The sequence below is a fragment of the Chenopodium quinoa genome, unplaced genomic scaffold, assembly GCF_001683475.1.
Source record: "Chenopodium quinoa cultivar QQ74 unplaced genomic scaffold, ASM168347v1, whole genome shotgun sequence".
Taxonomy (NCBI): Eukaryota; Viridiplantae; Streptophyta; class Magnoliopsida; order Caryophyllales; family Amaranthaceae; genus Chenopodium; species Chenopodium quinoa.
Genome location: NW_018745177.1, coordinates 1,029,374 through 1,101,135, shown reverse-complemented (window position 1 = coordinate 1,101,135; position 71,762 = coordinate 1,029,374). Strand labels below are relative to the sequence as shown.

At 39.7% G+C, this 71,762-nt stretch overlaps 4 protein-coding genes and 1 long non-coding RNA gene across 5 annotated transcripts; 2 read left to right on the top strand and 3 right to left on the bottom strand.

The window, feature by feature from the left end:
* Positions 1 to 16,407: 16,407 nt before the first annotated feature.
* Positions 16,408 to 19,010, top strand: LOC110710809 (isoprenyl transferase 1-like). The gene is made up of 3 exons (XM_021889151.1): positions 16,408 to 16,905; positions 17,539 to 17,609; positions 18,537 to 19,010. Exons 1-3 carry the CDS (start codon positions 16,450 to 16,452, stop codon positions 18,976 to 18,978), a joined length of 969 nt encoding a protein of 322 aa, XP_021744843.1. The 5' UTR covers positions 16,408 to 16,449; the 3' UTR covers positions 18,979 to 19,010.
* A 10,841-nt stretch (positions 19,011 to 29,851) lies between these two features.
* Positions 29,852 to 32,595, bottom strand: LOC110710808. Its single transcript, XM_021889149.1, has 5 exons — positions 32,097 to 32,595; positions 31,223 to 31,293; positions 30,815 to 31,085; positions 30,608 to 30,738; positions 29,852 to 30,355 (listed from the first exon to the last, which is right to left on the bottom strand). The coding sequence occupies exons 1-5, from the start codon at positions 32,593 to 32,595 to the stop codon at positions 29,852 to 29,854; spliced, it is 1,476 nt and encodes a 491-aa protein (XP_021744841.1).
* Positions 32,596 to 36,691: 4,096 nt separating this feature from the next.
* Positions 36,692 to 37,183, bottom strand: LOC110710806 (keratin, type I cytoskeletal 9-like). The gene has a single exon (XM_021889148.1). The coding sequence runs from the start codon at positions 37,181 to 37,183 to the stop codon at positions 36,692 to 36,694; it is 492 nt and encodes a 163-aa protein (XP_021744840.1).
* Positions 37,184 to 47,768: 10,585 nt separating this feature from the next.
* Positions 47,769 to 48,656, top strand: LOC110710742. The gene is made up of 2 exons (XR_002509201.1): positions 47,769 to 47,843; positions 48,462 to 48,656. It is a non-coding gene; the product is annotated as an uncharacterized LOC110710742 (long non-coding RNA).
* Positions 48,657 to 52,897: 4,241 nt separating this feature from the next.
* Positions 52,898 to 60,926, bottom strand: LOC110710705. Its single transcript, XM_021889038.1, has 8 exons — positions 60,501 to 60,926; positions 57,628 to 57,767; positions 57,408 to 57,507; positions 57,165 to 57,263; positions 56,115 to 56,462; positions 54,517 to 54,609; positions 54,230 to 54,436; positions 52,898 to 53,838 (listed from the first exon to the last, which is right to left on the bottom strand). The coding sequence occupies exons 1-8, from the start codon at positions 60,840 to 60,842 to the stop codon at positions 53,575 to 53,577; spliced, it is 1,593 nt and encodes a 530-aa protein (XP_021744730.1). The 5' UTR covers positions 60,843 to 60,926; the 3' UTR covers positions 52,898 to 53,574.
* Between the last annotated feature and the right edge of the window lie 10,836 nt (positions 60,927 to 71,762).

Sequence of the window (71,762 nt, the reverse complement as noted above, 5' to 3'; positions counted from 1 at the left end):
AAACCACCTTTTTTGTCCAACTTTTTTTTAAAAACCACCTTTTTTTATTTACTAAACCACTTTTTAAGTACCTAAATTTTTTATTGCACCACCCCTATTTCATATCTAACAGATTTTATCTCAACCATCCACTTCCAAATCATCAACCATAGCAAAACCTTCCATTCCATCTCAGCCATCACTTCTTTTTTTTTTTTTTTTTTTTTTTTTTTTTTGACAACCAACAACTAAAGAAAACACACTAATTAGTAAAACTAAATAAATGTACTCTACATCTAGTAGCAATGTCATGAGCCTGAACAACCTGGTCCCTGCTAACTTTCCAGACTAGATATGTTTGAAACAGCTTTCCTTCCTGCAAAAAGTCTTGTATTGTCCATAGCAAACGCACTTCCCTCCTTTTCGGCTGTTGGATTAATTGAACAATGGCAAGTGAGTCAGAGAACAAGACAATTCGTCGGTTTCCGTTCATTCGGGCCCACCTAAGAGCCGCCACACAAGCTAAAAGTTCGGCATGAAGAGGAGAAAGTGCCTTTCCGTAATTCCTACCACTTGCAATAAAATTTTGGTTATCCATTAAATAAACCCATCCCGCACCTGCATTCCCATCCCTCTTGCTCCATGACCCATCCACCTTGATAATCATTTCTATTCTGGAGTCCGTTGGATCAGTAATATCATCCATGTCACTTCCTATATTAACTCTCTCAAACACCGGAGGTGCTCCGTGTACCAAAGTGCCCTTCCCTCTAAGAACATCTCCCCCATCCACCTTGCGCCATACGGATAAATCTGTCATTGCCTAGTTGTAATAATACCTAAACAAATCCACCAGATACCCTCCTTCATTACTAAAAACTCTTCCATTCCTTGTTAACCAGAGGCTCCAAAGTACTCCAATAAACGTAGTTATACGGTCACTCTTCTTTCCATCCTCGCTATGAAAAAGCAGGATATAGTGCTGAATCCAGTGTCTTAGAGGAGTAGATTCATCAATTTCAGAGAAAATACGCAGAGGGCAATTATGCCAAGCGTACTTCGCAAAAGAGCACATCTTAAAAAGATGTTGAAGGTCCTCATTTTCCATTCCACATGAATCACAGTAATCATCTATATCAATTCCCCGCCGGGATAAATTTGACTTTACCGCCAAGCCATTCATCACAAGCTTCCATAGGAACAAACTCCATTTCGGCGCGATGTTAAGTTTCCAGATTAGACTGTAGAAGGTATACTCCAAGCAATCATCTTGTTGCACAGATAAATCATTCATTAGAAAAGCATATCATGTCTTAACTGTATACATCCCTGAGGCATTGTAACCCCAGTATAATCTGTCCTTTTCCTCAGTTGATGGAAGCTCCATCTCCAAAATCTTCTGCGCTGTGCTCCATTCAAACTTCTCTCTGATTAAAGCTACATTCCAAGATCTAGTTTCTTGGGAAATCAAATCTCTCACTCTCCCCGAGCCCACCCCCCTAAGGGGTTGGTCAGACTTGAAAACTGGAGCTGAACCTTGGACCCATCTCATATTTGCAACTCTCACTCTTTCTCCAGTTCCGATCTTCCAATTATAGCCTTTCACCATTTTATTCGCCACATTAAACAAACCACGTCTAGCCCACGAAGCGTTACCTCTGAGATCATTTCTTACAACCCCCCTACACAAGGAACAATTGTGACTAGGCTCCAGAGATCTAGCCACTAATAACTGGGGGTTACAATGCATACGCGTTACCTGTTTGAACAATAGAGCATCATTCAAGCATGCCATAGATCTAATACCTAGGCCTCCCATACCCTTCGGTCTTTGAACAATCTCCCTCTTTACCCAGTGCATACCCTTTTCTCCTCTATTTCCCCACCAAAAACGAGCAATTAGAGAATCTATCCTATTAGTAATTGAAGTTGGTAGCTTAAAGCACTTCATCACATGTGAGGAAATACTGATCAACATAGTGTTGATCAGAATTAGCTTTGCCGATTGTGACAAATTCAGAGCTGCCCAAGAAAGGGTTCTAGTAGCCACCTTATCAATCAAATACTTGAAAGCATCCAACTTCCTGACCGTAAAATCAATTGGAGCACCCAAATGTTTTTCCATTACAGAAACCTGACCAACCTTCAAAATCTCCTTTAGAGCATTGACTTCTTCCAGATGGGCGTGTTTACTAAACTTTACAAAAGATTTGTTCAAGTTCAGCTGTTGCCCTGAGATCTCACCAAACTTAGAGAGTATGTCTACCACATGTTGGCAAGAGGTAGGTGTCGCGTGAAGGAATAACATTGCATCATCTGCGAAAAAAAGATGCGATATCGAGGGTGAGCGCCTCGTGACCCTTAGTCCCTTGATTATCTTGATGTGTTCCGCCATAGTAAGCATACGAGATAAAATATCCATACAGAATAGGAAGAGGTACGGTGAAAGAGGGTCACCCTGCCTTATACCACAATCCGGCTTAAACATTTCCGAAATTTGACCATTGATAAGAGTCTTATAGGAAACCGTCGAGATACACTGTTAAATCCATTGTATCCATTTTTCTGGAAAACCATAAGCCTTAAGCACCATCAGCAGAAAAAGCCAATGCACCCGATCATAAGCCTTGGACATATCCAATTTAATCACCATTTTTGTGGACTCACCATTACTAGTATTAACCAAATGAATCAACTCATGGCTAAGCATCACATTATCCTCAACATACCTGCCCAGCACAAAAGCATGTTGAAACTCCGAAATAAGGTCTGGTAACAGATGCTTCATTCTATTAACCATACATTTAGCTATGCATTTGTAGATAGTATTGCATAAACTAATAGGTCGAAACTGTGTCGGTAATTCCGAGCACTCAACTTTTGGAATCATAACAAGAATAGAGGCATTAAATTCCTTTAGAAGATAACCTGTGGAGAAGAAAGATTGTACCGATTCAACAACCAAGGGTCCTACTTCCTCCCAATTCTGGTGAAAGAATTCCGCAATATAGCCATCTGGGCCTGGCGTCTTAAGATTGTGAATAGAGAACATCGTCTTCCTGATTTCTTGGTATGAAAAAGGACGGATTAAGGAAGCTGCATCCCTAGAATCTATAGAAGGTAACTCCAATTCTCTCAACACCAACCCAATGTTGTCACTCATTGTTTCCTTAGAGACCATCGGCGGGTTATAAACTTCTTTCAGAGTATCCCTAATAAGAGTCTCCAAATTGTCCTGTCCATGAACCCAGTTATCCTCAGTCGTTCTTAGGGTAATGATCTCCCTCCGTTTCTGTCGAAGCTTCACTCTACCATACATCATCTTTGAAGAAATATCTCCCTCCTTAATCCACTTATCCTTCATCCGTTGTTGCCAATACTTAAAATCTAGACTACTATGACTGACCGTATCATTAATTGCTTCCACATACCTATTTCCTTGTTCCAAAGTAGTCACTCTTCCACCTTGAACTTGTAGATCTGCAGAATATTTCCTCCAACTTATCCCCCATACTTTTTTATTGTCCAAACACCACCTTTTGATTTTATTACGCAACCATTTCGATCTTTGATGAAATTTGTACATGACTGAACCCGAACAATGAGTACCCCATACCTCACTTATGAAGGCTTTAATCTCCGGGAAAACTAAGCACCAAGTCTCAATTTGATAAGGCCTGTTAGATTTTGTAACTTGGTTGTTGGTATCATATGTAATTGCCGCATAATCCGAGACCGTTATTGGTTCATGGATAAACCTTCCTTCCGGAAAATCATTAAACCATTGTGAAGAAGAATAAGCCCTTAATTAAAGAAGAATAAGCCTTTCCATAATCAAATCCACACCCAATCTCTTGTTCGACCAAGTGTAGCGTGGTCCCGTAAAAGGAACTTCCAATAAGTTAGTTTGGAATCTCCAATCCAAAAAAACATATAAACCCTTAATTAAAGAAGCACCCCCCCCCCCCCCCCCCGATTTGTCACTATAATATTCAAGTTTATTTATATCCCCCATCACTAACACATTAGGAGTAGTAGAAAGAAGCATTGAGATTTCCTCCCATACATTAGCTCTATCTTCAACTCTCGACGCTCCGTACAAAAACAAAATGTGCCTACTACTTCCATTAATGTCAACAACATTACAAAGGATAAAATTTGGGGAAGAAGCTACAAAAAATACATCCCCCAAATACCAACTAAACAAGGCTAACCCCCCTTTTGTACCATCCGAGTCTACTCCACAAGAAAAATTTGGAGTAAACTTTGCAACTAACTTACTAACATCATCAAACGACATTTTAGTTTCGGAAATAAACATAAAATTAAAGTAGACAACTTAGTAGCTAATAACCACACTAAATAAGGATGTGTAGGGGAGAGTGGGTCGTTTAATCCCCTACAATTCCAAGTGATGACCTTCATGGACCCATGGGGGCTTTTTCGGTGCAGCCACCTCACCGCCAACATCACCCACAAATTCACCATCCTCATTAGCCAACTCCATCTCCATGTCACTATCGAACTCATGCAAGTTTGAGGTCACTTCCTCACTTCGTTGCTTCTTTGTCGGACTCGAATGTGGCGAAGACGAACCAGAATTCTGCCTCTTCTTACCCAAGTTACCAAATAGTGGTTCCCTAATTCGGACATACCATTGCCTTGCCATATCAATGTCGGAAATAGCCTTCGATTTAAATTCAAAAACTCCATCCTCATCCTTATGCCAAATGTTGAAGCCTCCTTTATCAGCCCAACGGTTCAAGGTCTTCAACCTTTTCTTATCCACCCAACCTAAATCATAGGAAGCCTCCCTCACCGAGTCATCATCACAAGACTTAGAGGGGACTCGATCAATTGTTCGTACTCTCTTTTGAGCCGCAGCAGCAGCTTCATTGCGCCCCTCCATCTGATCAGTCTGTGTCACTGGTGAGTTTGGTGGGTCGTATTCAACCATTGGCAAATTCGGCATATTAGAAGGGAAGGTGTTTGGTGAGTACGGCAAAAAGGGTGACCTCGATGAAGGATAAATCCTCCTTGTCGTTGCCCTATAAGCCGTCATACCTCGAATAAAAGACCTCTCTGCTTCTACAAAATTTAAATGGTTAGTATCTAAAAAAGATTCATAGTTCTCAGAATTTACCCCCTCATTGATGCTTTCATGCTGATGTTGAGCGTGAATGCTTGGTTGTTGCTCTAACCAGCCTCCGATAAACATCCCATTGCTCTGTTCCAACTGCCCAACCAGCTGCTGATGAAGATTCGGGTCGAAATCCCCTTGAGGCATCACGTTTTCCCCTGAATCTGCCTGAAAACTGATCGGCTCCGGCGGCAGAAACACCCAATCTGTTATTCCCAAAGCTTGAAATAGAGTTCTTGGGTTGCCATTTCCCCTTCCCCTATTAATTGCTGCTGTTGACGACTCCCCAAGTTCAAAATTAGATCTTTCCCCACACGCCGGATTCAATGAGTTTGCCGATACTTCACGCGCAGCGGCAGCAGGGTTAATTCAACTTGCTGTGTACGGGGTCGGAGTAATTACTCCCACAGGTCGGTCTTCCGACCGGTCAACTTGGTTCACAGGCCCTGAGCTGCGACGCGTATTGTTTGGAAGATTAATCACCCTTCTAACTGGTGATGATCGAGGCGGAGTTGCTGCGAAATTCAAATTCGCAGGGGTGAATTCCGCGTAGGGGTCTCGCCCTACACCCAACCTCCTCCCCGGAGACAAACGGACAGCTCCCATATCAAGTCTAGCCTCCATATGATTATCATGAGCCACCTCCGACTCACTAGAGCTTCCCGAGCCCGAGAAATAAACGGTGTCGTTGCTATCATCGGAATTAAAATCCGAATCAGAATTAACATTAAAAAGAGCTTTGTTTCCAATTGGAATATCCTCAGGTTCTTGCGGTATAGTCAGATTTACCACCCAATTCCGATACCTAAACACATCAGGCAAACCTCGAACATAATTCGTGTAATAGGGATAATTTAAGGGGCCGTGTAGCACCCGCAGACCATCTCTTTCTACTGCTTCTAAACGCCGCAACAGGCGTCTAGTTGCTACCTCTCTTCTCAAATTACAATTACTAGTACTACGACCAACACAACCACACGTTTTGCAAAAACGAAAGACACCCTCATACCTGAAATACACCCAAATTACACGTTCACCTTGCACTGGTACGAAGCAACCCGGAATCAGTGGTCGTGTGACATCCACAATCATGCATGCCCGCAACTCCGCCCTCTTCGGAAGCCTTCCATTTGTTATTGGCTCTAGGGAATCCAAATAGCCAATATGAACAAAGATGTGTCTTGCCCATGCCTCCGTAAGAAACTGAAGAGGTAATCCATAAACACGGACCCAAAGCCTCGCAGTAGAGAAATTAATTTGTTGTGGAATCAAATTCGCACTATATCTTCTCAGATTAATAATACGCCCATCAAAGACAGTAGAATACTGTCTAAGTAAGCCCTCCAAGTCACTTTGAACTAAGCACTCAAACAAGAAATAATCCCCTGTTTGATGAACACGGACATGTCCCCTAGACACCCACCTCTGATTAATTATGTGTTGTACATAGGTAGCAGATGGAGGATTTGGACCGACAAAGACTCCAATCAAAGAATTGTTGAAGTTAATGTTTGATAAAGCATTGTAGTTTGGTGGTGGGGTAACAAGGATTCCCATTCTATGGGATCTAAGTCGATTATATTGAGGGGGTCGTTTTCATTATTATGAGGATCATTTGGATTTTGATTCGCCATACTTCTACAAAACAGAAATATAGACAGGGAAGGTAGAAAAACGGAAGGAGAATAAGAATAAAAGAAAGTGATGGATGAGAAAAACTCAATTAATGAACTTCCTCTTATAGCAAAGGAACTTAACAGACAGAAAACTAGGCACTAATGCATGTTGAACAGATGGCAAGATGAGCAGCCAAAAATAATAACTTCTTGTAGTTTCTAAATGATGCAGTGGTGACGGGCTCAAGGAGAAAGTGTGCAATAACTTCCTCACACAGATTGGGTCAATTGAAACTCAAAGATTTGAAGCTGAAATAGGATAAAAGGTCCTGTTCTTCAATTGGTTGAATCAAAAAGTTGGATAATTGAGTGTTAAACCATCCTTACAGCAATTGGTGGAACACAAATATGGGAATATGAAAGGATTTCCTACTGATTTGCTCTAGAGATATTAGGCGTGTGTTTGCATGCTACAGTTTCCAAGAACAAGGAAAGTGTTTGAACTTTTGAGTGGGGCGAAAGGAACCGAAAAGGTTACTTTGGGAAGGAACTCACAATCTTAGTGAGAGAAACTCTCGTTTAGAGAGAGAAGTTAAAAAAACCGAATTAAACGACCCCTTAACAAATGAATGTGATGCCTCAGCCATCACTTCAATTACCTCAATTTAGGGTTTAAGAATAAACAAATACTACAATTTAATTTTTGTAGCAAAATTAGGTTTGGATTTTTAGAGCTTTACTCAATTTAGTCATGCATTTATATAGAGGGAAAGGCAAATGTTTTTGGGGTGAAAAAATACATATTTAGGAGCGAAAGGCACAAGTTGTGGGCCCCTTTGACGTCTCAGTTAAATTTTTTCATTAAAATTTGAAATAGGGGTGGTGCAATCAAGAATTTTGGTACTTAAAAGGTGGTTTAGTAAATAAAAAAAAAAAAAAAAGGTGGTTTTTTTTTTTAAAAAAAAAAGGTGGTTTATACCAATTTTGCCTAAGTTTTTTGTGTGGCCAACCCATAGTGTTGCCGAGTGGCCAGGTTTGTTTATAAGAGTTACTGTTATTCGTTAATATAGTGACTTTAATTATTCATATAGGTAATCTTATTTTGCCTATAACCCCTATTATCATAAAAGTTATGTCATTCGTCTCAGAATAATTGATATATTTGACTTTTTTTCTCAACTTTGACCATCTATTTTTGAAATAGTATAAAATAAAATGTTGATAAATTAAGTAGAATTATATTTTTACACATGAAAAAAAAGGATAATCAACATGATTTAATTAAAATACAAAGCAAGGCAAATCCTTACAAAAATTATCTATCAAATCAAACTCCAATGAAAAATGTCTAGAATAACCTAATTTGGAGTTAAAAAATAATAATAATGATTCTGGTTTCAGTGGTGACCTTGTGATGCAGAGGGTGACCAAGACAATTGTCCTTATGGATAAGGTCGCTATGCTTGATGATCCTCAGTGTGAACTGTTGTTACTTAGGGCATGTACTGGAGTTTCAAAACTCTACTTTGCATTACGTACTTGTCCTCCTAGTACTTTTGAGGTAGCTCAGCGCACTTTTGATGGAGCTCTTCGATCTTCCTTGGAGCGTATTGTTACCGCTTCGGGGCCTGGGTTTGGTGATTGGCAGTGGCGGCTTGCCACCTTACCATTTGCGTTTGGAGGGCTTGGTGTTTATTCTGCAGGTGATGTTCGTCACTATGCTTTTCTTGCTTCTCGGTTGCAGTCTGCTGGGTTGCAGACACAACTTCTTCGGCATGCTGGCATTGTTGGTCTTGGACGAGCCTTTAAGGATGCGTTGTGTTTGTTTAATGGAACAGTGGAGTCTGACATTTTGGGTAATCCTAGTGAGGTCGCTGCCCCTAAACACATGAAGAAATTGGCAGATATGTATTTCACAAAGATTACCGCTTCTGCAGAATCTTCTTATTCTTTAACTCCTCGACAATCAGCATTATGGAAATCACAGCAGGGTGATCATACCTCAGCTTGGCTTCGGGCGGTTCCTATTTCGGGGTTGGGTCAGACGATGAACGCTAAGACTTATCGATGTGTGTTGTCCTATCGGTTGGGTGTTCCTTTATTCTCTGTCTCGACGTCGTGCTCTGCTTGTTCGAGGGTTTTTGCTGGAGATATTTTCGGTGATCACGCGGTGTCTTGTGCTGGTATTGTGGGTATTAAACATCGGCATAATGTCGTTCGGGATACCCTTGTTGATGTTTGCTATCGTTCTGGGATTTCGGCGAGAAAGGAGGTTGACATTGGGTTGGCTGGAGGGAACGACGAGGCCTTCAAACCTGCGGATGTGTTACTTTATTCATGGGATCGTGGTCGCGATGTCTGTGTTGATTTGACAGGGTCTTCTCCTTTGACACAGTCGGGGATATCTGACTTTATTCCTTGGCGCGTTGTGGCTGATGCTGCTCATCGGAAGCGGGTTAAGTATGAAGCTCGATGTCAGGTGATTGGATATGGTTTCATTCCCTTCTCCTTTTCTTCGCTTGGGGAATTAGAGAAGGAGGCTGTTGCGTTACTGAAGCGGATTCAGAGGTTCTCGTCGACGCAAGACATTGGGGCTCGTGCTGCAGCTCATATCTTCACTAGGGTAGGATTTGCTATAGCTAGAGGAGTGGGGGCCCAGATTGTATCTCGGCTTCCCACTAATTTATTGTAGGTTGTATGATTTTGTTTTTGAGATAATAATAATAATAATAATAATAATAATAATAATAATAATAATAATAATAATAATAATAATAAGGTAATATCTAATGGAATACGATCAATGCTACTATCCTAGATTCCTAGTAGCTTTTGCGAATAATCATGTATCACAATAGTCGTTAGTTCATTACAATCTCAGCCTACACATATAAAAAAGACAAATGAAGAAATTCTATGGTCAATAGACTCAATACGAATTGAGTATAATAACAAAAAGACATAAAGTCAATGAAGTTAGTGTCATATGCTCCGTAATTTTTATCAATAGCCAGGCTTCGTATTTCTAGTTACTAGAGGTGGCCAGTGGGCCGGGTTGGACCCAGCCCACCCTAACTCGCACGGCTGGTGGGTCACGTGGGTCCGACCCGGTTTCAATCCGGCACAGCCCGGCACAGCTCGGATTTAATCCGGGTTGTGTCGTGGGTCCAAAATTTTCGACACAACCCATTTCAACCCAGCTCAGTTTAACCCGTTTGATTCGACCCAAATCGCACAACCCGTTTTGACTCATTTAATTCGACACACCTAGCCCGTGAACCCACCTAACCCGACCCACCTGGCACAACCCAGCCCGCACGGCCCACCCGCACGAATGACCCACCCAACCCGCACGAGCCAACCCACCTAACCCGCACGCATGACCCACCCAACCCGCACGGCCGGCACAACCCGCATGGCCCGCACAACCCGCACGGCCCGCACAGCCCGCACAATTCGCACGACCCGCACGGCCCGCACGGCCTAACATCCATTTTAAAAAAAAAACGGCTAGTTTTTTGTATCTAACGGCTAGTTTTTTGTATCTAACGGCTAGTTTTTTAAGTGTATGATCATCCATTCTATTTTTCCTATAAATACCAATTCCATTTCACTCAAATTTCCACACAAATTCAAGCTTTCTTTCTCTCTTACTTAAAAATTCTTATTGTTCTCAAATTCTCAAGTGTTATATAGAGTTATATTTTTGTTAAAAAAAATCTCCTTAATATTATTATTAGTATTCTTAAGATTCTAAAAAAAAAAAGTTCTTCTCCATATTATAATTAGTAATCATACAAAAAAAAAATGAGCTCAAGAGAAGGAATGGGAAGGAGTCAAAGTGGTGGTCGAAGTGGTAGCCAAAGGAGTGGTGGTGCAAATTTTTCGTATGAAATTAATACGGAAAATTTAAACCAATTTGTCAATGAATATGGAGATTATGGTTTAGGAGATAGGCAAAATATTCAAACGTCTCCACCACAACATTTCTCCCACGAGTCCCACCAATCATCAAGTTCAACTATGCCACCTCCATCGCAACCAACATCTCAACCTTCATCTCAAGGTAATTTCTAATTAAATTTTTATTGTTATGAATATTTAAAAAAACTATTATTAATGATTATAAAGTTAGTTTAGTTTCCAATTTTCTATGATTTACAATTAGTTAATTACCATGAAAAATGCGTTTAAATAAGTATAATTAAAATATTTAAAATTTAAAAGCTTATTTTCATGAATAGCATTTAAAAATTAATTTTAATAATTTGATTTATGAAAGGTGGTGGCGGTGAAAGTAGAGGTCGAGCACATTTTTCTTGGGTGTGGAAACATTTTGAACGAGTTGAGGTCACACCCCCGGGATGGCAACCTGGTCAACCAAAGAGGTTCACGTGTACATGCCTAGTTTGCAAGGCGCTAGGTGCAAATGTCAAGTCATATAATTGGAAAACGGGAGATGGAACCGGAACCTTGAGTCGGCATTTGCAAAATAAACACGACTTGTTCGAAAATGGCCCCCGTCCTTCGGGGGGTGGCGTCCAAACACAATTGGGTGGATACATGAACCAACCCGGCGGAGGTACACCTTTCATTTATAATAAAGATAGAATGATTGATGAAATGAGTACTTTAGTTATTGCTAATGAATACCCTTTTAGTTACGGTGAAAATGCAAACGTTGAGCATTTTAATAAAGTTGCATTACAACCTGCATTTACTCGTGTCCCCCGAAATACCCTAAGACGTTATACACAAACTTCTTATTATAAGTATAGGAGTGGTTTGATTGAATTATTTCGTACTTTTGATGGTCGTGTTAGTTTTACAAGTGATACATGGACTTCTAGTTTTGGCGAACCTTTTCTTTGCATTACTGCTCATTGGGTGGATGATGATTGGTTTATTCAAAAACGTATACTATGTTTTCAAGCTATGGAAGAAAGGCATACCGGTTTTAACATCAAAGTTCGTATTTTGGATTGTTTAAAAGAATTTCACTTGAATAATAAAGTTTTTTCTTTGTCTCTTGATAATGCAACTGCAAACACAAAGTGTATTGACTATTTGAAAAATGACTCCGAGTTGAATTTGTTGTTGGGTGGTAGTCTCTTGCATGTTAGATGTTGTGCTCATATTTTGAATTTGTCTGTTCAAGAGGGTCTCGCTGAGTTGCAACCATTGCTAAACCCAATTAGAACAGTTATAAAATGGATTAGGATTACTCAGTCAGTTAGAAGAAAGTACATAGCTATGTGTAAAGAGAGAGGTCTTAAGAAAAGACAATGGTCTATTGATACCCCTACCCGTTGGAATTCTACTTTCAAGTTGTTGAGTGATGCTATAAAGTATCGTGATATTTTGACCCAACTTTACAATGAGACTCGTGTTGATCCTACTGAGTTAATAACCGAAAGTCATTGGACTAATGCTTCTTTTGTTCGTGATGTTTTAAATGCTTTTGATAGTGCAACTCATATTTTCTCTTATATTTATGAGCCTAACGTTCATTTAGTCATAATTGAGTGTGTTAAAGTTGTTCACACCATCGAAGAACATATGAAGATTGATGGACTTCGTCCCGTTCTTGATAGCATGAAACGTAAGTGGCATACTTATTTTAGTGAATTTCCAATCATTTATGGAATTGCTGCTATTCTTGACCCCGGTGTCAAAGCTGAAGGTTTGGAAAATCTTTTAGAATTTTATTATACAAGTTTAAGTATCGATTATGATGTTAGTGAATATATTAACAAATGCAAATCTGTTTTGGGAGACCTTTATGATCATTATGCATCTATTTATGGTTTTGATTTGGCAACACCAACTACTACTAGCACTTCCGATTCTAGATTTGGTTTTCTTGATAAAGTTATGAAAAAAAAAACACAAAGCATCTACATCATTCTCATCATCATCTTCTTCAACACTTGCTATTAATGATTATTTGTCATATCAACATGAGACCAACAACAACTTTCAAATTATAAAATGGTGGCAAGAACATAAAAAAAGTTTTCCTATATTGGCGAGAATTGCAAAAGATATACTTGCAGTTCCCGCTTCATCTGTTGCTTCCGAGTCTGCTTTTAGTGCAGGTAGAAGAGTGTTAGATGAAAAAAGATCTCGCTTAACTCCGGAAAGCATTCAAATTTGTGTTTGTAAGAAAGATTGGGATCAAGCTGAAAGAAGAACTCAAGGTTTAAAGGAAGACGAAGACGATGAAGATGATCCTGTGATGATATTGGAGTCGTCAACGGATGATGCAGCTTCCGGGGATGATGATGCAACAAACATGGGTGGCTAGAAAAGTCTAAATCAGGTACGCTAAGAACTACGTGGGCTTTGATTCTTTCGGGATACGTAGGCAACTTATTTTTCGAAAATTACAATTTAATTGCAAAATTAAATTTTAGTTTTCTAAAGATAGGTCCAAGCCCCCCCCCCCCCAAATTTCAAAAGAAGTACAATATAAGAAGTACGCTGGCTTTGATTCCTTATTTTATAATATAAGGATACGTAGGCATCTTAATTAAGAGCAAGCCATCAAATTGTTAATTTTGTAAAAATTAAAACACCACACAACCCACCCGACCCTAACCCACGAACCCACCCGACCCTAACCCACAAACCCACCCGACCCTAACCCACCTAACCCACAAACCCACCCGACCCTAACCCACTAACCCACCCGACCCTAACCCACCTAACCCACAAACCCACCCGACCCTAACCCACTAACCCACCCTTCGACCCACCCTAACTCACTAACCCACCTTGACCCGTCTAACCCACGAACCTAGCTCGACCCACCCATGACCCGTCTAACCCACAAACCCAGCTCGACCCACCCACGATCCGTCTAACCCACAAACCCAGCTCGACCCACCCACGACTCGTCTAACCCACGAACCTAACCCTGGTGTGTCCAACTTCTCCGACCCAACCCACGACCCGGCCCACCCTACCCTACGTGTGTCGTGCCGTGTGTCATGAAACCCCAACCCGCGACCCACCTAACCCTAACCCAGCTCGCACGACTCGCACGGTGGACACCTCTACTAGTTACCAATAAAAGGGAAGGGGAACAACAACAACAACAACAACAAAAAGCTAATGTCGTATACTACACATAAAATTGAGGAAAAAATTTTAGAAGATTAATACGAAGTAGATTATTGGAAAACCAAATTTTTATTTAAAATATTGTTTTATGTAATATCAAAAAAAAAAATTGGTCAAGTTTATCAAAAAAATAAAAAAATAAAAAATAAAAATTGGTCAAAGTTGTGGAAAAAAAAAGTCAAATGTATCAATTATTATGATACGGATAGAGTACGTACATCAGTTAATTTTGTAAAACTTAACCCAATTCATCCATTCGAGTAACCCCGTTTTTTAAAGTATTATTCATAACTCCACTACTTGTTTAAAAGAATAACCCCATTTATGCGTTAAGTTAACCCAGCCAATTTGATCATTGTCATAATGCACATAATTTAATTTATTGCTTATATGTGAAGTAGCCACATACTGTTAAATTTCATTCTACAAAATAATACTCTCATTTTCTCACTTCCTCCAAACTCAAGCTCTACTACTTTAATGGTTTCCTTTTCTCTCTTCTCTTTTCTTCCTCCAAACTCAAGTTCCACGATTAGGGACCTTTAATGACATTAAATATTTTGGGCCAAATTGAATTAAATGATGTGATCCTTGAGTTAAAGGGACCTTACGTGTGAGGAGGGTGTTGAAGTATATCCTACTAAATAACACAGGTAAGTGCCCATATTGATGAAAGAAGAGAGAGTTAAACACTTTATAAGGCTAAGGGGTTACTCCTCCTATTGCCATACACCATTTTGTAATGGACCTTCCTTTGAACTTGTAAAGTGGACTCTTTCTCTTGATTTGCGGGTGCAAATCAGATTTGTATTTAACACAGACATTTGAATATATAAGGATAATCATTAATTAGATTAAACTTTTGATTGATCTAGTCATCTGATCACATAGTATCATCAAGAGTCATCCACCCCTCCTAAGTACATAAATTAATTGTGGGCTGAATGAAGATTCAAAACAGTTCCTTATGTATTGGAAGTTTGGAACACACGTTTAATAATTAGGTGATTAAGTCATATGTAAGATATGTAGATATATAGTAGATCGATCCTCAAATCTTCCACTTAAAATAATTGTAAATCTTAGTTGTTGAGATCATGTGAATGTTGTGATGCATAAATCTTATTTGTTTTTTTTTTTTTTTTGGTGTTTAGAGAGCCACAAAGGGCGGGGGTGAGAATCGATCCCAGGATCTCCTGTAATCGGGAGGGAAGCTCTAACCGCTTGAGCTATACCTCACTCTCTGCATAAATCTTATTTGTAGCTCTAGTTAGTTACGGAGTATTTGTTTTTCTCTATACTTATTCATTTTTACTTTGACCATTGATAGTCATAAATATGAAGTTGATAGTTTGAGAATATTAGGGTCAGAATAAAACAAGTAAATAGTGTCAATAATCAATAATTTAATTATTTTTAGACGGAAGTAGTTCAAAGGTGTGTTCGTTAAAGTGTAGCTGTAAATGTAGTTGTTAGCTGTGATAACAGATGTTGGTTGTATGTGTAGCTGTTAATTATCATCTAGATGTTACTGTGAAAATAAATAATCAAGTCTGAGTATTTGGTAACCTAGCTGTTGACTAGCTGTTAGCAAGGGCGGACCCAGAGGGGACTGGTGGAGCCTTGGCCTCCCCTTGGCTCAAGATAAAAACTAAATTTGTTTATAATTAATTGTCATAAAGTTTGGTGTAGAGGAGTTGGTTTTTTTCCATATAATAGTGGACAAGATGTGAAGAGATCAAATTTTGTAACTAACAATATTTGCTTTTTTTTTTTAGCAAATGTCATCAACTTAATAGTTATAAAATTATACATACACATATATGATCTTGCCCCTCCCCCCCCCCCCCTAATAATTCAGGCTTCGCTACTGGCTGTTAGCTGTAAAATTCTACAAATATAAAAGAAAAATTCTAACAGTTACCTAGCTTTTCACATAAGCTAATAAAATTAATTTTTCACAACATCTACTCCAACAACTAAACTCTACTCTCACTACTACATTGCCAACCACTCATATTTTTTACTAAGTAATGATTTGAATAAGTCAAACCACTAAAAGCTACCTAAACGCTACTTAAAAACTAGTGTCTAACACGCCCTAAATTTCATGAGTGTGTTTAATACCTTGTAGTACATGTTTGTCTTTCTCTGAATTTCAACATTTATGTGCTTTACAAATAATAACTTCACTATTTACAATAGATCATTCACAAGTATGGTTGTCAATTCGAGTGTCTATATCGTCGGAGTCAGTAAGGTCAGGTCGGGTCTATTTTAAATTTGAGTCATACTAACTATTGTAACCATATAAGTTAAAATCTGAATCAGAATTATTTTTTTCAAGGTTAGGTCAATAGAATCAGTTTTTCTGCTTCCAATTGCAAGACTCACAACTCATTATAGCACATGCCTCAAAAGGTCAACGCAACAAATTACTTAATGAAATCATGCATGTAGCAATTTTAAGGCATAAGCTTATATTTTATGCTTATATATACTCATGACATTAGTTGATTTAGAATAAACCCCTAGGAGAAAAAACCAACCAATTCTAAAACTCAAAGAAAGAGAAAAACAATTGGAGACATGAGAATCTTAATAAAAATATGCTCAATTATCATGGCAATAATCCCAAGTTGGATTTTAAGCATGCCATTATTCCTATTTCTCAAAAAGAAACAAGAACAAGTGTATAAAAGGGAATTTGTGAACATATTATCATCAGCATTAAAGCTGGATGGTAATATTGAAGGTGATGGTGAGCTACCAAAGGGGCTACAACGCGAATTGATGCCGCGGCATGTGGCTATGATATTGGATGGGAATCGGAGGTGGGCTAAGAAGAGAGGGCTTATACCTGTTGAAGGCTATGAAGCTGGTCTCGCGACTTTAGGGGAGATTATTACTCTGTGTCGAAGATGGAATATTCCTATTATCTCGCTTTTTATGTTCTCATCTGAGAACTGGCTTCGTCCAAAGGTGAGTTTGATTTCTAAGGATTTTTTGTGTTCTTTTCACCTTCATTCTATAAAAGACATATTAGTAAATTTAAATAAATTCAGATAAGAAAATAAAGTCCATGTATTGTTAAGAAAATAAAGACATATACTCTTGGAAATTGTATAAAATTAGGAATTCATGAGAAAAACACGCGTAAATCAGTGTTATTAATGTTTATATTTTGATGATTTCTTAACTTTTTACGATTTTCAAGTGTAAATTTAATGTTTATATGTAGCCCTAAGGGCTATGTATAACATTTAGTTGGGCGCAAATAATGATAGTGGTGTATTGTTAAGAAATTATTAGTTTAAGGTGTTGTCAGTAAACCTTTGTTAGTGAGTCAATTTGTTACGTTGCTAAGATCATAGGATAGTGGAATTATGTTCCTAAGTTTTAGGCTACTCTAGTTATTGAATTTGCTATTTATTCTTCAGTATGTATTAAATATTTTTATGAGAGTATTGAATTAGTCAGAAAATTTGTTGTTTGTTTTATTCTCTCATCACTTTAGTAGTTTTATGTTTAATATTATTAATTCAACAGTTTGTCCAGTGAATGTTAGTACATTATTATGTAAAAGATATAAACTATTCACATTAAGATAAAATAAGATTAAGTATATAACACCTCAATTAATTCGTATATTGTATGTGTTTTTGTTGTTTATACAAGGATGAAGTTGACTTCTTGCTCGAACTTTTCGAAGGATCATTGAAGTACTATCTACTACGCAATTGTCGTAGGTAAAGAGCACCTTATAATTACTTAGAATTTTTATGTATTCATATAGTTAACGTATTTCTATTTTACCAAGTTTAGCAACTGAATTGGACATGCATGCTAAGCTTGAGAATAACTTGAAAATACACGAATTGACCTAATTAAATAAATCTGATCCCACAATAGACCTAATTAAAGTTCTTATATAACCAAAATTTGATATGACCCGACTTTAAAAGATTTGATCTGAATCCAACCAACACACTTGATTTAGTAACTCTTTAGGACATGTTCCGATTTACTGAACTGAATTGATTGGAGCTAAACTGAATTAAAGAGAACAAGTCCTTAGTCTTAATTATGAGAGTGAGGGATAGCTTAAATGGTTAGATATCTCCTCCCGATTTCAGGTGATCCTGGAATCAATTCTCATCTTGTCTTATAAGTAGTAATTGAAAGGCTATACTAACACCCAGACATTCTATTTAAAAATAGTGCGAGTACTCCTGACATCTTGATTAATTATTTTAATGAGGAGTGGTTGCACACTACTCTGTCCATGTTTTAATGAGTGTTTTACTTTTTTCTCTATTCACGTAATGATTATGACTTGATTAATTTACCAATATAAAAAAAATGTCATTGTATAATTTATTGTTGGATTCATTATAATGTATACTTTCGTAATATGAATTCTTCTATAATTTTACTAATATATAATAAGATAAATTAATGGTTAAAGTTGTGTATTCACATGCGTGTTTGGTCAAAGTGTAACACCTATTAAAACACAAATAGAGTATCAGCTTTCACACTCGCTCTCTTTCATGAATATTTGCTTCTATCTTATATATGCAACTTTAATTTCATTTTTTTAAAGTATAACTTTGACCATAAATATTTTTTTAAATCCTTAGAGTTTTCTTGAGCTAACATAATAAAATAAACAGATATGGAGGACGAGTTTCTGTGATTGGAGATAGATCTCCACTATCTGATTCCTTAAGAAAAGCAGTTGAAGAAATCGAAGAAGAAACAAAAGACTACAAAGGGATTCATCTTGTTTTAGCAATGAGTTACAGTGGTCAAAATGATATAGTACATGCTTGTCAAAACATTGCTACCAAAGTGAAGGATGGCCTTCTTCAACCCGAAGATATAACCAAGTCTTTGTTTGAAGAACATCTTCAAACTAATGTTACGGACATGCCATTACCCGATTTGCTCATTCGAACAAGCGGCGAATTACGTATAAGTAATTACTATCTTTGGCAATCAGCTTATAGTGAGATGTATTTCACTGATACTCTTTGGCCTGATTTTGGAGAAGATGAATTTGTTAAGGCATTACGTTCATATCAACAAAGAGGAAGACGATTTGGAAGAGCATGATAGAATCATCTTTAAATCGAAACCCTATGTAATTCGGTCTGGATTTAATTGATTAGTTGTTATGTTACTAGTTGAGAACGTAACTATTTCTTTTATATGAAAAAATTAATTATTACTTTGTATATGTATAAGTATGTGTGTGTATAAAGGAAGTAGTACTTTCTTTTCAAAAATAAAGACATAAACAGTTAATTTATGTTATAAAGTGAAATATGAGTAATATGAATGTGTAGTTGTGTATTAATGTATTTGGTTAAAGTTATAAACCTGTAATCAAATTCCGTGTATATGATTCTCCCTAAAATTAAATGAGGTATGCCGAGTCTAAAGGTTCAGTACATAAACTTAAGGAGGAAATTTGGCTGACCAAAATGTGAGATAGATGTAATTATTAAAGCATTATCATAACGAGACAACATAGTACAAAAGCCTCAATGGCTTCAGATAACTCTGCCCCTAATCCAAGAGGCAAGTTAGGGGATCCTCTCCAAGGGCAAACTTGAAGGAAATGTAATCCGTGAGTTTTCCATTAGACTTGCTTTGAATATATACACATTACATGCTTATCTTAAGCCACAAATCAAGGGATAGCTATACACCAAAATATATGCTAAGCTACAAGTTAGGAAAATCGAATATATACATATATACTAAGTCAAAGATATATTAATACTAATATATTTTAACACACCCCCTTAGTCGAAGCGGGAGGAGGACGGACACTTAGCGATCTCTGAAATCTTCAAATAATACCCGAGGTAGTCCTTTTGTAAAGATGTCTGCGATTTGGTGCCTAGATGGAACATGAAGGACTCGTACTTCACCTCTAGCCACCTTTTCACGAACGAAAAGAATGTCCATCTCAATATGCTTAGTACGTTGATTTTGCACTGGATTACCCAAAAGATAAATAGCACTCACATTATCACAATAAACCAAGGTTGCCTTTTTAATCGGACAATGCAAGTCCAACAACAAATTACGAAGCCAACATGACTCCGAAACTACATTAGCCACACCTTTGTACTCTGCTTCACAACTAGACTTGGAGAGAGTAGCCTGTCGTTTAGATGACCAAGATATCAAATTATCACCCAAAAACACACAATATCCAGATGTGGAACGTCGCGTATCGGGGCACCCACCCCAATCAGCATCTGTATATGATACAAGTGTAGAAATAGATTATGGATAAAGATGCAAACCATGGTCAAGAGTACCTTGTACATATCGAATGACGCGTGATTTGGGTATTTTTATACCCGGCCAGGTGGCCCAATCGGAAGCCGCCACGTGTCATTAGAAGGGGTGCCATCTAGACCTTTGAGATGGTGACACGTGGTAGGCAGACATTCCCCCGTTCTGAGAAGATTGATGATCCAGCATGGACCATTAAGAGGGTGACACGTGTCACCCTAAGAGATGCCCAAAAGCCTTTTGGGCTCAGTGACACGCGTCACTCAGACATTGCTTATGGAATGGCGGCCTTCAAGGGCCCAAACCTTGAGGCGTCGTTTTACGGCGTGACCTAATCCCTAGGTCATCAGATCCTAGGGAGGGCACACTTTTCAAAAAGACCCTATAAATAGGGACAGTTCCTAGATTTATGACAGGAATACACGCAATACGAGACAACACGTCACTTTCACATTTATTACAAAGCTGTCGTTTTCAAGAAACAGACACCACCTTACCTAAGCTTGGAATCCGAGCAGATAACTTTATTTCTGCACGTTTTACTCCGAATACTTACTAACTTAATCTTCAGAGGCGGACCACCGACCATCCGACGGTCCGTTTGCTTTGCAGGTACAGGCGCCCTTTGCTGAATCAAATCTTAGTGTTGTAACTCTCTCAAGGGATAAAAACCCTCGAAACATTTGGCGCCGTCTGTGGGGAGAGTACCTCTGAAATGGCTTCACAAGTCCCTGTACCGAATCCTAAGACCAATCGGCCTCTAGAAGACATAGTGGTCCAGACGGACCATGACTCAAGGGACGACGCTGACGTCGAAACCTATGTGGATCCTAACGGGTCCCTCATCTCAGGCGGGAGCTTCACATTGAACAGGCGGGGCCAAGCAAAACTGTTGGTCAGCCAAAAAAGACCTTTGTGCGGACGGGTGATCCTTCCCAGGCGGCAGGATCGACTCCCGTCACTCGAGATGAACTCATGAAACTCCTGAGCAGTTTCAGGGGTGAAATCAAACAACTCGCCTCCAAGAAGTCGCCTACTCATAGAAAGGAGCAGTCGGCCAAGAATCCAGCCCAAGCTGGCAAACAGAAGTCGGTCAGGGACCGTCAGCCGACTCCTCATCCTGCCCCTACGGAGAAGGCTCGGCCCCAATTTGACCTCACCAGGCTCCGTTTTCCAGAAGCGGGCACAAGAAAGGCCATCCGGCACATATAGCCGGATGGTAGCAAGAAAACATTCTTTGATGCTCGACAATACATTGAGCAGAAGAAGACCCAGCTATCAGAGTCGGCTTCAACGTCGACCTACCATGATAGCTTTCGGAATACCTCTGTGAGGTATTCCCAGTCTGTACATGAGACCCCAACAAGCAGCCCACGGGTTCAGTCTGGTCCTCATGTGATCCAGTCGGCCCAGTACATGGCTCCGCCATTGTACCAGCCGCCAGCTTTACCTTACTTACAGCCTGCCCTCTTTGGAGGCCAGGCGGCATACGGCTATCAGCCGATGGACTTGCAGCTCAGGCTGCAACACCTTGGAGATCAACCCTCTGCCTTCTCCGGGGAAATAACCGAAGCCGAACAGCCGGCCAAGGTTAAAAATGTTCTGGTTGGAACCTATGATGGGACCTCCAACCCAGAAGACCACCTGCTAGCATACACCAACCTCATGTATTTACAGGGGTTGGATGATGCCGCATGGTGTCGTTGCTTTCCAGCCACCCTGAAGGGCATAGCCCAACAGTGGTTTGGCAATCTGCCGGCTGGTTGTATTAATATCTTCAAGACGCTTGCGTTCTTGTTCGCTTCAAACTTCTCTATGAACATCCCTGCAAAAAAGACAAGCCTTGATTTGGGCAATGTACAACAGGGAGATAGAGAAGGCCTGCGTTCCTATGTCAGGCGGTTCAATCTGGTACGAATCTAGATTCATGGACTGTCTGATGAGGTCGCCTTCACAGACTTCTTTAAGGGTCTGAAGGACGGGTCTACTTTTAAGTATGAACTCGTCCGCAAACAAATTTTCACTTTGTAGGGAGCCTTACGAGAGGCGGAAGCCTATATACAGGTGACCGAACTCTGCTCCTCCAATAAGTAGTCGGACCCTAAGAAGTCCGACCGACAGAAGGAGAGTCGGCCTGCTCAGCCGGCTCCTAAGCCAGAAGAGAGCAAAAAGAAAAAACAAATTTGGGCCATTGATAACTCTAATCAATCGGCCCAGAAGAAGAAAAAAGAGTGGAAACCGTACGTTCCAAGGTACGAGTTCCACAAGGACTGCTGCTCCATCCTCTTGGAAATTAAGGATCGGCTGACTCTTGAGAAGCCGACCCCTATGAAGGGTTCCGCTGAAAATCGGAATAAAAACAAGCATTGCCATTTCCATGAGGATGTCGGCCATGACACGAACGACTGCTTCAGTCTCAAGCGGGAGCTCGACCGTCTGGCCGACAAAGGACAGCTGAAGTCCTATGTGAAGTCCAAAGTGGCTTCAAAGGTAAATCCGGGGCAGTCCAAGAAAAAGACTCCTCAGCCTGCTGTGAGTGCCGAAACTGATGAAGATCCGGTATACACAATAGCAGGCGGATTTGCCGGGGGTGGCCCGACCATTCGGGGCACCAAGGACCATCTGAGAAAGATAGTCAACTCTGTTGAGGAAGGAGAGGCGGTAGGCACATCCACCTTCCCTAAAGTTGTCATCACCGAGCAGGACAGAGGCAAAGTCCGTCGGCCGCATGATGACCCTGTGGTCATTGAATGCAAGGTGGCCAACCAGCTGGTTGGTCGAATTTTGATTGACACAGGAAGCTCCTCGTACCTCATCAGCCTCATATGCTTATCCAATCTCAAATACAAACCGGATAGCATGATGGAGGTCTCCCACACCCTTGTTGGGTTTGGGGGAGGACTTGTGCACCCAGTCGGACGAATTGACTTACATGTCCGCCTGGGGAACAGGGGAGACGGTCGGTGTAGACACCTAAAAATGTCTCCCCAAAACCAAACCCGATGATGAACAACCTTTCACCGCCACTATTGGTCGGGTTTAGTATTTAATCCCGAGAGTGCTTAAAAAATCGTATTTTATTAAATTCATATTTTTGAACAGTCCATGGATTAGTCTTGATGTTTGGTAAAAACATAGTTTTAATTTCAGCCCAAACTTATTAATTAATTTTTAGCCCAAACCTTTTTTATTTTATTGTTTTATTATTTATTTTTGGCCCAAACCCTTTATTTATTTTTATTTAATTATTTTCTTATTTTAGCCCGAATAATAAAAAGTCATAAAAGGCCCGAAATTGTCAATCAGCACTTAAAATGCCGAAGGAAATTATGGTTAAAAATGTATTTAGACGGAAAAACAGGAAGGAATTTCCCGCGCCACGGCAGGTACCTACCGTGTCACGGGAATCCTTCCCGTATGACGGTGGGATTTCCCGTGACACGGGAGGTCTGCCGTGACACGGGACAATCCGTGTCTTTTCCGCGTAAACCCTTGACGCGTTTTCTATCCCGTTTTCTGAAAATTTCCCGCGTCACGCCAAAAGTGTACCGTGTCACGGGAAAGTGTACCGTCTGACGGTGGAGCTTCCCGTGTCATGGGATACTTTTTTAGGGTTTTTATCATTTTAGGGTTCCGTGTGCTCCCTCAGCACATTTTTCCTATAAATACCCCCCTCATTTCTGATGAACGGGGGCACCGAGTAATTCTCTAATTTTATTTTCTCTCTTCTATGCTTTAGCCTAAACACTAGCCTACCCTTTTCACTTCAAAATTCCTTCTTCAAGTACTCAAAGGAGTCCATATTTTACTCGAGGTTCTGTCCTTAAACCAAGGCGTGAAAGGTAGAACTGTTTGAGGGTTTGGCCCCAAAATCAACTTTATTTTATTTATTTTAATTTAGTTATCGTTTTATTATTTCCTTGAAGTTACTAACTCGTTTATTATTTTGTAGTTGCAAACAAACAGAATCGAAGTAAGGATCATGCTCCTTTTATTTCTATTATTTTTCTAACGATTTTATGTTGTTGAAATTGTGATTAAATTGGTTTTAATATTAATGTTATTCTATTGTTGATCATCGTATTGCATGTTAAAGGGAATATGTAATTGAAAATCACGCCTAATAAGATAATTTGGACAACCGGTTTAGGATCCTTTTAATCTTATTATTAATTGAAGTGATCACAAATATTTTAGAATTATGTGTGCATTAATGTTTCACCAATTTAGTTAAATAATAGTTTGGAGCGAATTGAATTATTGTTTGTATGCCTTTGAGATCACAGGAATGCTTTTCAATATAAGAATCGAGTAGAGGCCAATACGGGCGAATGTGACTCCATGAGTCACTTCGTACCATCATTCCCGATCCTCCTTTCGTGGTTCCGAACCATATGGAGTTAGTAATCTCATGGATTATGAATGGGGTGTAACCTTCACGGGTCAATCGTTGTTGCCTATCGTTATCCCTTATCGTGGTTGCCTTTTTATGATCCGTGAACGGTTTACAAGTTCCTTAAAAACTTGTTGGCGGCTCCCTACTTTCCTTGTCCCTAATCGTATTATGTCAATTCCTACTTCTTATGAGTGCCAAGCATATTCACCACATGCTTTTAACGTAGGCGCACTTCGAGCGACGCCTACAGTTGGCACATGACCATCCGTTTCCTAGTGGTTGAAGAGCTCACAGCTTACAACCTCATCTTTGGCCAACCCACTCTAAATGAGTGTAAGGCTGTCAGCATTCCTGCTCTCATGCTACTCAAGTATGAGAAGGATGATGGAACAGTCGGTTCCCTCAATGGGGACCAGAAGACGGCTCGAGAGTGTTATCTCTCGAACGTCAAGCCCGCGGCCACATCATCCGGCCGAGGCAAGCAAATGATCAACCTCGACGATGTCGAGGAAGAACAGTCGGCCCCACCAGCTGGAAAGAAAAGAAAGACTGATCAGCTGGTGGTGGTCAAAAATGAAAAACAATAGCAATCACTGACTGGGGAATGGTCAGATGATCTCCGTCCCCAGCCTGCTGGCGAACACATTAATATCCCTCTGGACGACAGTCGCCCAGAGTGGACGGTTAAGGTGGGGACGGTTGCATTTGCTAAGCTGGATGAGAGCCTGCACCAGCTATTGAGAGAATTCAAAGACATCTTTGCCTTTGAAGTGGAAGAGATGCCAGGCATCAGCCCGGATCTCGCTGTCCACAAACTCGCCGTGGATCCTAAAAAAAAGCCCATCTGGCAAAAGAAAAGAAACCATGGCGAGGAAAGAAGTCAGGCGGCAGCCGCCGAAGTTAAAAAGTTGCTGGACGCCAAGTTCATTCGGCCGTGCAATTTCCCTGAGTGGGTAGCTAACGTTGTGTTAGTAAAAAAGCCGAATGGAACTTGGCGCATGTATGTTGATTACACAGACCTCAACAAGGCATGTCCAAAAGATAGCTATACACTGCCTAAGATCAACAGTCTGGTCGATTCAACAGCCGGACATGCCCTGATGAGTTTTATGGACGCCTATTCAGGTTTTCATCAGATCCCCCTTTGGAAAAAAGATCAAGAAAAGACGGCATTCGTCACTGATCAGGGGTTGTTCTGTTATACGGTGATGCAGTTTGGTTTGAAGAATGCGCCTGCTACTTTCCAACGAATGATTAATACAGTCTTCATTAATCAAATCGGAAGGAATGTAGAGGCGTACATTGATGACATGATAGTCAAATCCAAACAACAGGCGGATCATCTTGCTGATCTCCGAGAAACATTCTCCACACTCAGGCGGCACAAGGTCATGTTAAACCCAATAAAGTGTGTCTTTGGTGTTGAGTCTGGGAAGTTTCTCGGATTTTGGATTGACCAAAGGGAAATAGAGGCCAACCTTGAGAAAATACAGGCGGTAATCGACATGCAGTCGCCCCGTACTATGAAGGAAGTGCAAAAGTTAACAGGTTGCCTGGCGGCCTTGGGGAGATTCCTCAGTCGGTCAGGCGACAAGTGTCTATACTTCTTCCAGGCAATCAAAAAGAAGACCAACTTTGAATGGGGGGACGATGCAGAGGCGGCCTTTCAGAAGCTGAAAACTCATCTACACTCTTTGCCGAGGCTTGTTATCCCTTTGCCCAAACAAAAGCCATTCATGTATTTAGCCGTCTCTGATCATGCCCTCAGTGCCGTTCTCTTAGCTGAAAGAGACGGCATCCAGCTCCCGGTGTATTTCATTAGCCATGTTCTTAGGAACGCAGAGCTTCGGTACGCATGGTTGAAAAATTTGGCCTTGCCCTTTACATGGCCATCAAGAAGCTAAAACCCTACTTCTTAGCACATGCGGTAGAGGTTTATACTGACCAACCGATCAAGCGGCCGCTCACAACTTTGGAGTCTTCTGGACGAATGCTTAAATGGGCGATTGAAATGCAAGGATTAGAAATCACTTACGGACCAAGGAAGGCAATAAAGGGGCAAGCATTCGCCGACTTTATTGTTGAAATGACAAGGCCGGTTGCACCGGACAATACTGACCAGGTTTGGAAAGTGTATGTGGACGGGAGCTCCACTGCGAACGGCTGTGGTGCAGGGATTATCTGTCAATCTCCTGAGGGATAATTATGAATATGCACTATGGTTCAAGTTCCAGGTCTCTAATAATGAGGTCGAGTATGAGGCCCTACTAGCCGGCATTCGGTATTGCAAGGCGGCAGGGGCAAAGAAAATTGACGCCTGCTCCGATTCTCAACTGGTCGTACTCCAGGTCAATGGAACGTACGAGGCCACTCATCTGGCCATGATAAAATATTTACAGGCGGTCAAAAGTGAAGTTGGGACACTTGAGGAGTTCCATCTAACTCAGGTGCCCAGATCTTCAAACAATCAGGCGGATGCTCTGTCAAAACTAGCATCACCCGCCTCCTGTGAAACACCTCGGTCGGTTTTCTAGGAGGTCATGGAAAAGAGAAGTATATCTAATGAAGACCCCATTGGAATTCTCGACCGAAGCTCTACCTGGATGGACAACATCCAGGCTTATCTTGCAGACGGCACGCTCCCTGATTCACCCCAGGAGGCGGCTGTTCTGAAGAAGAAAGCATAAAACTTCGAGCTGAGACAAGGAGAACTCTTCAAAACTGGTTTCTTGAAACCCCTGTTGAAGTGTGTTACCCTAGAGAAGGGTAAAGAGGTCCTCGAAGATTTGCATGCGGGTTTCTGCGCCTCCCATATAGGCGGCAGGTCTTTAGCTGCCAAGGCCAAGCGACTCTATTTCTGGCCTACTCTGGAGTCGGATGCCATGGAAATGGTCAAAAAATGTGACAAGTGCCAAAAGTTTGGCAAGCTCGTCCATCGTCCGGCCACAGACCTAACGGCCATCCACAGCCCAATACCCTTTGCCAAATGGGGCATGGACATACTTGGGCCTTACACAGCAGCACCAGGCGGCAAGCGCTACATATTGGTAGCTGTGGATTACTTTACCAAGTGGGTAGAGGTGGAGGCGGTCAAAAACATCAAGACAAAAGATGTCATTTCCTTCATCTGGAGGAATATTATCACTCGTTTTGGGGTGCCCATGTCTATGGTTTTTGACAATGGTCCTCAATTTGAGACGCCTCAACTCAAGACTTGGCTGGGAGACCAAGGGGTCTCAAGCTTCTTTGCATCAGTCGGCCGGCCTCAAGCAAACGCCCAGGTCGAAGCCTTCAACAAGCTAATCTCAGACGGGATTAAAAAGAAAATTGAACGGGCTGGTGGCCTTTGGGCAGATGAATTACCACACGTCCTCTGGTCCATCAGAACAACTGCTAAAGGGGCGACTGGAGAAACCCCATTCCTCATGGTGTATGGTGCAAAAGTTGTCCTGCCCATTGAACACTATGAACCGACTTTTTAAGTCATGTTATATGATGAAGAAGTAAACTGGGAGGCCATGCGGCTGGCATTGGACTCACTTCCAGAGCGCAGGGGCAATGCTGCCTTGCGCCATGAGATTTACCGTCTCAGAATGACTCGGGCTTACAACAAAAGAGTACACAAGCGTCCTCTCTAAGTGGGGGACTTTGTGCTACGGAAAATGGAGGCAGTCGGTAGGGCGAATGAGCAGGGAAAGCTAACCCCAAATTGGGAAAGCCCCTACCGAATATATGAGGAAGTAAGAGACGGCACCTATCGCCTGGAAGAACCAGACGGTAGGCAGCTACCTAGAACTTGGAATGTAGATAACTTGAAAAAGTACTATTTCTAAGTACGAATGTAAATACCTCAAATTTTGTCATTTCAAATTTTGTTAATGAGAATATGCCTTCATTTCCCAACTTGTCTTTTTTATTAGCGTTGCCTGCACAAAATACAGACGGCCAATGTATTTGGAAAGCGTCTGTCCCAACAGCAGACGCCCTAATCTCTCCGAAGGAGCCAACTGCTTTAAAGCAGTCGTTCCTACGAAAATCTTTAAGTTTATGCCAACACTTAACGAATATCTGCTTAATTCTTTAAAAGGCCTAAGGCCAGATAAAATCATTTTAAGGCCAATGGCCGGATGTTATTAAACAAATAGAGGTCGAACGGTCACAGTCTGCTCCAACATGAGTATGACCGTCTGCTCCAACATGAGTCAGATAACCGGCGACGTCCATTCGGGCGAATTCGTCGAGGAGAAGCATCTCCTATTTGGGTGGCACATTGCTCTACGAATACATCAAGCGGCCCTACCGAATGCTAAGACATCATTCGCAATCGTTTGATTTAATCGAAAGTGAAATCTAAAAGGCCAGAGTTTTCTAACTGTTCCAGCACAGTCGGAAAAGGGTCATTGTTTCATAAGTAGAGGCTATTGAGGCATTAAGCCGAATGTGCCTGTTTTTGCACTGGGGCAAGACAGGAGGAAAATTTTGCTAATCTACAAGTTAAGTTAACTTATGAGGCCTTTGGCCAGATACGCCTGTTTCTGCCCAAACGCAGGACATACGGACAATTACTTACGAAAAAAAAGAGCTAAAATACTTAGCAGATTAAAAAAGAGACCTATGGGTCGGATGCGCCTGTTCTTTGCTCTTGGGGCAAGACAGGCGGATTATTCTTCTTAAGTAAAATTAAGACTAAGTTAAAACTTAGCATCTTATCTCGACGAGGCTTATGGCCGAATGCGCCTGCTATTAGCTCTTGGGGCAAAACAGGCGAAGGTTTTCTTTTTAGCAAATTTGCTAAGTCAGAATTTTGTATTTCGTTTGTGCCAATGGCCGAATGAAAACAATTATTCATTAGCTCAGATGGTCGTCTGTCGTGTGGTTTGGGGCAATCACCATAGTGATTGATTGACTTAGAAACAATGCATACTCTTCTAAGTATCAATAATTTCTAAGCCAATCAATCCAATCAACCGAAACCACTCGACATCCGTCCAGGGGCAAGAACATTCGCATGGTATATAGGTTATAATAATTAGCCAAAAAACATGCAATGAAAAAATTTAAAGAACAACAATATGAATAACTTCATCCAAACGGCCGAATGATTTCAAATTAAAAAGTCCAATCGCCACCAGACGACTGGGTAAGATTGTTTGCTGGCAAAGTTAGAGAAATTGTTAATTTACCCGACCCCTCGGTCGGTAAAGATACACATTCACTCGGCACGCAGGCCGGAAGATGAGATAAATGGCCATTCGGACGCAGAAAGAACTTATAAAAAGCTTAAGGGGCAAGGGAGTTATCAACATTGGCAGCCGCATCATCACCTGCCGGTTGCTCCGCATTTTCATCATTCTCCTCGTCCCCAGAAGAGCCTGATGAGGAGTCGGCCTCTTCGCCCTCAGCATCAGCCTTTTTTGCCTCCTCTTCAGATTGGCGAAGAAGTTCAACATTGAAATCCTCATTTTCTTGATCAAACATGGATTTCCAGGTGCTATAGTCAGCACCCGGCTGTACTGCCTCCCATGCCATCCGCATGATGGCCTCATAGTCCTCCATCATTTGTTTAACAAGGGCCTCCTTCTCCTCCTCAGCTCGGGACTTGAACTTGGACTTCAGCTGCTTCTCCTGGTTCACCAGGCGCACCTCCAGGCGGCCAACCCGCTCCTTGGCCTTCTCGGCCTCTTTCTTGGCCTCTTGAAGAGGCTCAAGCTTGTCCTTAAGACCTTTAATTTCGGCCTTAAGGTCAATGATTTTGGAGCGAGCCGAATCCAGGTCCTTCTTTACCTACAGGTTGGCATCCGCCTGGGAATACATCATATCAAGGGTCAGAAGCTCATTTTGACCAATTTCAAATTGAGCTCGATCTAAGGCGGACTTGGCTCGAGCTTTAGCGGCTGTTACCTCTTTAGACTTCTCCTGGATTGGCCTTCTTAGCCCTTAGATGCGCAGCATAGCCTGAAAATGAGAAAAGAGCCGAATGGTCAAGACCAGTCGGATATGTGCTTAAATAATAAGAAAATTAAGCTAACTTTTTACCTCACAGAGGTTCCCCAAGATGGCATCCAAGTTAAGGGTGCTGACTCCTCTTACGGACGCCTTGTCCTCTAGGTCAAGCGCCCTCATCATCTCCTTGGCCATCTGAACGACAGTCGGCCTTTGCACAGTAGCTGCAAAATAAAGTTAGTCAAGGAAGTTCTAAGAAACTATCTTGATGTAGAAATTCAATAAAGACGCGGTTTATACCGTTCGGCTGAACCTCCTCCTCCTTCCCGTGACGCCTCTTTTCTCCTGCTGAGCCGACAGCAGTACTGGGTTGCTTAAAGCCACCCTTCGATGCCTGAGTAGCATCCGGTTTGCTGACCTCCTTGTCAGCTTCGAGAGTAGAGCCGTCCCCTTTCTTGGGATTGTGAGCAATGTGCTTCCGGTTCTTGCCGGATGCACTCACATCACCAGCCCTAGTTTTCTGAATTTTGGGTTGGGATTGCTTGGAGGGAGATGGCCTGGTGGAACCACTCTGCATGAGCAAAAAGAAAGGCGTCAGAAAAACAGGCGGGCAAAAATTAACCTTTGTTGAAAAATATACCAGGTGTTATAAATAGCTACCTTGGGAGTCCCGACTGTTTTCTACTCGTCGCTCGCCCGATTAAGGACGTTCGAGCGATATTTTGCTGCAGAGACAGCAGCCGGCTTCCTTTTTGTCGAGACCTTTTCCATAGCTTTGTCTGCACCAAAAGAAGGAATTAGACTTTATAAACAAACATTGAAAAGCTATTTAAAGGTTGCATAAAATCAGACAGCCGACTACCTCTCGGATTCTCAGAGCTTAGCCCACAAGCGGCAAAGAACACCCCATCTTCTAGCCACTTGTAAAGGGGAATGTAGCTCTGGGGGACGACTATTTTCTCCCCCTGCTCATTTGTCCGAACGGACACTTTGAACAAACCCCGGTCAAAAATTTCCTCCTGGGCCCACCTAAGGAGAGGGGGCAAGGCACTCTTGCCAGCCATGAGGGGCGGATCCTTATTCCACCTATTGTATTTTTGGTTCAGTCGGCTATCAGAGGAATGGACTATGTAAAACTTTGTTCTCCAGTCCTTCCACTTGTTTTCCTTGCCGACTGCCATCATGTACCCCTTGCAGGTGGACAAGGTGTACCAGCCTTCGCCGCCCTTAGCAGGCGCTCGGCTGAGATAATGCATGTGGGCGAATGCCTCAAAGCTGGAATCCACCTCCAGCATTTCACATGCGGCAACGTACCCGATGATATTAATCCATGAATTCGGGACAAGTTGCCAAATACCTAGTTGGTATCCGTCCAGTATTCTCTCCACGGCCGGATGGAGAGGGAAGCGTAGACCAGCCTAGAGGACCGCCTCGTAGCAGCCGAATGCTTGGTCCTTATAACTGGCCAAGGTCAGCCAGGTTATCGTATCATCCTTGTTGGGAACAGACAAGGAAAAGCCATGACCCATTACGGTCTTGCGCTTGAAATTGGCAAGACCGGATGTCATAGAAGTCCGCTTACTTGGCGGGACATGATGATAGTAGGGGGCGCGTTCCAAGCGCCTAGAAGCACTCGGCTCCGCCCAGCCTTCCCCCTTTTCCACTAACAAGGATTCCCTTGCAGTGCTTATCTTTGCTCTGGCCTCCTCTGAAGTAACGGAGGCATTTTCAGAAGATGACGAGGCCGAATCGTCATCAGAGCTCTCCCTAGAGCTAGGGGACTGCCGGCTGGGGCTAGCAGGGTCCTCCCCTAGACTCTCCTCCGGCGCCTGTTCTGAAGACTCGGCCTGGTATTGACTGTCGACTTCCCGCAATATAGTATCACTGGGGGTGCCTCTTGAAGAAGGGGAAGAGTAATAAGTTGGAGTTTGGGGAAGGTCAGAGGAAGGGTTTGGGGGGGGCTCAGAAATTTCACTAGCAGGCACCCTAATGGAGCCATCAGAGTTGACAGTCTCACTGTCCGAATGGTAAAAGGAACCATCTGCCCTATATCTCCTCGTTTTCTGCTTTGTTCTGGCCATCGTGTCTTGTAGATGCACAGATACTGTCGGATTTGGAGATGTATTTAAAGGAAAGTTCTCGAACGAGCATTCGGCACTCCTAGTTCTAGATTCAGCCGTCCCCGGTGACAAGCTGATCGCTAACCTAGGTCGTGCCGTGTGCGTTTGGGAAACCATTTGATAAAGAAAAATGCAAGAAAGAATAAGTAAAAGAAGAGAGCAGGCAGTTACCTTAGAAGAAGGTATTATGAGATGCCTGGTTTGCTGAAACAGACGGACAGAAAGCCGGGCGTCGGATGCTTGATAAGTTTAGGTCTTTGAGAGTCTTTGAAAGTCAAAAGTCCAGAGATTCTCCAATATTCGCAAAGGTGTGAAAACAAAAGGGGAGTCAAACCCTCCTATTTAGAGAAAGGGTAAACCCTAATTTTTCCCCCCAAAATGTAATTTGAAAATCCAGCCAGTTGGATGATGACACCTGTCACAGGTGTCATGTGCAATGCACGTCACCCCTGTGAGGGGAAAATGATTTGGGTATTTTTATACCCGGCCAGGTGGCCCAATCGGAAGCGGCCACGTGTTATTAGAAGGGGTGCCATTTGGACCTTTGAGATGGTGACACGTGGTAGGCAGACATTCCCCCGTTCTGAGATGATTGATGATCCAACATGGACCATTAATAGGGCGACACGTGTCACCCTAAGAGATGCCCAAAAGCCTTTTGGGCTCAGTGACACGCGTCACTCAGGCATTGCTTATGGAATGGAGGCCTTCAAGGGCCCAAACCTTGAGGCGTCGTTTTACGGCATGACCTAATCCCTAAGTCACCAGATTCTAGGGAGGGCACACTTTTCAAAAAGACCCTATAAATAGGGACAATTCCTACATTTATGACAGGAATACACGCAATACAAGACAACACGTCACTTTCACATTTATTACAGAGCTGTCATTTTCAAGAAACAAACAGCACCTTGCCTGAGCTTGGAATCCGAGCAGATAACTTTATTTCCGCACGTTTTACTCTGAATACTTACTAACTTAATCTTCGGAGGTGGACCAATGACCATCCTGCGGTCTGTTTGCTTTGCAGGTACAGGCGCCCTTTGCTGAATCCAGTCTCAGTGTTGTAACTCTCCCAAGGGACAAAAACCCCCGAAACAACGCGTTTCAGATCATCCATATGAGTTTCTTTCGGATCATGCATATGTAAGCAAACCTGTTGCACAGCATAAGAAATATTCGGCCTTGTAAAAGTAAGATACTGTAGCGCCCCAGCAAGGCTACGATACAAGGTGGGATCTGCAAAAGGGGAGCCCGAAGCACTGACTTTCGGCTTTGCTTCAACAGGAGTGGCCGAAGATTTGCACGAACTCATCCCTGCCCTGTCAATAATCTCCTCAGCCTACTTACGTTGTGACAAAAATAGTCCACCCTTATGCCTTGTCACAGCAATGCCAAGAAAATAATTTAGAAGACCCAAGTCCTTCATAGCAAATTCCTTGCTAAGAAGAGAAATAATAGAATGCCTTAGAGCATTAGAGGAAGTTGTAAGAATAATGTCATCAACATATAGCAACAAATAAGCCACATTCAAGCCATCACGATAAATAAAGAGAGAATTGTCACTCTTGCTATTAGTAAAACCAATAGAAGTAACAAAATCAGCAAACCGCTTATACCAAGCCCTGGATGCCTGTTTAAGACCATATAATGATTTCCGCAACAAACATACATAATCAAGATGAGTCTTATCACGGAAACCAAGAGGTTGATGCATGTAGACAGTCTCATTAAGCTCACCATGCAAAAAAGCATTCTTAACATCAAGCTGATGAATTTTCCAAGCTTTGGACAATGCCAAGCTAAGCACGGTATGGATGGTAGCCGGTTTGACCACCGGGCTAAAAGTCTCCCCACAATCAATGCCAACCTGTTGTGTTTTTCCATCACCTACAAGACGGGCTTTATGCCTCTCAAAAGAACCGTCAGATTTCACCTTATGAGTAAAAATCCACATAGAACGAATAACATTCACATCAGGCGGACGGGGCACCAACTCCCACGTCTTATTATTAATAAGAGCATTAAATTCATCATCCATAGCTATTTTCCAATTCGAGTCACGTAAAGCAGAAATGGGGTTACGAAGGAGAGGAGATTTCGTAATATTAGAAACCATAGTATTGAAATTTTTATATTTCGGGTTTGGCTTAACAATACCATTTTTGCTTCTTGTGACAATAGAAGGAGGTGGAGTGGGATGTGGAACCGAAATCTGTGGGATAGGGGGAGGAAAGGAAGCACGTTGGGTTGCTAGTTGGGTAGGCGGCAAGTGGGTCGTGGTTGATTGAACAAGCCCACGGTCCACGTGCAACCTATTCTGCCCAACAGCATCATCTATGCTAGGAGGAGAGTTAGGGGAAGAATTTGGGACGCGGCTTGGGCTAGGAGGAGTAGAAGGGCGCGGCCCAGAGTGTGGGGTAGGAGAATGAGGTGGGCTGGTGTTGTCAGCAGGCCCAGGGGACGTGTGGGCTATGTGAGTAGGCTGCCCAGACGTTGGAAAAATGGGAAGTTGCATATAGGGAATTAAAGAAGGATGGAAGTCCTCATCTAAGAAATCATAAGTGTGAGAATTGGGTGTATGCAACTTTGAAAATTGAAAAACCGATTCATCAAACACAACATGTCGACTTATGAAAATCCTATTAGAAGATAAATCATAACAATTGTAACCCTATGATTAGGTGGGAACCCCAAGAAAACACAAGGTGTAGATCGAGCTTGAAGTTTATTAATAGTAGTGGACGGAAATAAGGGGTAACACAAGCAACCAAAGACACGTAAATGAGAATAAGACAGCTTTCTTTGATATAGAACCTCTAGAGGAGACCTAGACTCTAGTAACTTACTTGGAATTATGTTATGAAGATAAGTGGCCATTTGTAATGCATGATGCCAAAATGAAGGTGGTAATGAGACATGCGCATGAAGGGTGCGAATAATATTGTTCAATGACCTTATTTTTCTCTCGGCCTTCCCATTTTGTGACGAAGTATGAGGACATGAAAGATGAAATGACATACCATTAGACTCACACATAGCCCAAAAAGGTTCGTTATCATACTCCCTCCCATTATCACATTGAAATGTTTTAATAGGTCGTTCAAATTGGGTTCGAAATAATGCTTGAAATGCTAAAACTTTATCAAAAACATCCGATTTCTTAGCTAAAGGAAATGTCCACAAAAATTTCGAATAATCATCCAAAATAAGCATATAATAACGATGGCCCGATGAACTCAAAACGGGTGATGTCCAAAGATCACTATGAACAATATCAAATGGCATAGTAGTAGTAGAAGTAGAAGAAATAAATGGCAATTTAACATGTTTTCCAAGTACACATGAATGACAAACACTAGAACTATAGGAGTGAGTACATTTAATGCTTTTATTGTTACTAAGAGTCTTTAAAATAGAAGATCCCGGATGTCCCAATCGATCATGCCAAAAAGAAGAAGCTAAGGCCATAAATGTTGAAGGAGAAGAATGAGAGAAAGTGGTAGTGAGTGGATAAAGGTCCCCTTGGCTATCACATGTCATTATGGGCATCCCCGTCCGATAATCCTTCACAGAAAAACCATAAGGGTCAAACTCCACATACACACAATTATCAGTGGTAAACTTACGAACCGAAATTAGATTTTTAATTAGTTTAGGGGCATGTAGGACATTAGAGAGAGACAAGGGAGGATTAGGGGACGGCAAAATAGTGTTTCCACAACCATGAATTGAGATAGTATGACCACTACCAACAATAATACCATTATGATGATTGCTCAAATTAAAATAACACGAGATATTACCGTTGGTGGATGTCATGTGAGAAGTAGCACCGGTATCCATGTACCACGAGGGATCGGGATGCTGTAGAGACATGGTGTGGAAAACCGACATAAGAAGGAGACTGTGAAGCAGCATCAGCTTGAGGTTGGGGTCGTGGACCAAGAAGTCCTTGCTGCTGTTTTGGTGGGCCTTGAGGCCTAGCCCAACCTTAGGTTGGATATGGGCAAGGTGGAACAGCCCACATCCAACCCCAAGGTGGGTAAGCTTGCTGTTACCAATTGGGAGCCATACCCCATTGCTGCTGCTGCCCGACGCCACCACGGCCAGCACCAGAACCTGACCCGCCGGCGCCTGAACCCGGACTACCACCTGCGGCAGAACCACGGCCACCACCGTTCTGCCCTTTTCGGCCAAAATTTTTCTTCTGATGTTTACTCTTCCCGCGAGCATTTCCCGAGCCATCCAAACTCGAATCACCATCATGAGAGGTCGCCAACAAAGCAGAAGCAGAACCCGAAGCCGTTGCTGCTCGTTTTTCCAAGCCCGCCTCCTCCAAGGTAAGCATCGAACGAGCTTGGTAAAATTGAGGGAGAGGAGAGCTTTGTCGTATAAGGGTAGCAACTCCATTATACGGTTTGGTGAGGCCCGAAACCAACTGTAGAACGAGTTGATTATTGTCCACCGGAGCTCTAACATTCCGCAATTGATCGGAAAGACCCTTGAGTCTTTGACAGTAAGCCGATGCATTGGGAAAATCCTCCATTTTTGTAGGGGAAAATTCTTGTTCTAGAGTTACAGCACGAGAGTTTTGATTGTCTTGGAATATATCACGCAACCTATTCCAAGCCTACATTGTCGTAGCATCGGGTCCATAATTGTCTGCAAGAGATCATTAGAAATAGTGGAATAAATCCATGAGATCACGGCTGCATCCAAAGTCAACCACCATTCTTGCTCCTCATCGGTGAGAGGTGCTTTCTCCTTCCCCTTATCCTTAGACTTGGGAGGGATAATATGGTCTAGAACCCGGTGAGAACGAGCCTGAATTTTAAAGATTTCCGCCTAAGTAGAGTATTGTGATTTATCAAGTTCAAGAACCACCGGAATTGAGGTCTTGATGTTGCTCACCGTAAGTGAGGGATGAGACGAGGTCTTTAAATCCCCCATAGGTAGAAAAACAGAGAAGAGATGAGATGAGATTGAGGAAGAAGAGGGCGGAAAATATTATTAGGGTGCAGCGGAATAACCCTAAGCAACTGATACCATGAAGGAAATGTAATCCGTGAGTTTTCCATTAGACTTGCTCTGAATATATACACATTACATGCTTATCTTAAGCCACAAATCAAGGGATAGCTATACACCAAAATATATGCTAAGCTACAAGTTAGGAAAACCGAATATATACATATATACTAAGTCAAAGATATATTAATACTAATATATTTTAACAAAACTAACGAGTATCACGAATTTCCTACACCAAGTGTCCAAGTTATAAAGAATTTTTTTAGCAGAGAACCGAAGAATATTATGAGGGAGTGATGTGAAAAGATAAATATGTATCATACACACAATACAACCAATTCGTTGTACTTGAAAAATGGCCCTTATTAGTAATGCATGATTTGTACACCCAAGATGGTGCACCCGTTAAACAAAAAAAAAGGCAGAAAAACATTCAAATGTTTGAAAAAGAACATGTTTGTGTTTAATAAAGAACATGTTAAAAAAAAAAAAAAAAAAAAAGAAGGAACATGCTTTACTAAAGAATATAAAGACATTACAAAAAGAACATAATAAAAACTTTATTAAAGTTTCATGAAAAATTATACATTCATGGAAAAATCTAAGATATCATTTCACCTAAAATAGTTTTATCTTCCTCCAAAAATTTAACTTTCCATGATAAGGGCCTGTTTTGATTCACTGAACTGAGCTGAACTGATCTAAACTGAACTTATTGGAGCTGAACTGAATATTTTATGAGAGAAGGAAATTAAGATAAGAACTCAACTGAACTTATTGGAGCTGAAATAAACTGCATTGAAAATAAGCTGAAGATAACAGGCCCTAATTTCAGTTTTCTCTCTCCAAAATTATTTTTAACTAAAACTAATTCAAGATTTAGTTTTCAAATTAAATTTTAAATTTCAAAAAACATATGTTAAAAGAACATATGTTATAATGTACATAATATATGTTCATTGTCAAACGTATCATGAAACATATATAGGTATGTTATTTGTCAAACATAAGTAAGTTATTTGTTTAACACGTTATGTTCTTTATCAAACAACAGTAGGTTCTTTCTACCTTAGCTTCCGAGTACTCCATGCAGGTGTACTATATTATTTTCACCTTAGGTTTAATTTTTCCCATCTTATCATAGCTAGGGTTGTGGACACCTACTTTTGGCCTCATGTCCCGACCGAAAGTTTGTCTACTACCTCCTTTAAGTTTTCTTTTGAGGTGTAACCTGGATCCCAAGTTAAAATTTCATACTGGTGATTATGGAGTGAAAGGGTTTGTAATTAAGGATGAGAGAGATAAATTAAACCTGATTAGTAAACTACCCAAGCCACTCTGTTGGACTTATTGATTTCGATGACGACACAACCTTACTTACTTAATTACAAACTAATAAGTGCTTGATTGTTTAAGTGTGTGCTCAGTTGCAAAGACCGGGAGAATTAAGTGTCTTGTAAAGATACCATGAGGAATAAGAAGGCCAGAAGCAGAGCTATCCATAAAGAAGAGTTCCTTTGCAGGAAATGGTGCTTCAGAAATGAAGACTTGAGAAGAGAAGGTTCCCCTTAGGGAACAGAAGCTTCAGAGAAGAAGCCTCATCAGAGAAGAGAAGTTCCTCCCAAGGAACAGAAGCCTCGGAGTAGAAGCTTCATCAGAAAACATGAAGACTAAATATATTTTTATATTTTAGGATTTATGTAAGAATGAGATATTAAGTTGCACTCGAAAATTATGTGTGGAATTGGTCCAAAAGATAAAATTGTGCATGCTAGTTTTTAGGAAAACTGTTGCTTTCTAAACGTTTATCTTTTTTCAAATTAAAAGGGATTTTATTTTATTTCTGATTTTCTAAAATATCTTCTAAAAATAAAATCCCCCACGTTTTCTAATAACTTGCGGCCTACTCCTCCATGATTTTCTTCAAGTCATGGTCTTGCACATTGAGGAGCTCATGTTTCCTTAATTTTAGGAACATGATCTTCTTAGTGGGTTGGAGTAGCGGCGTAGTGGATTTTCTGCACAAAGAAGTTTTTCCTAAACGAATTTTGGTCTATAAATAGCTATTGATTTCAGATGGAAAAACCCACCCTTGCTCACATAAGTTTTCAAGCTTTAATTCGAGTTAAGAGTCCAATTTCACACAAGTTAAATAGAGTGTTCTTAATGTTCTTATACTAGAGTTTTTATTTCTTCTTTCGAGTTGTAATTTGGGGAATGGGGAAGTTTGAGTGAACTTTTGAGTATAAGAAAGAGAAGGGAAAGAGAAGAGAAAGAGAAGAGAAAGAGAAGTGAGAACAGAGAAGTAAGAAGAGAGAAAGAGAAGAGAAGAGAAGAGTAACAAGTTGGGTGACTTGTTCCTCGGGGTTTTCAAGTTCGTTGAGGAACTTAAAGTTTGAGTCTTTAGTTTGTAATATGTCCATTTGCCCTATTATAGTGAAGATTCTTTTCCCAAAATCCCAAGTGGTCGTGGTTTTTCTCCTTGTTAGGGCCAAGAAGTTTTCCACGTAAAAATCTCTCTTGCATCTTCTAGTTCCTTTAGTTAATCTTTCTGTTCCTTTAGCTTACTTAGTTTTAATTCCGAAAAAGTTTGGCTAAACTCTCATACTACAATTCAACCCCCTTTCTTGTAGTATTCTTTGGAACAACAATTGGTATCAGAGCCTAACTTCTAGGAAAATCAGGAAACCCTGAAGAAGAAAGGTCTTGGAGAAAATGAATGCTCATGAAAAGCTCGAGGAAGGATACTCAACTCAGAGGCTTCCTATGTTCAACGGCAAGTTCTATACCTACTAGAAGAACCACATGGAGATCTTTATCAAGGCAGAGAGGAGGGTCATCGAGGTTGGTGATTTCAAAGTCACCAAAAAATTGCTCAGAATGAGGTAATCCCTAAGCCTATGTCTGAATATGAGAAAGAGGACTTTGATAAAATGGAAATAAATGTTATGGCTGTGAAATTGCTCCACTGTGGACTTGGACCTCATGAACACAATCGTGTCATAGGGTGCAAGAACGCTAAGGAAATCTGGGATTTGCTGCAGATCACTCATGAAGGAACCAATGAGGTTAAACGCTCAAAAATCGATCTACTTATGTCTAAGTATGAAAGATTTGAAATGCAGCCTAAGGAAACCATTCAAGAAATGCTAACCCGTTTTACTAACATCATAAATGAGTTGGTTTCCCTTGGTAGACAAATTCCTATAGATGAGCATGTTAGGAAGGTTCTTAGAAGTCTTCCACAAGATGAGAGATGGAGAGCTAAGGTGACAGCCCTTCAGGAAACGAAGGACTTTACTAAGTTCAATATTGAACAACTAGCAAGTTCTCTCTGACTCATGAGCTACATCTTGGAGTCAACAATGAACCCATGAGGAACAAAGGATTATCTCTAAAGGCTGATAAGGAGGAAGACTCAGAAGTGGACGAGGATGAGGCTGCCCTAATTGTGCAAAGATTCAAGAAGATGATCAAGAAAGGCCGAACCTCAAGGAACTTCGGAAAAAAGACCTCAAATCTAAAACCTGACTACAGCTGCCACAAGTGTGGATCCCCATATCACTTTATCAGAGATTGTCCCCTTTGGGAAAATGATAAAGGGAAAGCAAAGGCTAAGGAACAGGGAAGAGAAAAATTCAGCAAAGCAAACTATCAAAAGTTAGACATGAGGAAGACCATGATAGCAGCCTGGGGAGACTTAGACAGTGAAGAAGAAGAGGAGGACCAACCAGAAGAAGAGACAGCTAATCTTTGTCTATTGGCTAAATCAGATGATGAAAAGGCCTCCCTTGAGGAACTCCAGAAAGAGGTATTTCTTGATCCTAAACAGCTTAAAACTCTCTCTAAAGATGTCTTAATAGATAAATGTCTGGAAGAAGAAGAATTCTTTAAAGATACATGTGTGAAATTGAATAAATGTTAAAAAGCTCTTAAGGTTTGCAAAGAACATGGTGCTTGGTTGGAAACAGCCTATGCCAAGCCTCAAAGCAAATGAAGAGAGCTTGATTTTAAATACAAATACATAACTGAGATAGCTGATAGAATTAAGAATGAAAGTATTCTTCTGAATGTTAAATTAACTCCGTATAAGCTCATAAATTCTTATATTTGTTGTAGCAGTTCCTCAAGCGATCATTTGCTTAAATTCAATGTTGATTTTAGAAGGAACAAGAAGAGGGAACACTTATACAGTTGACCTCAACTTAATCCCAAGGAACAACCTTACATGTCTGAGTGTTGTTGAAGATGATCCCCTGCTATGGCATAAACGTTTTAGACATGCTAGCTTTTCATTACTGGACAAGCTGGGGTCAAGGAACTTGGTTGTGGGACTTCCTATAATCAAGTTCCTACAGAACAAAGTTTGTGATGCATGTGTAAAAGGCAAGCATGTTCGTTCACCTTTTAAATTGAAGAAAATGGTAAGCACTACAAAGCCTTTGGAATTGATCCATATGGATTTGTGTGGTCCCATGAGAATTCAAAGCAGGAGCGACAAGAAATATGTGTTGGTTATTGTTGATGATTATTCTAGAATCACTTGGGTTATTTTTTTTGCTAGTAAAGATGAAACTTTTAACGAGTTTGTTGCTTTTGCTAAGAAAATACAAAAAATCAGTGGTCACTCCATAGTCCATCTCAGATCAGATCACGGAACTAAATTTGAGAACTCAAGATTCGATGAGTTTTGCAGGGAAAATGGCATGAATCATAACTTCTCAGCTCCAAGGACTTCCCAACAAAATGGAGTTGTAGAAAGAAAGAATCGAACCCTTGAGGAAATGGCTAGAACGATGCTGATCACAAGTAGATTACCAAGGAACTTCTAGGCTGAAGCCGTGAATACAGCATGTTACATTCTTAACAGGGGTAACAATCAGAAGTATCATCAACAAGACTCCCTATGAACTATTTAGGGGAAGGAATCCAAACATATCTCATCTTAGAGACTTTGGTTGTAAGTGCTTTGCAGGAACAAGAAGATGATAATGATTTTGAAATTGGATTAATAAGAGACAGGGATGAAGAAGAGACTCAGAAGCAAACCAAGGAAAAGCAACCTACTCCAGAAGAGGACCATCAAGAAAATGGAGAGGTTCCTCAACCAGATGAACAGGTGAATGAGGAACAAGCAGAAGAAGCAGGAGGAACAGATCCAGAAGCTCCTTAAATTGGAGTTCCAACAAGGGAATTTCAACCCAGGCCATTTAAGTATCAAGGTTCCCATCCAACTGATCTCATTATCAGTGATATAGGAAAAGGAACTTAAACAAGATCACAAATGAGGAACTTCTGTGCATTCCATGCATTTATGTCCATCCTAGAGCCAAGAAATCATCAAGAACCCTTGAGAGATGCTGATTGCATAATGGCCATGCAAGAGGAACTCAATGAGTTCAAAAGGAACAAAGTCTAGCACCTTGAGCCAAAGCCTAAGGGTAAGAAAATTATTAGGCTCAAATGGGTGTTCCGGAACAAGCTTGATGAACATGGCACCATAGTAAGGAACAAGGCTAGATTGGTTATGAAGGGATACAACCAACAAGAAGGTATTGATTTCGATGAAACCTTTGCTCCTGTAGCTAGATTAGAAGCTATTAGAATCCTAGTAGCTTTTGCTTCTTTTATGGGTTTCAAACTCTATCAAATGGATGTGAAATGTGCTTTTCTTAATGGTTTCTTAAATGAGGAGGTGTTTGTTGAACAACCTCTAGGTTTCAAAAATCCTAAATTTCCCAATCATGTTTTTAAGATTGATAAAGCTCTCTATGGGCTTAAACAAGCTCCAAGAGCCTGGCATGAAAGGCTTTCAAAGTTCCTACTGAAAAATGATTTCAAAAGAGGAAAAGTAGACAAAACTCTTTTTCTTAAATCATGATCTCGAGGAATTGATTTGTTAGTTTTACAGATCTATGTAGATGATATTGTATTTGGTGCTACTAACAATGGTTTGTGCAAGTACTTTGCTGAGCTAATGGGTGGTGAATTTGAGATGAGCATGATGGGTGAATTAAATTTCTTCCTTGGACTTCAAATAAAGCAAAAAGCTGAAGGAATAATGATTCACCAACAGAAGTATGTCAAGGAACTTCTGAAGAAGTACAACATGGAGAATGCCAAGACAAATCACACACCTATGGGAACAGCAACAAGACTTGATGAGGATCCACAAGGAACAAGTGTGGATCAAACCACTTACAGAGGTATGATTGGTTCATTGTTATATCTAACACCCAGTAGGCCTGATATTTCTTTTAGTGTTGGATTGTGTGCTAGATTTCATTCTAATCCTAAAGAATCACATCTAACGGCTGTTAAGAGAATTTTGAGATACCTTTAAGGAACAGATGACATGTGTCTGTTCTATCCTAGAAGTGATGACTTTATGCTTAGAGGATTCACATATGCTGACTATGCAGGTGACTTAGTCAACACGAAAAACACCTCAGGTATGGTTCAGTTCCTTGGCTCTTATCTTGTTTCTTGGGGTTCCAAGAAACAAAATACTATTGCTTTGTCTACTGTAGAGGTTGGGTATGTAGCAGCAGCTGCTTGTTTCTCTCAATTCCATTGGATCAAACAACAGTTGCGTGACTTTGGTATTAAATTTAATTGCATTACTATCTATTGTGATAACACTAGTGCAATTTGCATATCTAAAGATCCAGTCCATCATTCAAGAGTCAAGCATATTCATATAAGGCATCATTTCCTTAAGGATAATGTTGAAAAGGGTTTGATTAAATTAGACTTCTGCCAAACTGACAATCAAATTACAGATATTTTAACAAAACCCTTGAATAGAGAAAGGCATAAGAAGATGAGAATGGAACTTGGGATGATTAAGTTATATTGAGAAAAATGCATCAAGTTCCCTCAGGTATGAAACTCAAACTGACATGCTTAAACTATTGTATACTGTGCACAAGTGTTATATGTTTAATCACATAGTTAAGACATGTTGTAAGCATGAGTAATATTTACTAAGGGCATGTAAATTTGAAAAACATAGAATGTAGAAGTCCAAAATTGGTTGCATGAGCCTTGTTGAATTGTTCTGTGTATCAAGTTGCATTTTCAAGTGTTTTTCTTTTGATTAAATTCAAGAGATAAAATTATTGTGTTTATCTATTTTTCAAAATTCCAAATTCTTTTTATCTAAACACAAAAATCGGATGAATGCATCTAATATTCATCATTATCTTTTGTTCAAAAGTAGCCCACTCACATTACTCTCTTAAAACACGATTTGCGTTTCCCTAAGAAATAAATATGAGTGTCAAATCAACTTAATTCACCTCACCTCCCAAATGACACCTCACTTCACCAATTTACCTCCACCATAAAACATGTCAGCCTCACAAAAATTTACACCACACAAAAATTACCTTCTCTCTCATCACTCCGATCAAAACTACTCTCCAATGTCTACCTCTCCAAAAACCCAAATTGAAGCCGATTCAAACACAAACCCAGACATTACCATGGAAATTCCACCGGAAATCACTCCCACCGAAGTTCAAGAGCCACCAAAAGTTGAATCAACTACCGAATCTCAGTCTTCTCGCAAAAGGAAGTCTGATGACATGCAAGATGAAGAAGAAAGTGCTCCGGAACTAAGGGTCAATTACCGGGACAAGCCAGCAGCTATGAAAAGGCAAGAGAAACTTGGTGATCACTTTGTGATAGGTTTGGCTATAAATCTTCCTTGGTGTAAGTCTGTTAAGCTGTATGAATTGCTTGATTTAATTGAGTCTCAAAATTGGGTGAATTTGTTGAGTGAATGCTTCAATCGGAGTTTATATGTTGATGCTATGAAGGATTTTTGCAAAAGTTTCAAATTCTCTAAAGGTGTTATTCGTTGCTGTGTGTATGAAAAGGAAATTGAGTCTGATGCGATGTACTTGGCTGAGTTGTTTGATGTTCCTAAAACTGGGTATGATCTGTATTTCAAAAGTAATGTGATAAGGAACCCTCTTCCTGATGCAAATATTGATGAAATAGTGGAGTTTCTAGGTGGTGACCTGGAGGAAACCTACATAAACCACAATGACCTAACCCCTCTTGACAAAATCTTGCTGAAGTTTGTTTTTAATGACATAATCCCTCGCTCCCAAAAGAGAGACAGTGCCAACAAGCTTGACTTTGTTCTCATCTACTGCCTAGCCAAAAAGATCCAAATCAACTTTCCCTCTATCATGATCCAACACCTCTCCCACTGTGTTCCAAAAGGATGGAACGTGGGATATGGTAACCTACTTACCTATGTCTTTGAAAGCTTTGGTATCTCCTTTATTGATAAAGAACCCCTTCCCCTCAAAAACATCGAATACATGTAACCTATTTTCCTTGAAAACCATAAGATGAAGGTTGTGGATGGATGTTTTGAAGTTGTGCTGGAGGAAAAGGAGAAAAGGCCAAAGGAAGTAGGAGCACCAATTGAGGGGAAAGAAGAGAGGGCTACGGGGATAGTAGAGGGAGTGGTGCAGGATATTCAAGAGGAGGAAGAGGAAAAGATAGTTGAGGAGGTCACTGAAACAGGGGGAAGGAAGAAAAGGGAGAGCTTGAGGTTGATGAAGAAAAAGGAGCCCTCTGCACCCATTTGCATTGACATCACTGGGTGCAGGAGGATTTGCAGAAAATCACAAGCTCTCTTATTTCGAGCAAGTATGCATCTACAGGAACAGGTTTTGCAACTTTCAGTTCCCCACCAAAGGTTCCCGGGGAGGATATGAAGGAGATGAAGGATATGCTCCTGAAGGTGGTGAAGGAACAAGAGGAGTCAAAGCTGCATGTGGAGGAACTGAAGAAGAGTATGCTCACTCTTGATGTTGATGTGAAGAAACTGGTCTCAAGCTTGGAGAAAGGGAGACAGTCCACTGTCAAGGACATAGTGTCTCAAATCTGCAAGAAGGTGGAGGATCTTGCTGTTGATGATGACCAGAGCATTGCTTCTTAACCTATCTTTCCTTGCAGCCTCTTTATGTTGATGAAACTTATATTTTATCTGTTTTTGGGAAACAATTTTTAATTTGGTCAGTAATATTTTGGGCACTTTTTAATTTCTTTTGGCAAACTTGCAAATTTGGTACATTTGGCCGATGTTTTAAATCGGTTTTGGATGTTTAATATCTATGTATATTATGCTTATATGCTTTGTGAATATTTTCTCTCTATGCATGCTTCTTGTCTTAACACTAAACCACTAGATGGTGTTATGTTATGGTATACTATATGCTTGTATGTTGGTTTTTGATAATGCCAAAAGGGGGAAAAGATGCAAACTATCTAGAAAACTTAACCATTCTATGGTCTCTGTTCAAAATCTTCACAAGTTGCCTACTCTCTACAAGCAGGTATAATGTATATACATGTTTTTCAGTTTTTCCTTAAGTTATTTATTTAAGCATAGCTTTTACTTCCTTAGCATTAGTTCCCTTTCTACATTGTACTTTGTTTTTGCATTTTCTTTTCTTTAAGAATAAGTTGGATTATCTCTGTTTCCTTGTAATTAAGTTTGGTTTGTTTGTCATCATCAAAAAGGGGGAATATTGTTGGACTTAATGATTTCGATGATGACACAACCTTACTTACTTACTTACAAACTAATAAGTGCTTGATTGTTTAAGTGTGTGCTCAGTTGCAAAGACCAGGAGAATTAAGTGTCTTCACTAGTAGAAAAAAGCAAAAAGGCACCGCTCAATGGCCACCGATTTTAAAAACCGGTGGGGAAAAAAAGGGGAAAATGGGCGGGATTGTGGGGATATATTATTGCCACCGGTTCAAACCAAACCGGTGGGGAAAATGTTATTCCCACTGGTTCAAACCGGTGGGTTTGTGATTAAAAAAAAAAAACCGCCCCTTATAAACCCTAACCCTACCTCACTTACTCCACTCTTTCTCAGCCGTCCTCTTTCTCCCTCCCCTCCTTCTCTTTCTCTCTCCTCTCTCCTTTCTCCCCTCTCCTCCTTCTCTTCCTCATCTCCTTGTCTCTCTTCTTTTTCGACTCCTTCTCATCTCAAAAAACCAGAAATTCAAGAGCAACATCGACTATTCCGTCTCCTTCTCTTTCTCATCTCCTTTTCTTTCATTTCGAGGACATGCATGAGCAAGAGTAACACTGACTATTCCCAAATTCAATATAATTTTGAGGGTTTTTGTTGAAATTCGAGGTAATCTCTCTTATTTCTTATTTTTATTTTGTTTTTTGTTATTTTTGGTGGAATTCGAGGGATGTGGTGGTTTTTGGTGGTGGTTGTGTTTATGACGGTTTAAGGTGGGTGGGTTTTTGTTATCTTTGTCCAAATTCGAAATGGATTTTTCTGGGTTTATGAGTTTAATTGATTTCGAAATTTTTCTGGGTTTAATTAAATTTCGAAAATTTTCTGTGTTTAATTGATTTCGAAATTTTTCCGGGCTTTTCTGGGTTTCGTAAATCTGGTTTTTCTGGGTTTTTCGAAATTTTTCTGGGTTTTTCAGGGTTTCGTGAATCTGGTTTTTTTTTCACATTTGGTTGTGAGTTTTATTAATTTCTGGGTTTTTTTAAATCGAATTTTCTTAGTTTTAAGATCGATTTTAATTCAATTTCTATTCGATTTTTATTCGATCTTCTTATGGGTTTAATTCGATTTTAATTATGGGTACATGCTTTTTCTGGGTTTTTTTTTAATGATTTTAATCAATTTATGGGTACATGCTCGATTTATAGATACATGCATAGTGTTCTGAGTTTTTTTTTTTCGCAGCTTATGTATATTAGTCGATTTATTTTTTTGTTTTGATTGATGCAGGTATATTGATTTAGATCTTAAATCGAAGAATCATGATGCAGGAATATTGTTTTTGATGTTGTATGGGGTTTTTTTTATTTTGATGCTGTAATTTTTTTTTTTTGATTTGTATTGTAAATTTTTTTTTTTTTTATTTATATGTTGTAATTGATCAATTTTATTGATTTATATTGTAAATAAAATTTCGATTATATAGATTGATATTGTTTTGATTTATATTTTGATGTTTGTAATTTTTTTTTACTGAATTGTTCTGTTATATTTCTTTTTGAAAAAGACAAAAAAAAAATATGTATACATGTTATTGCCACCGGTTAACCGGTGGCAAAAATAATTAATACCCAAAAACAAAAAAAGCGCGAAACGATAATTGCCACCGGTTAACCGGTGGCAATACCCCTTTTTACCACCGGTTTTGAACTGGTGGCCTTGCTTCGGAGTATTGCCACCCCCCAAATGACCACCGGTTCAAAACCAGTGGCATTGGGGGGTTTTGAACCGGTGGCCAATTCATATTTTCGTCTAGTGCTTGTAAAGATACCAAGAGGAACAAGAAGGCCAGAAGCAGAGCTATCCATAAAGAAGAGTTCCATTGCAGGAACTGGTGCTTCAGAAATGAAGACTTGAGAAGAGAAGGTTCCCCTTAAGGAACAGAAGCTTCAGAGAAGAAGCCTCATCAGAGAAGAGAAGTTCCTCCCAAGGAACAGAAGCCTCGGAGTAGAAGCTTCATCAGAAAACATGAAGACTAAATATATTTTTATATTTTAGGATTTATGTAAGAATGAGATATTAAGTTGCACTCGAAAATTATGTGTGGAATTGGTCCAAAAGATAAAATTGTGCATGCTAGTTTTTAGGAAAACTGTTGCTTTCTAAACGTTTATCTTTTTCCAAATTAAAAGGCATTTTATTTTATTTCTGATTTTTCTAAAATATCTTCTGAAAATAATATCTCCCACGTTTTCTAATAACTTGCGGCCTACTCCTCCATGATTTTCTTCAAGTCATGGTCTTGCACATTGAGAGTTCATGTTTCCTTAATTTAGGAACATGATCTTCTTAGTGGGTTGGAGTAGTGGCGTAGTGGATTTTCTGCACAAAGAAGTTTTTCCTAAACGAATTTTGGTCTATAAATAGTTGTTGATTTCAGATGGAAAAACTCACCCTTGCTCACATAAGTTTTCAAGCTTTAATTCGAGTTAAGAGTCCAATTCCACACAAGTTAAATAGAGTGTTCTTAATGTTCATATACTAGAGTTTTTATTTCTTCTTTCGAGTTTTAATTTGGGGAATGGGGAAGTTTGAGTGAACTTTTGTGTATGAGAAAGAGAAGGGAAAGAGAAGTGAGAACAGAGAAGTGACAAGAGAGAAAGAGAAGAGAAGAGTAACAAGTTGGGTGACTTGTTCCTTAGGGTTTTCAAGTTCGTTGAGGAACTTGAAGTTTGAGTCTTTAGTTTATAATATGTCCATTTGCCTTATTCTAGTGAAGATTCTTTTCCCAAAATCTCAAGTGATCGTGGTTTTTCTCCTTGTTAGGGCCAAGGGGTTTTCCACGTAAAAATCTCTCTTGCATCTTCTAGTTCCTTTAGTTAATCTTTCTGTTCCTTTAGTTTACTTAGTTTTAATTCCGCAAAAAGTTTGGCTAAACTCTCATACTACAATTCAACCCCCCTTCTTGTAGTATTCTTTGGAACAACACACTCACCAGGTGACCAGGCCACCACCACCTAACATAACACCAACTACCACCACAGACACCACCTAAACCAAACTAGCCACCACCACCGGCACCACCGACACCCCCCAAACCCAGGCCACCGACACTCCCCAAAACCAGACCACCGACACCATTGAAACTTCCAAACCCAGACCACCACAACCACCGACACTGTCGAAACTCCCAAACCTATACCACCACAACCACGAACACCGCTAAAACACCCTAAACCTAGCCTAGACCACCGATCGACACTAGCGAAACCCCCACTGAAACCCCTAACACCACCTAAATCTTGACCACCCACCAACACCGACACCACCCACAAAACCCACTGAAACCACCCACAAGACCCACGAAAATCGCTGAAACCACCCATAAACCCATCGAAAATCATCGAAACCACCTACAAACCCATCCACCAAAAATCACCGAAACCACCCACAAATCCACGGAAACCCTTATATCCAGAATACCCACAAACTAGAGCTGTCAATTTGGGTATTCAAGTCGGGTTTGGGTCGGGTCAAATCAGGTTTCGAGTTAAATCAGGATTCGGTTATGTCGGGTCAATCTAGCTTCAGATCAGGTTCAGGTTCAGGTCGGGTCAATTTCAGTTCAAGTGTTAACGGGTCGCTCACCTTTTCAGATATAGGTCGGGTTCAATTCGAGTTAAAATCATATCGAGTTTAATTTCAGGTTCGGGTTGTGTTGAGTAGGGTTTGGATGGGTTAATAAGATGATACATTTGGGTTCGAGTTAGTGTTGAGTCGAGTTTTGGTTCAAGTTCAATTGTAATAAATATTGATATGGTAAACTTGAACTATATAATTACGCATTCCATAATTTGATCAAGCATCAACAAGATTTTAATAAACCTACATACGAGTTATAGAGAACAAAAGGTATACAAGCTGAACAAAATATTTTATTAAATCGGATCGAGGGTTTACAGAGTTATACCAGTATATAAGCTGAATAAAAGGTATATAAAATTTTATTAAACTTTCCATGACTCGGGCACATGTTTTAATTGGGTCGGCTACTAGTTCAGGTTCAGATTGTTTTCAAGTCGGATTAAATCGGTTGACGGTTATTATCAGGTCGGGTGTAGGTTCGGGTTCAGGTCATAAAGTATTGGATCAAATCGGTTTTCGGTTAAGATCAGGTCAGGTTCAGGTCGGGTTACAAGTCACTAGTTTCACCCCATTGTTCGAGTGCAGGTTGGGTTCAGATCATTGCCGGTTCAGGTCGGGTTCTCGGATCGGGTCAGTTTTTGACAGCTCTACCACAAACCCACGAAAATCATCCAGTCCACGAAAATAACATGTGTGTTGCTTCCCTTCTTGCCGCAAAACCACCGTACCCACGACGATGTTGCTGCTAGTGCTTGCCGGAGTCAAAATCAATGGAGGTTGCGATTGAGAAGAGAGAGAGAGCCAATAAGTTGAAAGTTGTTAGATCTAGATTAAGTTGTTAGTGTAATGTAATTAATCATCATTTAAGTGAATTTTTAATTTTTAAAATAAGGGCAATATTGACATTTCAAGTAAAAAATACTTACTAAAAAGGGAAAGATTTGGGAACGTTGCAAATAATACTAAGTATCAAATTCAGTAAAAGCTGCAAATAAAACTTAACATAGGTAGTATATCATTTGATAGCTCTTATGATCAAATTTTGTTCATATCATTTGTCCTTTACGACTCTTTATGAAAAAATAAAATAAATAAAATTGTTTGAGAAAATTGTGAGAAAGGACCTTTTAAGTGGTCGGTTTTTTTGAAAAAGGACCTTTTAAGTTGAAATTTGTGAAAAAAGGACCTTTTAAGTTGCATTTTGTTTGTAGAGGTTATTTGGGTGCTCTTGCATGGTGGTCCACGCCGGAGCTCCGGCGTTGACTATCACGTGACTTATTATTATTTATTATAAAAAAAAATAAAAAAAATTAAAAAAAATCCCCAAATTTCCCTCTTTCCCGACCTAACCCTTTCATTTTCCTCGGGAAAGAGGAAATTTTGGGGTTTTTTGTTTTTTTTTTTTTAATAATAATAAGTCACGTGATAGTAAACGCCGGAGCTCCGACATTGACCACTACGCAAGAGCTCCCAAGAACCCTCTACAAACAAAATGCAACTTAAAAGTTCCTTTTTCACAAATTTTAACTTAAAAGATCCTTTTTATTATTATTATTATTATTATTATTATTATTATTATTATTGTCGACGTCGTCGTTATAATAAGAACTTAAAAGAATGAAATTTGGCTTTATATCATTAGCAATATCATTAGACGTAAATTAAGAGCTGAACTGAACTGAGCTGAACTGAACTGAATTTCAACGGAAGAGAACAGGCCCTTAAAAGGTCCTTTCTCACAATTTTTTCAATAAAATAAAAAATCAGGTATGTGAAGACCAAAGGTCTATCAAACAGACAAACAACATCAAAAGCACAATACAAAACATATTAAACTTGAAAAGAAATTTGGCGGACCAAAATATGAGAGATATCAAATATGTAAACCACTATCATATTTGCCTGTAAAAAAGCCAACAAAACCTCAAAGGCTTCAAATGGACATTGATCCTACTGTTATAACACGCACACGATACAACTAGATGTACTTGAACGAGAAGAAAAAAAAAAACATTACCAATGATAAAGATCATAAGAGCGAAAAGGAGACCACAATTTAATTGCAAATCTTAGATATGGTATAAGAAGAATCAAAAATCGAACTTATGAAGTATTACATTAGAATGTTGATACGACTTTGATGATAACCAGAAGTTACACTTACAAATCAAATTCCCCAACTCTTGGAAATCTGGGAAATTATCTAATACTCTGCAGTATACCTTTGCTATGAGCCATTTTACAAACTGACCCACTTTTCCAACATTTTACAAACACGACTCGACTTGTCTAGGAATATAAAACCAATAATTTAGAGTTGATGATAACTCATTTAAACAAGACCAACTTTGTTAACATAATACTATACGACATGGACGAACCAAGAAAAGAATGTAACTGAGGTTTTCGACACATTTAACTAAACGGGTCAACACGATACAACACGAAACAAGTGCCAAGACTGCCACAGGAAAAAATAACCTATCATAATAATCAACATAGATAATTCCCCGATTTAATCATGCATTCATGCACATGAAACCCCTTCCACTTTTGGACCGCTAACTGTACTGTGGTTAGAAGAAGAAGACGAAGAAGTAGAAGAAGAAGTGGAAGAGGTAACTCTAAATAGCTAGCTCTAATCAACGAGATGCTGGAATACTAATTCAAGCACCAGACCTAACATAGTAGCACAGATGGCTTAAATAATGTGTTGAAAAATGAAAGGATTAACAGCTAGGTTATTATCTTTAAATTCTCAGAGCCCTGAAATAGCCTCAAGATTATACTTGGCAGAAGCCGCCTCTGCAGCTCCTTCTTTCTCCTGTATTTTTGGCTTTTCCATGGCCTCGAAAGCCTGTAAATATGCATATGAAGCATTACGATTTGGTGGAGGACTAGGATTACTAATTCGGCTTGCCAAGAAGCGGCGTAATATGCCCCGCAAAAATGGAGCCATCGTGTCCGGCTCATGCTCTAAATAATACATGATCCCACCCATACAAGCACAAAATAAAGCCACCTGTTTAAAGCAAAAGGAATTGTAGCTAGTTATAAAGTGGGAAAAAAAATTAATAATAAAAAAAAATCACCCAAAAATAAACCTCAAACCAGCAGCATAATTGGAAAAACAAGGGCTGACAGTAAAAATATTCCATGAATCGGTCAAGCACAATCTATATATCTGAATTGTTCCAGCTAACACAATAAGCATAAGCTGAGGAACAAGGTTTGATGGTTTGGGCAAGTAACATTTCTTTGGGAAAAACAAACAAAAATAGTTATAGAAGGTCATTCATCTTAAAAATGGATGGATTATAAATTAAATGGCATAAAATTCTCAATCAAAATAAAGATATCGGAGTAGAAATTAATAAAACCAGAAATGAAGAAAATTAGAGGTTGAAGATTACCTCAGCATTCTTAATATTTGGAAGCAAATGGCGATTAACCAATATGTACCATAAAGAATCTCCAGCACGCGGAAGAACATACAAGGCAAGTTCACTCCGCCTACTTTTTCTTTCAAACAGCACAGAAAGGGCAGCAAGTCCACCTGAGAGCCAATATACAAGTTTGTGGTCTTTTGACGCCACTTTCCTATGCAAACAAATTACAGCCTGCAGTTCAAGAGCGAAATCAAATTTGCGTGCCAAGAGGATCCATAAAATACCTCCAGAGAAGTGAGAAATAAGGCTACCTGAAAGATCCCAACAAATGCTGACAAGAATGTAGTTGAGCGAACAGCCTCTTTTGAAGCACGCCAACTAGTTTGAGCTGGTGTTTCCAAGAACTACAATGGATAGCAACTTTGTTTCAGGTAATAAATATACAGCTAGTTGATGAAATTGACCAAAATTGAACAGTAACGAAAATACAGCCAGTTTTAACATGCCGCTTGAGTGTTGGTCAAAATTTTACTAAAAGTCCCTCATTATTATAATTCAAAGTTTCAAACTAATGTATCCGGCCTAGAAGATAACTATAGTCCCAATATGATAGCAGTTTAGCATCCTGTGATCACTATATTATTGAACCATTTTTATTGACAGCATGAAATAATTCGCTGATGTCTCCATGAACCACAAGTCCACAACTCAAAACATACGAATTGTTATGTGGTACATGGTACACTCTTAGTTTAACAAAACTAGGTCACGAACTGTGTTCTTGTACCCATTCCTCTTACTAAAGTGTCCCGTGACTAAGGTAACACTGAATCACTGATCCATCAACAGCATAGCATTCTTCAGCAGAGTTTACACAAAACGAACCCCAAAAGATAACGTGTCAGCAATGATGCACGGGTACGCCGATGGAGTGCCGTTTCCCATACCCGAAACGTATCGGGGACGGGTACACTACGGGGACGCCTAGGATACGTCCCCAATCCGTCCCCATCAAAAGTGGTACGCCAAGTCATTTTAGGGACGTTTAGAGTCATGGTCGGAAACGTTTCGGGTACGGAAAAACCCAATTTCTGACGTTTCCTTAGAAGCTCAGCCATTTTTTTAAAAAAAAAAACCAAAATTAGTGAATTACGAACCTTATTTTCGATTTACCCCAATTTTCACAAACCCTAACTATTGCGAACGGCAATTCCCTGGGAGGTGCGACCTGATTTAGTCGTCTGCGGCGACCAGAGACCACCTGCGACCACCCCGACACTGATGACCGGCGAGGCTTCAACCTGTAACTGTTTCTCTTTCTTCTCTCTATTCAGCTTCTAGTTCTCGTTTTTTCCTATCTTTGAACTAGTTGTTTTCTTTTCTTTTGAGTTTTGGGTTTTTTTTTTCTTTTTTTTTTTTCTTGAAGTCAGTGATTATAGATGGCAGACTGGCAGTCAAGTAGGTGTATAGAGAGCACTTTCTGCTTTTTTTTTCGTTTTAAATGGTACTCACTATATTTATTATTTATTTATTTTTTCATGAATTATTTTTAATTTTTCTTTACATTTTATGGATTTATATGTATCTTTTGCCGTATTCCATGCCGTACCCGTATTTTGAAATTTTGATTTTACCGTATCTAGTTCCCGTACCCGTTTTTGTCCCCGTATCCGTTTCCGTGCAACATAGTGTGTCAGCACCATCATTACACAAGCAAGATACCCAACTTGAAGAACTTTTTCCCATAACTTCCCATCTCTATGCTGAACAAAATTGGCAACATAACAGGTTTAACTGGATAGTTATTGAAACATCTGTCTAAAGTGTGAAGGATCCATATCACGGTAATTTTCCTTTCCTATGAACTAATCACAAGAATGAATGAAATATGAGCTCAAGATAGAAGTACCTTTTGTAGATGCAGAACCACGTAAGGTACAAAGGTCAGCGAGAAATAGAGAGGAAAGGTTTTTTTAAAAGTATTTGTTGCTGCTTTCATATCATGAGCTAAACATGACTGGGTATTTGGATGAATGATGGAACAGGGAATTATGGAAGGGAACTCTTCCAGAGACACTGAATTTTGGACCCCTCTACTTGACAAGTATTCTGACAATGAAGCCACATCCACCGCACTACCTCTACAACAGTCCCGGACAGCCTTGTATACAGGTTTTGCCACTGGCCCTGTTTTTTGAATAAAATCTTGATAGGATTTTGGTAAGCTCTCAGGACGCATTATGAATGAATACATGACCTGAAAAAAGTATCTCCAAGTTAGATGAATTTAATAATATTTAATGTCAGTTTTAGTTAGACGTCTAGTAAAAATAATATGATATAAGATGGCTTTATAATACAGATACCAAATGAATCGCTTATGCAATTACAGCATCATACACAACTGAACCACTCCATGTTAACATCCATTAGCAATATTAGGTGTTCGCTACAAGAAATAAAAATAGTCATAGAGGACATAGTTTAATTTAGAAATCACAAGACTCACAGTACCATATGGTTGATGTACTTTACATGGTAGTGCATATGAATATATGATAATATATAAGATGAATTAGCTAATGCAATTATGGCATTATATACAACTGACCTACTTCATGTTAACACCCATTTGCAATAATAGATGTTTGCTCCAGAAAGAATCATGTCATAGGAGGACAAAGCTTGCTTTAAAAATTAGAAGTCACAACACCACGATGGTAGTGCATATAATATTACTTTCTTTTTTTTTTTTTTTTTTTTGTTTACAATTCTGCTGAGTTATTAAACAAATGCATCAAATGCGGCAAAGCAAGTAACAAGGGAGAAGAGGGGAGAATAATCTCTAACGGCAATTTTTTATTGAAAAAATGTCTCAATGACCGCAACAAATATTATGAAACAAAATTTGCACGTGGAAAAGAAAGATGTAATTAGCATGCAGGTAAACCACAATTACCTGCGCAGAAGATAAAGCAAAGAGTAAAGAATCACCATGTCTCCAGTGGCTTCCCCATAGATGAAATTTGTTCTTGGATTTAGCAGAGTTGTAAGTACACTAGTAGCAGAAGAAAGAAAACATTATCAGATGTAATTAAAGCCTCACAATGTTGCAAAAATGATCACCTGACATCAGTAACATAGATGAGCAGGAACAGCCTTAATTCAATATACAAGAAAACAATTTAATTGATTAAGGTACCTGAGCCAGCCTGGCCAAAAGATACAGAGCTAGAGTACGCCTTTGGTTGGGATCATCTAATGCTAAGATTGACAAGCCTGCAATAGAGCCTGCTAAGATTCTGCTCCATCATCAGCTTTAACAAAGTTACCAATATGTAATGCTTGGGAGTGTTTTACATAACACCACTGTACAGTTAATATGAGCAACTAAAACACATACAAAGTAGTTACAAACTTACGCATTGAAAGGAGTTTCTTTTCTCCTCAACTTCCTCAGTATACATCTCAGGGCATGATAGGATCCAGTTAAACCACCAAAAACCAACCCAACACGACAAGCTTCCTCTCTAACAATCAGATCCCTCTCCGAGACAAGTTGCTGGACAAAAGTAACCAACAAGATTAAAAATCAGGCAAGACATATTTCCATAAAAAGCATATAAGCAACTACCACACAACCATCAGTTAATGAGGCTCTCATTTTCCAGTGTAAATGTAGAGGAGTACTACATATCATTGATACATTTCCTTGTGCATAGCAATTCAGTATACAAAATGATAATAGCATATTTCCTTTACTATGAAGGTCAAACTAATTTATAAACAAATGGTAATACTTGAAACTAAAGCTTTTGCCTACCCATTTTTCCACCGATGATTGAAATGCTAGACATAGGTTTATTTATCCAGACAAAAATTTGTGAACAATTGTCAATATCTTCACACAGATAATTTGTGGAACTAAAAATCAATATCTTCACATGGATATTTTGTGGAATCTATCTAAAAGAGTTCTCCCATCTTTTTAACATTCTATGTCGGGCTATGGTGAAAGACTGCAAGGGATCACTGGATCACTACAAGGAGATTACCAAGTCACAAACACAAGAGAATTTGGTATTGAAGATTAGGAAGCAACATGGAAAACATAGTATGTGGTACGACCAAACCATAGAGTATAGAAGAATCAGGCAACTTGAGCAGGGTTTGCTAGCTATACTTAGAGATGTAACAAAGCTCCATCACATGAAAATCCCAAGCCACTAGAAGCAAACAATCATGCCAACCTCAATGCAGCTCCCATCTCAAATGATGATCAATCCGAGGATAATTGTTGTTGAATCCTTAATGTCTGATATATCTGTAATGCAAAGTTTTTTTTATTATTATTTTTTTTTATATATAGCCAGGACCAGTCCATGACCGTAGTAAAGTTATACTTTTGATCCCCACTTTATTAGCTGCTAAGCTTGGCTGCTTTTCATGCCAAGTTCTAACAGAAATAGTCTTGCAGTTGTAAGTTTGAGACTAGAAGAGCCTCTTTCCTGCTGTATCAGTATATTACATATATTTGACCTCTAGCAACCCTTCTCTAAATTTGACACATATTAAGGTCTCTTTAGAAGCATAGAAAATGGTATGATATGGATGATGACCTCTAACAATTTACGCAAATCATCAAGCTTTCCCAAGTACTTATAAGGACTTCACTTGCTAATAGAATGTGATCTAACTTTTAAAGAACTCTTCACTTATTCTTTCCAAGTGGGACTTGGGATAAACAACCCCAACATCCAATAAGGATCTTATCAGACCAAGCACCGCCTCACGGCAAATCTACCGTCCTATTTAGGCCTAGCCCAAGGCCATCTCTATATCTCTTATGTAATGCTAATTCAAAATAAATTAAGGGTCTCTACTCTTTATTCAGCTTCCCCCTAGAGAAAACCCAAAGGTGCATTCATATTTCCCATAGAATCTATCAAATCACATGGCATGGCATAATCGTCCGTACAAATAATTAGCTAAGCCATCATTGATATGATTTATAACTGGCTGGTATTCCACAGCTTGCTTGGCTTTAAAAGTCACTAACAAATACTCTGTAATGGACTGACTTAGTATTTTCTGATTTAAAGACTAATTAAGAGATAAAAGCTTGATAATTTAGATTAATAATGGCAGAATTTGGATACAAAAGGATAGATTAATAGCTTAAGGCTATCACTCTCTTGATAACTTTAGGTTATCACTCTCCTAGTAACTTGAGGTTACTACTCTCAACAATTTTCCTCACAATTCACATGATGGCTAATGCATATATTCTCCCTTATTTATACTAAGGCTTAGGAATAAGGACTACTAACCTAAAAGTATTAAACTTCCCAAATTACCCTTCTAAATTATGGTCTATTACATACTCATTGTGTGTGTACTTAGATTTCAAGAGGCTATCATAAAGCTTGAATCTTACCCAAGGAGCTAACAAAACTTCAATCCACACATTGAGTTTGTTACATTAATCTACATATAGCATCCAAAATACAAGCAGGATAGTCGCAACTAAGTTCTATATTCACATAAAGAATAGTATACATTTTTGCTTGTTTTCGGCCCGTCCAATCCACTATCAAATTATCAATCTACTATGGACTCGTGATCCACTTTAATTAGATCCATTTTGACATGCCATAAGATGAGCCACTAATGACCTTGCCCACTATTAACCCAAACCAGCCCCTACCTGAATCCCCAAACCATGTCTACTAGAAACCACACCCACAATCAATTCTCTAAGTTGATGTATGAATTTTGAAAATATTCATAATCATCATCATGTACTCCCTTCCTCTATATATACATATCCACAAGATCAAGGCAAAACCAAAACCAAAACCAAATTAACAAACCCCAAAATTTTCCAATTAATCATAAATGATGAAACTTGAGGCTGATATGAACAATAAAACGCCGAAAATAGCTAGTAAAATGATACTACATCAATTGACAATTTAAACATACTTTTTGGTCACCACATTTCCTTACTTCTAAGACTCGGTACTCACTAGTACAGCTTACAATAAAAATGCCATACATTATCCTTGTTCGACATCGATACAGAATAGTCATAAAAGGATTTCTATCTTCCTATCGATAATTCGTAACCCTAATTTGAGTAATTTCAATCTCTATGATCACAAATTCCAACAAGAAATATTCAAACAATTGCAATTAGAAAAAGAAAAAATTGAAATCAACAAATTGAACCAATGCATAAACAAATTAATCAACACAAAAAACAAAAATACAATAATTAAGCATAATGTAGAACCTTAAGATCAAGGAGGGAAGAGTAAGAATGACCACGAGCAAGCTTGAACGCGCGCAATAGGATGCCAATACCAACACGAACGCCATATGAGAGGAGGAAGCTCTGACAGAGATTACCAATGGCGTGAGCAACACAGGAGTCATCAGGGTGATCGCAGGGAGGGCAGTGAGGTCCACGCGCTGCAGCCGTAGCGGCGCGACTAAGCTGGCGACGCTGGAGCTCTTGGATGGCTTCTTTGAGGCGCTCCTCCGCCTCGCGAAGGCGATGTTCGGAGGAAGCGGTGTCGGAAGGATCGGAGATGATGGGACGATGAGGGGATGACGGAGGTGTTGATCGAGGCATAATTGTGGAAAAAATAAAAGAAGGTGTTTTGGTTGGTTGTTTTGTTGGTTTAATTTGTTTGAAATGTTTTGATTGATTTTGTAATAAGAAGTTGGTTTTTTTTTTTTTTTCTGGATTTGGGTAAAATTGAAGGTTAGTTTTTCAGTTGTGAGCAAAAGTTTTGTTGTATGCTTGCTTAGTTGCTTGCACGTCTCTCAAATTTTTGGTTGTTGGGCTTTCCGAAAATGGAGTTGTTTTTTTTTTACCAGAAACTATGAGGAATGTCGATTCATGAGATTTTTATGCACTCGATAATACATGAATAAAATTATCTTATTTACTTGGCAAAATTATCTTATGATTTTGATTGTATATGTTTGTTAATGTGTATTTTTCACTTTTTATCTACTTGAATGTTTATCCCTATAATGTCGGAACATTATTTATTTATTTTTTTAAAAAAAAATTATTCTTAAAAATACCCATTATAACAAATAGGAAAAGATGTATTATTTACATGTTAAGAATAATTTAGAAAAAAATTTCAAATACGGCCTTTTAAAGATCAAATAATTAGGTCTTATTAAAAATAAAAGGAGATCGAATTATTAGGAAAAAAACACCTTAAAAAAATTATTATTGTAATAAACGATTTTTTTATGTCAATGAACAAATGTAGCTTATTGACTAATTCCACACAGTTGTAATTAAATATAGCAACAAACTACTTGAACAATTTAATTTAAACGCAAATCCCAAAAACTAACCTGAATACAGTCATATATTGTACACCATAAATGAAACCCACTACCATCCCACATAAAAAGCACTGGCACACTACCATCTTTCGACTACACCCACGGCCGTATCTGGGGCAGGGCAACCGGGGCGGTCGCCCAGGGCCCAAAGCAAAAGCCCAACTTTTCGTTTGTAACAGTCCGGCCTTAATTATTTTAGGTATAAATATTAATTCCTAGACATGTTCAAAGAATGAATAAAGTGGTTCATTGGTTAGTACTTCTCATAATTTTTCACGCTTACTTTCACTTCTAGGTTCGATTCCCATTAGCTATTTTTTTTTTTTCATTCTTTCTTAATTTCGTATGACTTTAGTTTAATCATTTTTTTTTTTTTGGCTCAACAGATTTTAAGATTAATATTATACATTCACATTAATACTTCGTATTAGAGTACTAGGAAGTATTGTTCTTTTTTAATTGCATGCAATGTGGGGAGTTTCACGCTCGTTAATGTCAATGCACATTTTATAACTTATATATCTTTAGTTATATTTTACTAAATATTATAAAAGTTGATAACGAAAGTATATTTCGAGGAAAATCTAACAAATTATCACATGCATATATATTTTTTTCAACCCATAAATCACAAAAGATGATCAAAGGTGCGTAGGTGAACGTGATTAATAAATTCGAAATGTTAAAATAATATTTTTAAAAAAAAACTTTTTTGGAGGAAATATAAGCTAAATAGCCGCACAAATAGTACTCTTCATTTGAAATCAATCTTTAGTTCATATTGTATGTATGATTAAATTTATAGGGCCCCTAATTATTATTTTGCCCTTAGGCCCCACAAAACTCAGAAACGGCCCTGACTACACCAACCCGCCCAACATCAACACTAATGATCAAATCAAGCTTTACATCTAAAATTTTCAAAGCCAATAAGGATTTCGAAGCCATTAAAAAGCATAAACTAAAAATCTATAGAGGTAGAAGAAATGAGCTAACACATACACCAAGACAAGCACACCTTGCATCCAGGTGGCAAGGCATGTAATAATTAAATCTTCTCCACATTTAAGGTTATAATGTCTTTTAAACCAGTAAATTAGGAGCATAATAGTCAACAAATGTTCATAAGAAACAATAGCAAAAGTTTGAACTTTTTAAAGGTTTATTTATAGATATATTTGTTGTAAATAAACATTATTTCGAGGTTTTTTGGAACCCTCGGGATACCAGTCGTGAAAATGCCTCGAACGATCGCGAACACCTGCAAAACAACAAATATTCTAATGGTTAAGTTAGTTACCAAAAAACGACGATATAACAAATACCAGTCGTGAATATGACGGAATATTCGGCTCCCATGGTTAAGTTAGTAACCAAAAAAAGAAGATATTGAGAGAGAGAAAGTAGAGAGAAGTTGGAACACTTTAATGCCTCTTTTATGATTGGGGTATTTTATAGGGGTGGAAATGTGTGTATTATAGAGTTTGGTACCCTAAAAAGAGCTCGTAAGGAAATATGTTCTTTGAAGGCACCGTTTTGGCGCTTTTTTCGGGAATTGGACCTCCTGATGTAATGGAGGCATTTTTCACTATTCAGGTACTCTCATGTTTGCCACATGTCATCTTTCCATTAGAACACGTGTCGTCTAATTAGTAAGCATGTCATTATGGGATTGGACCACGTGGTAGGGGTATTATTACCCTAAACAAGCATCTATAGTCAGAAGTCATTGCAAATTAGGTGGTACATTGTGTGCATAGTGTTTAAAACAACAACCAATGTTCATTGAGGTCATATTATATGAAGTATGTTTTTTTCAGATTTAAAGTATATGTTCTTTTTCTCTTCATGAATGAAAGGAGCATATCCTAGTATGAAGAGAACTTTTTTAAAAATAAAATTGGGCTGGACTTAAGTATTAAATCTTGTGCCCAAATCGACAAAGTAGTATAAGGCTTTTTCGGACCAAGCAAGGCTTTTTGGTTTTTTCAGCTCAAGCTCAAGTTTAGGTCTAAAAATAGGCAAATTATAAGATGCACCATGGTGCATATAGTTCTATGTGAACCACCAATTAAAATATACTTTCTCTTCTCTTTTCTCCTCTACTTTCCTAATTTCTGATTTTTCTCTCTTTCATTTTCTCTTTCCTCTATTTTCTCTCTCCTCTATTTTTCTCTCTATTTTATTTTTCTTTCTCTTGAATTCGTTCATCATCCTTTTAATTGAATTCATTCATATTGTTGATCATCATAGAGTGAATTCCTTCATTACAATAGATTAAATTCAAATTTTGTTTCTTCAATCTTCAATTTGAAGTTTTGTTAAGGGAGTTTTACAATGAAGTAGTAAAGCTAAAATGGCGGCGTCATCGAATAGAAGGTGGTTAAGACGATGGTGTGATTATTTTCCAATGAGATTTCATTATCTAAATCACCATGGCTAGATTTGAGTTTCAAAATATGTAGTTTTCATATTCTTTTGATTTTTTTAGTGATAATTGTGTATTTTTGTTATGAACGGTTTTGTATTTGATTATATTTTAGCATTTTGAACATTTTAAGTTAAAAATATGAACGTATGTATGATACGTTTTTTGTAAATACATAACATGTATTTTGGAAATTACGAACATCTTTATTATAATTTTGAACATGCGATACATTACTTATAAACTTATTTTTGTTTTAGATTATGTATTTTTAGGCATTCTCTACTTTATAGTTTATGGTTGGGTTCAAAAGTTTTTGTAAGGGGTTTAGAGGTTATTCTAGGGTGTTTAGTGGTGTGTGGTCGGTGTTTAGAAGATTTCGTATGGGGTTCAGAGGTTATTCTAGGGTGTTCAGTGGTTTGTGGTTGGGGTTCAGAAGTTTTTTTTTAGGGAGTTCAAAGGTTTTTGTATGGTGTTCAGTGGTTTGTGGTTGGGGTTCAGAAGTTTTTGTAAGGGTTCAGAAGTTTTTTAAGGGTGTTCAGTGGTTTGTGATTGGGTTTCAGAAGTTTTGTAGGGGGTTCAGTGGCTTGTGGTTGGGGTTCAGAAGTTTTATTTTTTTTGGGGGGGGGGGGGGTTAGAGGCTTTTGAAGGGTGTTCAGTGGTTTTCGTAGGGGGTTCAGAGGTTTTTGAAGGGAGTTCAGTGGTTTGTGCTTGGGGTTTAGAAGTTTTAGTAGGGGGTTCAGAGGTTTTTGTAGGGTGTTCATTGGTTTGTGGTTGTGGTTCAGAAGTTTTTGTAAGGAGTTCAGAGGTTTTTGTAAGGTGTTCAGTAGTTTATGTTTGGGGTTCAGAAGTTTTTATAGGGGGTTCAGAGGTTTTTGAAGGGAGTTTAGTGGTTTGTGGTTGGGGTTCAAAAGTTTTTGTAGAGGGTTCAGAGATTTTTCTAAGGTGTTCAGTAGTTTATGGTTGGGGTTCAGAGGTTTTTGTAAGGGTTCAGAAGTTTTTGAAAGATGTTCAGTGGTTTGTGGTTGGGGTTCAAAAGTTTTGTACGGGGTTTAAATGTTTTTGTAGGGTGTTCAGTGGTTTGTAATTGGGGTTCAGAAGTTTTAACAATTTGTTTTTTCTTAGATTTATCATCTAATTTCTTCTTTTTGGTGTTCTGACGTTGAACATTTGACTAATTGTACTGTTAAAAAATTTTAGGGTTCAAGTTAGTATTCAATTCTAAAAATTAACAATTTAAAATCAAATTGCGAATTTAAACAATAAATTGCTTATACATCTTCATCCTCTTCAATAGAAGCATATAATTTTGATTTTCTACCAAAAAAAAAAATTAAAAAAAAAATAAATATAAAAAAGTCAAAAAGACAATTATATAGTAAAATATAGTTTTAATTTTACAATTTGTTGAATTATATTAGCAAATTTAACATAAATGTAGGAAAATAAAAAAAGTTAAGTGATGTTTACCTTTTTAAAGGTGTTTTTTTTTGTCTTTTGTTATGGTAGATTGCAGTTTTTAGAGAAAAAAAAATGGTGAGAGGAGAGAGAAAATACAAAAGAATTAATTGAGAAAGGTTTTTAATTTATGAGAGGAGAGAGAAATTTTTTAAAATGAAATAAAAATTGATATGACAATTTTTTTTTGAACTTAAATTGATATGACAGTTGGAGAGAGGAGGAACTAATATTCTTAAAAAAAAAATTAAATAAAAATAAAAATTCCCCTATTGGGCAAGGATTGGGCCAGGTGCTAGGTGCACCATGGTGCACATAATACTAATTGCTAAAAATATACTTCTATGTTTTGCTTCAAAGCTTTCTTCATGATCTTATTTTTCCATCGCTCCTTCCATGCCTCCTTGGTTTGATCCTTAGTTGCCATTTCTTTTAAAATTCTAATTAGCTGGATTGAAGGTCCATTATATTTGGCTTAATTACATTATCTATGACCTTTTTCGACTCTATATTATTATCCATGACAGGTCTTAATTTTAATTCTACAATATTTATTATTAAAGCCCAACACAATCACACCTTGTCATTGATTTGGTAAATTTCAATTCTAAATCAATTTAATATAAATTGTTAAAAGTAATACGACATTTGTTTGGTCTTCAAAAAATAAAACAACTTTTTGATTGGTCGGTGGTAGGCCAACAATTAGTCTAACGTTCAGAGGTGTTGGGTGCACTTAAATAGTGTGTGGTTACTACAGGTCTGAGTACCTTGCATCATACAACTATTTCGCGGAAAGAACATACTGTACAAATGTAAAAATCGTACAGGTTTAATGAAAAGTACATACTATTAAAATATCATAAACATATACCTAAAGTAAAAAGAACATATTTGCACCAAAAAAAGAGTGAAAAGAACATATGTTCATGTTCTTTGATTGTCAATATAATATATTTTTATTTATGATATAATGTTCATTGCTTATTGTGTATTATTTTTTGAATTTTGTTTTAAAATTATGGTGGGTATATATAAATAATGTTTGTTTCGGGTGAAAATAATGGGACCTTGCCGAAGGTCCGATGAAGTGGTGAAGACTGGATTCGGTCCAAGTGATGTTGGGCCGAAGGTTTCCTGCACAGCAAACGCACGTAAACTAGCCTCGGGGGTGTTGCCGAGGGAGGCCCCTCCGATGCTAAAGTCAGTACAGTGTGTAGAGAGAGAAAGCTATGCAAGAGAATTAATTGCTTGAGGCTTTGTTTTTATGAATGTACAAATGTAATATTGATGGTTTTTATACCTTTGTATATATGGAGAATGTGGTCCTTGGCCCAATTGACTTGCCTTGTGGACTGATCTTGACTTTAGCACAATTGGAGAGTTGAACCTTGACCTTGGGCTTTTAATTGGATCATTTAATGACTAGGCCCAATTGGACTAAATTGGACCCAAACAACTTGCCCCCCAGACCCGATTTGGAAGGATGACGGGTCGGGTTTGATTAATCAGAAAAGGAGGGAAGTAAATGATTTAATTAATCCAAGAAATTTGGATTTAAACCGTAATTAATGAAATAACAACGGTTGGGCGAATAATTGTGGAAGTTGGACGGATAATGGGCGGTTTAATCACGAGGTCGTGTGTTTAACGGTTACTTAGTGGGGTGTTTAAGAGAAATTGAAGCGCGGACTCCCAGAATTCCCATTTCTGGAGATATAATCAGAGGCGCGTCATCTCTCCTCACTTCTTCACCAACACAAACCCAGAATTCTCGAGAAAACCCAAGAACCCGCGTCAAAACTTCGCAAATTCCCCGAGCATTAAGCTTAGAAACTGAGACTCGTCACTACCAATTCGTAAATCGGCAACTTTCGCTTCAGATTTTGGTAATTTCCTTTGATTTTAGTTTATTTTTCTTCGAATTTGAACTCTTTCCCCTTTTTTCGACTTTTTTCTTCGAAACTCATCCATGGTGAGAGGAGTTAGAGGTAGGGCCCGTGCTCCAAGAAGAGCAAGGCCAATTCTCGATCCTAGGAACAGGACTGGGACCTGGAATGGACAGAGAGCAGAGTCTGACCCTGCTGAAGGGATTAGGGCGACTCCCATTTCTTCGACTCCTCCTCAGGGAACGGAGGGGCCGAGCGTTTCTGGGCGGGACGATGAAGTTCCCGCCATCCTTTGGGATATCCTTCCTGGGTTTTCGGAGTGGGAGGATGCTGAAGTAGCTTCGGCCATGATAAAGAACCGCCTCTACTCGTGGTGGGTAGAGAATGCTTAACAGTATCGGTTTGCCGAGCAGATTGAGTTGCATTACGGCATCCTTGAAGCTGATGGATATTGGTGCCGAATGCCTGTGGCATCCGATAGAATCCATCGTCCACCCCCGGGGTATGTGGGGGTGTACACAAGACAACTTCAGTATGGGCTGAGGTTCCCTTTGGACGTATTCGTCCGAGACTTGCTGATCCATTATAATATTTCCCTATGTCAGCTAACTCCCATTAGCATCCGAAGGGTGATGACATACTTATGGGTCTGCAAGTTCTTCAGGTATGTGTCGAACCTGCACTGCTTCAAAAAGCTCCATCGGCTAGTGCCAAATATTCAAAGTGGGCACGGAAATCACGGTTCTGGGTGGTACCGGATTGAGTCTCGGCCCCAGTACCTAACCATGTGGCCGAACGACTCTTCAGACAAGGACTGGAGAGGTCAATGGATTTGGGTTAGGGCGCCCACGGACCCGGACCACCCTTACGTCTTCAGCGCTCCCAGGTATCTTGCTGAGCCTGATCCCGACATGGGAAGTTTAGGTCCCCCCGAAGATAACGGCCCAGATCCGAACCTTAATCAATAGAACATCTTCGGCAAGCTGCCGAACCGGGTAGGCAGCGGTCGAATGCAGCATATCCCGGAGACTTGGCTCCCCGATACGCATTATGTCTTCCAAGAGAACATGTTAGCAGCTGTCGGCCTCAGCCGAAAGTTTAGGGATGGTAAGCTTCTTCGGCTGGGGCCGAGGCCTTTTAATTATCTCTTTTCCTCCGTTTTCACTTCGCACTTTTCTGCTGTGCCAACCTAGCTGAACTGATCTTTTTCCTCTTCTTTTTAAGAGCGGGACGAGACCAACGTCGGCATTAACTACGCTCGTCTTGGCGTCAACCGAGAACGAGTTGTAACTGATCGGGCCCCCTCTATCACTGAATCGAAGCATAGGGAAGTTCATCTAGACTCTTCCCATTTCCAAATTGAGGTTGTTTCTCTATATCAGAGGCAGAAGCCTTGGTGGAAGAAGAGGGATCCCTGGTTTCAGCTGTTAGACGAAGAAGCTGAAGCTGCCCGTACGGCCGAAGAGGTTGCACGGGTTATTGAAGCTTGTAAAGGAGGAGAAGGGTCCTCCAGGGCTGCTGAAGAAGAAGCTGCAGCTAGGGCAGCTGAAGAAGACAAGGCTTTGCTGAAGACCTCGGTGAGCTTTTTAGACTTAGTTTTTTTTTTTTTTTTTTTTTTTTTTTTTTTTTTTTTTTTTTACTCACATTCTTCCTCCCCCCTGTCTTTTACAGTCCGAAGAGAGTAATAGACAGAGAGAAGGGAAGCCCCTGCTCGTCCCGAAGACTAGGTACAAGAAGAGTCTGAAGACTCAGACACGGATGAGCAGCCGCTTCAGAAAAGGCGACGAAGAATGGCCATCATCGGCCCGCATGACTTTCAGAGGAGGCCGATGACCATCGGCATCGAGATAAGAGAACCTGAGGAAGGCGGTGGGTCGCCGAGGGTTCCCCGGCCGCCACCTCAATCACCTCCGAAGACCCCTCCGCCACCTCCCGAGATGGAGGTGGATCAGAAAACTCCCGATCTTAAGGGAGGGGTCCAAGAGGAAGTTCAAGAGAGTGCTGCTGAGCACAGAGATGAGGATGCTGTGATGCCCAGTGCTGAGGGTTTCACGGCTGACATTGCAAGAGAGGTTGAGGCTTTCGTCCTCACACCTGAAGAAGAAGCAGAGGTCATAATAATTGACTCTGCTGGGAAGAAGGAGGATGCCGAGCCATCCAAGATTCAAGAAGCTCCATCGTCATCCTTCCCTTCCTTCTAGACGCTGCAGTCTGGAGAAATGGGTTTCTCGGCCCCCCGAATGCCAATCCCAGATCACATCTGGGACCTCATATGGGGTCAGAACCGAGAAGGTGCTGCAGCCTACTTCGGAAATTTTGCTGGCATGTCCGAAGTAGATAGGGCAAGGATCTGGTCGCTGAAGGCCACTGCTGGGATGGGCGAATCCAGCAGATCAGTTCCAGACCCAACCAGGTCTAACCAACTGCTGATGATGCAGGTGATTCTCCTTCCTTGCCTTTATCTCTTTTTCAATTCAGCTCTTCAGTTCAGTTTTTTTTTTTTTGGCTGACTTGTGCTCCTGTTTCCTGTTCGTGCACAATCAGACTCTTACTGTAGAGCTGATAGATACCCTACAAGATAGGGTAGACGCTGCTGAGTATGACAAGAAGGTAGCTGAGGAGGAGCTAAATCTTGCTAAGCTGAAGCAAGCAGCGGCTGAAGAGAAGCAGCAGAAGGGTGAAGAGTATGAAAAGAAAGCTGCTGAAGCCCTTCAAACCTTCTGCGATGCTATGGAGAAGGAAGTTTTTCCCCCACTGATGGAAGGGGAAAAATTCCTTCAAGAACACATGGGAGTGGACATCTCCAAGTTCAAGGCTGCCATTGGGAGCCGAATCCAAGAAGGAGCTGCTGCACAAGCTGAAGTGCAGCAAAAGTTGGAAGCTCTTGAAGCCAGTAGAATGGCCGCTGAAGAGGTGCTCCAAGCTCGGAATGTCCAACTCTCAGAGGCTGCTAATGCTGCTGAAGCTCAGAGAGCTAAGCTCCAAGAAGTTGAGGATCAACTGATGGCCAAAGAAGACGAACTGACCCAGGCTCAGACTGAGGCTTCCCAAGTTCAGCAGGAGCTGAATGAGCAGAAAGATTCCTCCTCCAAGCTCGCCGATGAGCTGAAGAAATCCAAGGAAGACTTGGAGGAGACAAAGAAGAAGTTGGCTGATGCTGAGGCTCTACTCAAAGTCCGTATCTATACCCAAGAAGAGTATGAAATGGGTTTCAGAAACGGGTTCAGAGTGTGCCGAAGAATCTGCCTACATGCTGAGCCGAAGTTGGACTGGTCCAAATGTGCTGAATGGATCCAGGATCCCGAAGACCCTCATATGAAATATGCAACTCCAATCGAAGCTGAAATCCTTAAGGCTGAGGAAGCCGAAGAAGAAGCTGAGAGAAAGGAGTTGGAGGCTGAACAGAGGGAAAGGGAGGCTCGGCAGAGTGCAAAGCCTGCTTCTTCTGCTGCTGGGGCTGAGGCCACCATGGGGCCCCACAATGCTGATCAGTCTGATCCTCGGGCTGAAGCATAGGAACTCGGGCAGTCGTCTTCAGAATCTTGCGGTTCATCATGCGCTCAACTTTAGACTTGCCGCTTTCTGAATTTTTGCCTTGTTTTTTGCTTCAGCTTGCCTTGTCGTACAAACAGTTTATTTTTGTTTCTGTACGTATTTTGGCAGCTGTTATTTTCCGCTTGTGGGCGGCTGCCGATATAGTCTTTAATTTATTTGAACTTGTAGCTCACTTTCTGAGCATGAATCATTAATTTGATGTTCCTTTCTTCAACTGCTTTGTCTTATTTTGAATGCTTTACTGTTTCTGAGCTTGAGAAATTCTCGCAAAAATTTGCTAAGTACAAAGCTTCCGGCATGAAGAATTTTGCTGAACATAAACTTGCACTGGTAGTGCCTCTTGCCCCCCCAGAAATCTGAAGATTCAAATCTTTGGATTACTGAGCTGGGTTTTGTTTATTTAACTTTCAGATGAAGCTGACTCTTGTCTTTAGAGCACAAGTCTTACTGAAGTTTGACTTCAGCTGAAAGATCCGAGTTCCTTAAAAAGACGAGTCTGTCAGCAATCTGAAACCCAGTTACCCGAAGGCGAAGGTTTCAGACGAGGCTGAATAAACAATTTCTCTATCTCTTAAAAATGGGTATCCGAAACACAGGGCCAACTGAAGGCAATGCTTCGGATAATAGCTTTCTGGGATACAAGGCTCAGTTAAGGCAATATCCCAGACTTGTCCATGGACTCATGCCTTTGGAGAACAAGTCTTACTGAAGTTTGACTTCAGCTGAAAGACCAGAGTTCTTTAAAAAGACGAGTTTGTCAGCAATCTGAAACCCAGTTACCCGGAGGCGAAGGTTTCAGACGAGGCTGAATAAAAAATTTCCAACAGTTGTTGTTATCCTTGATTTTCTGTCT

What these genes read in the sequence shown, in the direction of transcription:
- LOC110710809 (XM_021889151.1), top strand. Translation starts at nt 16,450, where the DNA reads ATGAGAATCTTAATAAAAATATGCTCAATTATCATGGCAATAATCCCA. An exon ending in ATTCTATAAAAGACATATTA is followed by an intron (nt 16,906 to 17,538) that starts GTAAATTTAAAT and finishes TGTTTATACAAG; the next exon opens with GATGAAGTTGACTTCTTGCT. An exon ending in CTACTACGCAATTGTCGTAG is followed by an intron (nt 17,610 to 18,536) that starts GTAAAGAGCACC and finishes TAAAATAAACAG; the next exon opens with ATATGGAGGACGAGTTTCTG.
- LOC110710808 (XM_021889149.1), bottom strand. Translation starts at nt 32,595, where the DNA reads ATGGCCAGAACAAAGCAGAAAACGAGGAGATATAGGGCAGATGGTTCC. An exon ending in CTATCATCATGTCCCGCCAA is followed by an intron (nt 31,294 to 32,096) that starts GTAAGCGGACTT and finishes CTTTTGGTGCAG; the next exon opens with ACAAAGCTATGGAAAAGGTC. An exon ending in TCTTGGGGAACCTCTGTGAG is followed by an intron (nt 30,356 to 30,607) that starts GTAAAAAGTTAG and finishes GCCAACCTGTAG; the next exon opens with GTAAAGAAGGACCTGGATTC.
- LOC110710806 (XM_021889148.1), bottom strand. Translation starts at nt 37,183, where the DNA reads ATGGAGGATTTTCCCAATGCATCGGCTTACTGTCAAAGACTCAAGGGT.
- LOC110710705 (XM_021889038.1), bottom strand. Translation starts at nt 60,842, where the DNA reads ATGCCTCGATCAACACCTCCGTCATCCCCTCATCGTCCCATCATCTCC. An exon ending in TGGTTCTGCATCTACAAAAG is followed by an intron (nt 54,610 to 56,114) that starts GTACTTCTATCT and finishes TATCCATTGTAG; the next exon opens with TTCTTGGAAACACCAGCTCA. An exon ending in CAAATATTAAGAATGCTGAG is followed by an intron (nt 53,839 to 54,229) that starts GTAATCTTCAAC and finishes TGCTTTAAACAG; the next exon opens with GTGGCTTTATTTTGTGCTTG.